The sequence below is a fragment of the Acinonyx jubatus genome, chromosome D3 (genome assembly GCF_027475565.1).
Source record: "Acinonyx jubatus isolate Ajub_Pintada_27869175 chromosome D3, VMU_Ajub_asm_v1.0, whole genome shotgun sequence".
NCBI classification, from domain to species: Eukaryota; Metazoa; Chordata; class Mammalia; order Carnivora; family Felidae; genus Acinonyx; species Acinonyx jubatus.
The window spans coordinates 32980792-33052880 of NC_069392.1; the positions used below are offsets into that span (position 1 = coordinate 32980792).

The 72089-nt window shown below is 46.2% G+C and overlaps 1 protein-coding gene across 1 annotated transcript; it reads right to left on the bottom strand.

The window, feature by feature from the left end:
* Positions 1-977: 977 nt before the first annotated feature.
* APCDD1 (APC down-regulated 1) lies at positions 978-35925 on the bottom strand. The gene is made up of 5 exons (XM_027068470.2): positions 35043-35925; positions 21655-21838; positions 18063-18594; positions 4524-4845; positions 978-3056 (listed from the first exon to the last, which is right to left on the bottom strand). Exons 1-5 carry the CDS (start codon positions 35851-35853, stop codon positions 2605-2607), a joined length of 2301 nt encoding a protein of 766 aa, XP_026924271.2. The 5' UTR covers positions 35854-35925; the 3' UTR covers positions 978-2604.
* Between the last annotated feature and the right edge of the window lie 36164 nt (positions 35926-72089).

The window sequence follows — 72089 nt, forward strand, 5'->3', positions numbered from 1 at the left end:
AACATGGCAACGTGTGTGTGGACTGTTTTGAACACCATCTTTGTTTTCAAGATATATTTAAAGAGTTGGTGGAATACAGAATGGCTTTTTTATGATTGTGAAAGCCGTCCCTTCAACCAGGAATCACAGGACTTCCATTAATCCAGTCATGTTTACAAGGTGTGTGTAAAGCCCCATGGAGGATGCCCTGACCCCCAGCCTCTCTTGCAGGCATCCTTGGTGCTGGGCACTGCTGAGAGTCACCCCCGTGGGCTGCCACGGCACTGTGGCATCATCGCGGACTGTTCAGGATGGCGGGATGGACATCACAGACACTGGGCCCGGTGTCAGCTACTACTCTCAGCAGATGACCAGATCTGTCATGTCCGCACAGGTCGGGGACTGGAGGCTCCAGGAGGCTTCTGAGTCCAAGGTCAACTTGGAGTTTACAATGCTCGCCCAAGGAACAACTTCCTGATCCTGACCATCATCAGCTACTACCCAGGAAGGGAGCGAGTCTAGTTGTAGCAGGCCAGGGAAGTCTGGAAGAGCCGTCCTTTATTTACTTACTTCTTTCACCAAACCTAGAATTTACACGTGGACCTGCCTGCTACTAACTTCCTAACCCTTATGTGTGTTAGCATGTCATAACCAAGACAAGATGTGATAAATGTGGGGGATACAGCAAGTGACAGGCATAAACCTAACTGGGTTGATAACTTGTGAATAAATTATACTGGCCATTCTCTGTATAGAGTATCAGAAAGTGATATGACCACATGAATGCCACCTTGTCCCTAAGACACATATACATACACATACATTATATGCATGTTAATACCTATGTATTTTGATATAAGTGTGTGCGTGTGTGTGTGTGTGTGTGTGTACTTTTTAAGAGTGTGAGTAGCTAAGTCTAGGTGAGTGGCTGTGAATTAAATGGCTATAAATCTATCACTTTTATGGCAAATCACTGAGGTATTCTTTAGCGTTGAACATAGTTTTCCACATAATTTTATTATATCCTTTAAAGATAGCATTAGTATTAAATAGATCCACAGGCAAAATGTATTCTGTGGGAGTATCGTTGACATCTTTGTTTATGAAACTTGGCAGACATTTAAGTTAGTATTTTCATTTGAATAAACCCCCTCAGTATGCACCACAACTTAAAATATATTCTAAAGATAAAGCACTTTGGTGCTCCATGCTATCCATTTAACTTATCACCATCCTGAATGCTACAGCATTTCATAAAGTTAATTTTTAAATACGAGTATGACTCTTGACCTTGATCATGGTTTGATGCTCACTTCCGGTTGCATCCAGGCTTTCAGTGACTTGCTATTTCCCTCCATCAGTCTCTATTAGCAATAGCACTTGGTGTGCAGACAGCACTGTTTGTAATAATCCAAAGTAATGGGCAGACGTGACTCAGGCGCCCTCCCAGTGCCTGTGAGGAAGACACTCACAGATTCTGTAGAAGGTGATCCTGAGACTCTCTGCCACACGGCCAAGGCAACAGCAGGACAGAAATCGAGTCAAACTGGCATGTCCGACGAGAGAGCGGCTTTACCCAGAGCCTGGGTTTCACACGAGTCGAGGGTCTAGTGCAGCCCCCCCGTGAGGGTGCCTTCACTGCACTCTCTGAACGGCCAGGCCCCTTAACAGCAAAGCGTGGTCTCTGAACAGTCATCTTGGAAGTTAGCAGAGATGGCAGAGTGAAGACGTCTGGTCGCCCCTCACCAGAACCACCATGAGCCAGGACGACGGTCCCACGAAGAGGCAACTGTGGAAGGAACAGGCACTTTCTATCAGTAAGGTGGCATTTAACACACTGTGACCATCCCGGAGGTCACTGTTCCTGTCTGTACTGCTTTTGATATTTGCTCAACCGCCCTCGTCAACGGAGCAGGAATAAAGCAGCGTGCGTCCTGCAGCCACCCAGAAACCGAGTCTCCTTTCCCCACCAGTTAAAACAATGATACTTTAAATTATGTTGAAACTTTAATTACAGATACTTTTGCACTCAACATCTGAAAGCTTGGATTCCCTCTTTTTGCATAAAGGCTGTCGAGGTGGTTAAGCTAAACCCTGTGTCTTTCCCTATGTACATATCTACACCCAAGTCTCTTCTTTATTAATGAAAGGTGTCTTGATTGCAGTTCCAAACCAACTCCACACTGGATTCCCAGGTCGTAAAGCAGTTTTGAGGGAGGACAGGAAGCGACTGCGGTATAGTGGCAAAAAACGCCATAGCTTGATATCCATTTAAGTTTAACTCGGAAATTTAATAATAATTACAGGGAAGAAAAGAAGAGGACTTAGCTGTCACCCTGCCCCCTCTACCACACACACTAGCTCGACACTCTCTGCGGTCTTAAAGTGCAATTACTCTTGAGAAGGCACCCAGGCCTGGGATCCCATGGACAGAGTTCAAAGCAGGAACTTCAAACAGCGCTGCTCAGGACTCAGGCCGGGAGGGAGGGGGCCGGACAGCAGAAAAGGAGCCACAGTTCTCGGCCATTCAAGTGCATCACAAGAAGTGTCCTTCCTTTTCGTAAAGAAAACCTGTAAGTTGTAAGGAATCCTGGTGTGGAAAAACATATAGCTTTTTAACAACTTCTATCTGAGGACGTGCCACTGCAGGAGAGTCAAAAGGCCAGCAAGCGTGGCCAGGAGCAGGGGACGAGCGCTCCTCCCTGGTGCCCGGCTCCCATACTGGTGACCCCGGTGGTCCTCGGAGAAGTCCTCGGCTCTGGGCGCAGAAGACGCACACTGGACTAAGGGCATCTGATAGGAGGTGGCTCTCTTCTCAGGCCTGTCCGGACTGGACCCGTCGCTGGGCCTCTGGCCGTTGAACAGCAGATAGCGGCCGCGGGCATCCTGCTCCATTTTGAAGATCTCGTATTCGGTGTGAGGTAGCTTGATCCCCAGCGCCACACAGCCGTTGGTGTGGGTCACGTCCTGCTGGACGCCCACCTGCCAGGAGCCCTCGGCCCCACACTCGTTCCCATTGAAGACGTTGAGGAGCGAGGCTGTGGCCGCATCCATGGGGGTGACCTTCATGTGGTTCACTGAGAAGGAGAGACGACAGGGTGGTGACTCTAAGGGGGTGGCGTGCGGTGAAGAAAGCACTCTGTCTGCACAGGCCACCTGCTCTAAACCCGACCCTGTGCAGCCACCCACCTGTCGCGGCCTCCCTAAAAGCATTCCCCAGTGGAAGGAGTTCAACGTGTTGGTCCGAATGGCCATCACATTGAATACGATGCAGGTAGACTGTATTTGGTGTATAAATGCGGAGCCCAGACTGTGGTTGATTGCCTGTTAGGGTGAAATCAAACTGTCACACAGAGGGTCTCCAAGGAGTGGTCTTTGGGAACACGGACTCTTCGGGATTGACCAAATATTCGACGCAAACTGGAATTTTATTTTTATGAAAGGTTTGGAGGTTTTTAGTTTTGCTGTCATGTCACACACCTATACTAATTAGCAGTCTTGGAAATTAATACCAGCCCATAGATCAGGCGACTAAAATAAATTAGGCTGCGAGCAAGGAAAATGTGAGTAAACGCATTAAATAAAAAATCCCAGTGCTTGGAGAGGGCTGTTTTTGAAAGACCCCAGGGGATTAGATTTTATGTATCCCAAGGCAGCTTCGGGGTGGAATCAGACAGAGATGGTTGTTCTCTTGGCCAAATCTAGCAAAGGTCCATATTTCCTGGAGAAACTCTTTCTCTCTAAGCGGAGGGTTAAGATGCCCTGGCACTTATCTGGGTCAGCAGAAATACTTCACATTAAAAAGACTGAACCACGGAATGCCATCCTAGAAGGGGTCACATCCAGTTTCTGGGCCACCTCTCTTTTATTTGTCAATGACATGACTGACTCCGTCTTAAAAAGGTGTACAAGCTTAAAAGATGCTAGAAATAGAGGACACAAGGCCTCCCTTGCTGATAACAGCCTGGTGAATTTCACCCCTCACCTTACCTTCCTCGCTTAGGTAATCATTGCAAATCTCAAACCTCCTCCCCCCAAGCACATGACAACTCTTAAGTGCGTGACAAACCCAGCGCTGGAAAGGACAACTGTGGGAGCACCTGCGGTGTGACTAACACCTGCTCTTTACTGCCCACTCAAGAAAGCACACTGAATGCAGCAAGTAAGTGTGATGTTATCACAGGGGCAGCTCAGAGTCGCCATGAGCTGTGCACAAGAAAGGAAACATGCAGACTTGAGGCTTCATTACTAGGAGAACATGCTCCTTGACCACATCTGACACCGTGCACAGTGGGGTGGGCGGCTCCAGCACTGTGGCCCATGGGCTGAGCCACCCCTGTTGGCCCCATTCTGAGCAGAGAGGACCTCAGAGGCTGTGGCGAATGATGAACTTGAAGCAGAAAGTCCTCCCTAATCTCTCCCCCAACATCTCTACCAGAAGAAAAGCCCTTTCCCTCAGGCTCTGCCTGGACAAAAATGTCCCCAAACTGCCCACTTTCTCACCCGTGGGGCTGCTCCCTTGGGAGTCGAGGCGGGAGCCCTACCTTTGAACACAAACTCAGTTCCTCCCATGACCCTGGAGGAGTGCACGCCCCGGCTGTAGCGGCCCTTGGCGTAGATGGTGAAGGTGGGGTGCTTGCAGACGGGGTCAGAGTAGTGGTAGTAATGCCCTTCCCAGGTGTTATTGTTGTCGTGGAAGATGAAGTGGCGCGTGAGGAAGAGGACCTCGGGCCGCACCTCGCAGCGCTGGCTCACCCACTCGCCGTGCAGCCCGACAGTCAGGTCAGCCTTGGGGGGCAGGAGCGGCGGGCGGTGCTCATCTGACCGGTGGATGATGCGGCAGGCTATGCAGGCGTGGTCGTGGTTCTGGAGCCAAGAAACAAACACACGGAGAGACGTTTGTCTTCACGACAGAGCAGCGCACACACGCTTCCTTCAAGTGAGGCTCACCAGTGGGGCTGGGCAAGGCACCATTACTAGCCACCTGGGAACCCAAGAGACACCTGGAGCTACGCCCTTGGGCACAGACAGGAGGGTCGCGGTGGGTGTGTGTGCGCGCGCTGGTGTGGGCTCAAGAGTGCACCTGTGAGCACCGACACCAGGGACTTGTCTATTTCAGCCGCGATGTGTACTCTCTTTAGAATCCTATCACACGTCCCGGACACTTGACTTCAGAAAGGCGAGCCTCATCTCATACCCGTTGGGACGGCTACTCTGAGAAACATCTGAGCCTAACAGTGTTGACAAGGATGTGGAGAAACTGGAACCCTCGTGCACTGCTGGTGGGAATGGAAAACGGGGCAGTTGCTGCGGAAAAGAACTACCGTAGGATCCAGCAACCCCACCTCCGGTTTATAGTCCGAAGAACTGAAACCAGGGTCTTGAGGAGACGGCTGTTCACCCGTGTTCACAGCGGCGTTATTCACATGGCCAAATGATGAAAACAACCCAATGTGCACTGACGAGTGAATGGATAAACAAGATGTGGTCCACGCATACAACAAAATATTATTCAATCTTGAAAAGGGAAGGGAATTCTGACCCACGCTACAACATAGATGAGCCCTGACGACATGACGCTAAATGAAATAAGCCAGACACACTTTGGCTCAGGTCACGATCTCGCGGTTTGTGAGTTCGAACCCCGTGTCGGGCTCTGCACTGCCAGCTCGGAGCCTGGAGCCTGCTTCCGATTCTGTGTCTCCTTCTCTCTCTGCCCCTCCCCCACTCGTCCTCTGTGTGTGTGCCTCTCTCTCTCAAAAATTAAGTAAATGTAAATAAAAAATAGGCCAGACACAAAAGCACGAATAACTGTACAATTCCACTTCTAGGAGGGACCCAGAGTGATCAAAGTCAGAGACAAAGGAGAACAGTGGTTGCCAGGGGCTGGTGGGGGGGGGGGGGGGGCGGGGCGGGCATCGGGGGCGGGGGAGGGGCGGAACGGGGAGTTAGTGTTTGAAGGGGACAGAGCTTCAGTTCAGGAAGATGAAAAAACTCTGCGGATGGATGGGGGAGACGACTACACATGGTGTGAACGTACTCCATGCCACCGAACCAGATACCCTAACATGGTTAAGATGGAAATTCTGTGTTTGTATTTGACAGTTAGATTTTTTTTCCCACTAAAAACAATGATGAGACACACAAAATAACACACACACAAAGGATAATGTTCTAATTGCTGGGATGACAAGGGGAGCTGCGTAGTAAGGCAGGGGTCCTTTCAAAGGAGGGCATAAAGGAGGAGGCCGGAAAGAGGGCGAGAGCAGCGGCCTTCGAGAAGTCAGCACGCACATCCATTTGTGTCTGCTGGCCCCGAGGTTTCAAGGTTTATGGGCTCTTCATTTGCTTCCTGCTTTATAGCTTTAAGCCACTTAATTAGTGCAAGATAGCTGCGGCTCTTCCGGGAGTGCCTCCCGGTTGCATTTGCTTTAGAACGCTAACAGAGCCTCGGGGACAAGGGCCGTCTGTTTAGGGTTGTGGCTTAGAAAACCTCCAGTGAGTAGAGGTGGCCAGAGACTGCCAGCCACATAAATGCTGTTTGCCTAAACGGCTCAGGGCTCCCCTCAAAATGCCACGGTCTAGAAGACAGCAGAGCTGGGTTCTTGAGCACCCGCGCCATTGCCTGGCTATCTGACCTCAGTCAGAGGACGCCTGTGTGCCAGGGGCTGCCTGCCCCTGGCCATGGGGAGCGTCTCTCCGGAATTCTCCCTCCCACACTGGCTGTGGCAAAGCGGACAGAAGCACGAGGCAAATCTAATCAGTGCCGTCGCAGGAGGGTGACAGTTGTGGCCCGCTCTCAGGGGGACAGCTCCCGGACACCGGCCTGGGGCTCCCCCAGCCACGGGGCCCAGGGTGTGCAGCTGCTCAATGGTGTGGCCCCAGGCCTGAGTAACAGCGACTGGCAGGCACTCCCAGGAGGGCACACACGTGTTTCCCAAAGTCAGGAATCCAACTTCCCAAGGCCTTTTCATTTTCAGCACTGACTCAGCGTGATGTTCCTGCGCTTGTTTAGTTAAGTGCTCGGATGTCTCCGAGAGCGAGGGAGCTGCCCTCCCTCCACATTCTCCTCCAGGGAGAACTCAAGGCTCACTAACTTGTCACCGTGCTCGTTAGATGAGCCTAGAGTTGTCACTGAGGGGAGAGAAGGCTTCCTTTGCTAACACCGATTATGGCTTGTAGATGGTAAGATCAAGTGGGCCGCCACAGAGTGAGATGAAGGCCAAGTCCTCACTGTGTTGGGGTCCCGATGCATCTGTTACACATTCTGTGCACAGAAGGAGAAGTTCTGGCCAGGTCCTGGGAGCCACGGGCCAGCCCCATGCTTTCAGCTGGTGACCTTGGGCAAGTCACTAATCTCTATTCCAATGTCCTAATGTATAAAATGGGGGTCATTCTACTTGCATAACTGCTGCAACAAATTAGCAGTAGATTAAGATGGCTCCCACTCAGTACACCCAGAATCACTTTGGGGAGAAACTTCTCAGATGAGGCCCAGGGAGCTGGATCGCAGGCATGCACGGCATTTGACAGGAAGACTAAATAAAGGCATGTCTCCCACTACAGGTGCAAACACAGGTTGGGGTGGATAAGATAAAAATGTAGTTAAAGCACCACCAAATGCAAACTGGTGCAGCCACTCTGGAGAACAGTATGGAGGTTCCTCAAAAAAACAGAACTACCCTACGACCTAGCAATTGTACTACTAGGTATTTATCCAAAGGGTAGAAAAATACAACTTCAAAGGGACTCAGGCATCCTCATGTTTACAGCAGCACTATCAACAATAGCCAAACTATGGAGAGAGCCCAAATGTCCATTGACTGATGACTGGGTAAAGCGGATGGGGTATATCTATGCAATGGAATATTACTCAGCCATCAAAAAGGATGAGATCTTGTCATTTGCAACGATGTGGATGGAGCTAGAATGTATTATACTGAGCAAAATAAGTCAATCGGAGAAAGACAAGTACATGTGGAATTTAAGAAACAAAACAGATGAATATACAGGAAGAGGAAAAAAGGAGGAGAGAGGGAAATAAATCACAAGAGACTCTTAACTGAGGGTTGATAGAGGGAGGTGGGTGAGGGATGGGCTAGATGGGTGATGGGTATTAAGGAAGGCACTTGTTGGGATGAGTACTGGGTGCTGCATATAAGTGATGAGTCACTGAATTCTACTCCTGAAACCAGTATCATGCTGTAGGCTAACTAAAATTTAAATAAAAAATAAATAAAATAAACATAAATAAATAAAACAAAGCACCACCAAATTCAGTAGTTTTGTCATTATGTATTTTCTTAGTCAACTATCAGGAGGGGAAGAATCCAAACTTCTTACCCTGGAATGGGGTTCTGATACTCAAAGTCTGGGATGCAAAGTGAACATAATGTCTATAACACATATGAAGAGGAAGCAGCCTCTTAACTGCTAACAAGTGTCATCATGACCAGCACCTTTACCAAACCATACCTGCTGTTCCTGGTCCCCTGACCCTGCCCCACACAGTCTGAGTAAAACCAGCCCAGTACTCAGATCCAAATCCCTGAGATTTCACAGACCGAACAGCAGCGTTCTGGTGCCCGGGCCTATTGTAATAGGCAAGGATGCTGAGCTGTGCGGAAGACGGCTCTGGAAAGAAAGAGGACCGTCCAGCCTGGCCCAGGCGGTTCCAGAAAGGTGCCATGGTAGCACCTGGAGTCCACTTGGCATTTTTAAGAATAATGGGGCAGGGTCCTGACCTTTGAGATGGGGACCTGGAGGAAGATATCCTGTTTGGCGACAGAGAAAAGCGGGCCACAAGCAAAGGAAGCTCGCCGTCCAGGAGTTGGGTCGGTGAGAATTGAGGGACACAATGGGAAGAACCTGGCCCTTAGGTATTGATCTTGCCAAATTCTTAAACTATTTTAATTGTGGTAAAATATACATAACACACAACTTGCCATCTGAACCATTTTTAGTGCACGGCTCCGTGGTACTAAGTACATTCACTCGGTTGTGCAACCATCACCACCGTCTACTTCCAGAACTTTTTCCATCCTCCCGAATTGAAACTCGGTACCCAAGAAACAACAACTCCCCATTCTCTCAATCCCAGCCCTCGACAATCACCCTTGTACTTTCCGTCGACGCTAGGTCCCTCACACAAGTGAAAGCATACAGAACTTACTGTTTTTTTGGGACTGGCTTATCTCGCTTAGCATAATGCCCTCAAAGTTCATCCATGGTGCAGTCTGTTGCAGAATTCCCTTCCTTTTTAAGGCCGAATAGTATCTCAACGTATGTATGGACCACACTTTGTTTATCCATTCATCTGTTGACGAACACTCCATTTTTTGGCCACTGTGCGTAATGATGCTATGAGCACAGGTGTACAAGCTACTTAAGACTCCACTTTCAGGAACTCTGGGCATGTGCTCAGAAGTGAAATTTCTGGATCACACTGTAATTCTGTGTTTAACTTTCGAAGGAACCACCATACTGTTTTCCACAGCAGCTGCGCCATTTTACACCCCCACACACGGTACACAAGGGTCCCAATTTCTCCACATCCCTGCCAACTGGTATTTTTTTTCTCTTTTTGATAACAGCCATCGAATGGGTATGGTGTGTTGTACTTTGATTTGTGTTCCCCTAATGAGGAGTGATGTTGAGCATCTTTTCGTGTGCTTATGGGCTATTTGTGTATCTTCTTTGGAGACGTGTCTATTCAAGTCATTTGCCCATTTTTTAACAGGGTTGCTTTTCTGGTTATTGCCGACTAGTAACTTTTGATAACAACTTTTGAGAAGGCATTAAAAAACCAAAGATGTAGCAAACAGGGGTGGGATTTTTGACCTCTCTGTGGATATTATCACCAAGAGACCAGTTTTAGTCATGGTTAGGTAAAGGGGAAACCACTCTGTTTTATGGACAGATTTTTATATTTTTGTACTCTTCATTCCCACCATCCTCGGCTTGAATAAAACCCAAAAGGCCTATAGGAACAATGATGGGGAAGCAGAAATTAAGACCTATACACTGTACTGGCTCTAACGTTTCTCTTTTTCAGGATGCTTTCCTTAAATCGCAGCTCTTCAACACTACTAAATGAGAAGAGTTTTTCGACATGAAGGGTCATGTGTAGTATGGAATATCACTTGCTTTATGGAATTGCTCTCTTTTTTGGTCCACACTCTGATACATGATTCTCCTCTGAGAAGCTGTCGGTTTGTAGGCTCTCCCACTGGGCTTCTTTCTACATCACTCCCCTCCCTGATTCTTAGAAAGGGCTGCTTTGAAGTCTGGGTTTCTGAACACAAAAGATCTGAAGGTTAAAGCAAAGGGACCAGAATATGTCTCCTTGTTACTACTCTTTCCACCAACCATAAAAAGCTTTAATTCTGAAGGAGGAGGGGAGAAAAAAAGATCCCTATGTAATTAACATCGTAAAAGAAAACAACCAAACTTACTCTAAAAATGAAAGATAAACCTTCAACATCATAAGCGAGCAATGTTCTAGGCAAAGAGTGGGGTTTTGCCCACTCTGTTCTCCTGCCCAGCGCCCTGGCAACACGTCAGCTAAGGGCAGCTTTGCACACACAGGACATTTGATTCTGAGGAGGTTCAAGTACACCATCCCCTTAGCTTTACAACCTCTCAAAGAGACCACGGGGACACTTCATAGATGAGGCCACCAAGGCACAGAGAGATAGAATAACATGGCCCAGATGACTTTACAAGCCAAAAGTAGAATCTGGAGCATAATTTGGTCTTGGGCTTTGCTGAGCGCTACACCCTGGCCCCAGGCTGTCTCTTAGGCTGAGGTCCTGCAAAGAACAGATGTCTCCCTGTCAAGGACTCGGGTCCCTGGGTAAAGGTCTTCTCTGGCCGATGACTGATAGGGATTCTCTAGGCTTTCTCTCGTTCCTTGCCAATATTTATTTCTGGAGAGATCTGGTGCGTCGACAACATTTGCTGACAGTATCCACTTGTTTCCAGCGTCTTCCCAGAATGGAAGAAATTACTTGATATCATCTTGCTGTGAACAGATCAACTAGAAAAGCAGGATGAATAAAACATTTCTTGGTCTAAAAGTTTTGCTCAAAGAGGAGGAGAAATGGGCACAGATGATGGAAAGTTCCTTTCACAGAGTTTTCTTCCATGGGATAAAAAACATTCATGTTTCTCAGGAAGAAACCTGCCAATGACTGAAGCTGAAAGCTTTTTTTTTTTTTTTTTTTTTTTTTACAACTCCGAATCTCCACACATTTGATTAAATTTCTACTGTAGGTATTCCTACACATACAGACTTCCCAGGGCCGCTCCATTTCACTGGAGAACAACTTCATCAAGCCTTCTGAAACTAAGACCAAAGTACTCTCCCTTTCTCCGACTTCCCGTGACATCTGGGGGGAGCACGGAGGGTATGATAAAGGTTTGAGAGTGACAGCCTGATTGCTTGAATGCAGTCACCAGCTATTTAACAATATGAATAGATTAGGCCAGCATTCATCACAAATGAGAGCTGACCACCTTGTGGAAGGGGCCTCACTGGGTGCTTTCCAGATCTGGGATCCCAGGAGTTCATGAACTTGGGCTCATTCTGACCACCTCAATGAGTCATGATGATTCTGCTTTCAGGAGGAAGCAAGGGGAACAGCCACGGTCACACCTGTTGTGTCTTAAAACAGCAGCTTTCGGGGCCACAAGCGGTGGCTGATGGTGCCCACGAAGGGACGGGGGATGGAAGGCGGATGGAAGAACACAGGCCAGGTGGGTTGCTGACTCTCACGGATCACATCTGTCTCCCGAGGCAGAAGTCAACTCCACACTGTCTGCATCCTGGAGTTTAGAAGGGGCACATGTTTGGGGGCGGTGGGGGGGGGTCTCTGGGAGCAACCCTTCATGTCCTAGAACGGCGTTCTCTAAGAAGTCTAGAATCTGAGAGGTTAGCCCACAAAGGCCTTTCCAGTTTGCAAAACATCAGCAAATCACACAAAAGACAATTTTGCCTCCACCTTGCCTACACGTACACATTATGTACAGACTCAACAGCCAGATGTAAAGGGCCCTAAGAAGCTGGTTCTTTAAAACAAATGACTTCAAAAACGTTTCAGAAGAAAATTTCTCATAGATGTTTTTGCTTGTTTCTTATACTCTTATCAATTTAAATTCATTTAAATAGTTGAAGTAGATTCATTGTAATAATTAAATTAAATCTGCTGTAAATCCAGCAGACCCCAAGGTCTGGCCCATCCAAGGGTCCGCCCCCCTTCCACTCTTCCCACAGAATGGGCTTCCTACAGACTTTGTGGATGGTTGATTTCTGGCACGCCCAGGCTCTCACTCCGTCCTCTGGGCTCTCTTGGTTTTTTTTTTTTCTTTTTTAAAAAAATTTTTAACATTTATTTATTATTGAGAGACAGAGAGAGACAGACTGTGAGCAGGGGAGGGGCAGAGAGAGAGAGAGGGAGACACAGAATCTGAAGCAGGCTCCAGGCTCTGAGCTGTCAGCACAGAGCCCGACGCGGGGCTGGAACTCATGAACCGCGACATCACGACCCGAGCCGAAGTCGGACGCTTCACCACCCAGGCGCCCCTCTCTTGCCTTTTAAGGGCTGAAATGTTTACCACTTGTTCCGTCCCTGACAACAAGTATTTCCTGGTGTGCTAACTCCTTAAATAAAGCAACCTTGCATGTCTGTTTATCTGCTGAAACACTCTGGAGTCAAGAAATGTAATGAACTGTTTCTACAGTAAAAGTGTATGCCAGGAGCTGTGAGGCAGAGCAACTGTAGGGCATTTCATACTTTGGCCCAAATAAAAGGTCCACACAGGCAACCCTTTCACAGTCAAGACCCCATCACTCAACCCCAGTCATCAGCTCTGTCTTCCCTTATGATGTGCAACATTTGCAACACCCAGCCCCGGTGAGCTGGGCCACGCTTCTCTTCAGGATTCATCCTTAATGCGAGACGGGCTTTCCTAGGTCATGACTCCTTGAGCTCTCTGGTCCTCTATCACCTCTTCCATTCCCTGTCGCCTCCACGAAGCCCGTCTCCTTTCCCTACGCTGGCGCGAAGAGAAGGAACACGAGATCTTCCACAAACACCATGCACGGCTCCCTCTACTGTTAGTTCCGTGACACCCACTTACCCACCCGTCCGGGGTCCCCGCCAAGCACATGCCTAAGGAGGAGCCACTTCCCACGGCACAGCCATCTCCCGGAGCTGGCCCGAGAAGTGTGCTGCCCACGGCCCTGGTCCACAGTCTCTCTGATGTCATAGATAGCAGAAAGTCTCTGTATTTCTCACATACTCTGAAAAGGCTTGGAAAAGTAAGCTCCCTCAAAACCGAATGCTCGTTCACAGTCTAGAAGTTTCTACAGAATTCAGGACAGAAAGCCCATGAGTATTTCCTTCTCCCTTTTCAGTCCTCAGCTACTCTTTAAAACACTTCGGTGCTTGTCCTCCTCCGATGTGCTATGCATGTGCTGGGGCAGAATACTTGAGATACACGGCTTGCGGAAAGTTGTCTGGTTTCAGACAACCCCTTTGATTTACGACCCTGTGGCTAAATCAGTGCAGGATTTTGGCGAAAGACCAATTCCGTTTGCTTACAAGTCTGATCGCTCTGGCGTTTCCCGGGCAATCATTTGCTTTTAATTACTATTTGATTCTACCACTGAAAGAATTCGGCTGGCTAACCCTTCAACTGCACAAAAAATCTAGGCAGAGGGTGACAGCTGCCCTGATGTTAAGCTCAGTTCAGGCAAAGCCTCTCCTTTCGGGGTTATTTTATGCAGTCCTGATTTTTCGTAGCGAAGGGTAGCCAATTTCATCCTGAAAGAATCCTCCCGGCACACCTGATTCTCTTCAAAGGCAATGTATTTGCCAAAGGATTCTGAACCTCACAGCAAAGCTGTATAAAGCTTAGAAAAACAAGTTGATTTAAAGTTTCTATTTTTACACGGTGTCCCATTTCCAGAGGGGCTGAGACTAGTGGTTTCAAACTCAATTTAGCATTTAAACTAATTTTCAGCCAGGTCTCTACGGACCGGCAATTAGGGGGAGGCAAAGAGTTCAAAGAGGCGGGTGGCGGGGGAGTGCGGTCTCTCCGGATGTGCTCCCAGCCCTCCTCCTTCCCGTTCCCAGCGGGTGAGGCGACCCGCCACTGGCCAGCAGGCAGGGAGCACCTGGGGCTTTGCCTGCACCGAGTCTGGAAAGGCACCAATGGCCAAGTCCGTTTATTCTTCTCGTAGCTGTCCTGGGGAAGGATCTAAAAACTTCCTGAGGACCTGGCGGCATGCTGCAGGCCAAGACGTTCAACGCCAGGGACAACAAGAGAAGAATGGGCCCTTTCAGCTCCCAGAGCCACACAGACCTCACTGGCCTTCGAAGGACGCCCCTGGCCACGCGGGCAGGCAGTCGAGGCGGTGGACAGGGCGCATCGGCCCTGGACGCCTGCCTGGGTCCTCCTCCCAGCCCTGCCGCCATCTTTAGCTGTGGCCACTGCACTCCTCTGAGCCTCAGGGTCCTAACTTTCCTAATTCATTGTAAGTTTGCATGGTGATTCTGTTTAGATAATACGGGTTCATGGCACAAACTGCAAAAGGTACAAAAAGGTATACAGTGTTGAGGCTCCGTCCAACTGTCCTCCAACTGTTCCCTTCCCCGGAGACAATCATTTTGTTTCTCACGTCCCCTTCCAGAAATACTGCCCCCTCTGTAAGCTTATCTTGTTCTCCCTTCATTATTAGTTTTACACAGTGGTATCATACTGTTCATACTCTTCTATACTTCTTCTTCCTCCACCCCTTGCCCGTCCCCTTTCACCCTCCCCCTCCTCCTTCTTCTTAACAGTATGCCCAAGGTCCTTTCTACCTTTAAAATTTCTTAAATCAGGGCATTAGGATTGGGGCTTAAAGGATCTATGTCTTAAGAATCTGGGTAAATGTCCTCACAATTGCCTTAGCAGGGGAGGGAGCAGAAAATGGAAGGAGATGCTTCATAGTGAGTCATCATCAAACACCTGGAGGCCCGTGGTCAATGTCATCCCTCTAGGAGACACCTGCCCAGAAGGGCTACCTCCTCCAGGAGTGGGGAGAAAGCAGCATTGGTGGAGGGCCCTTTCCAGATGGCAGGCAGCATTCTGCACACCAATCCAATCGATTCTTATAGTCTTACCACTTTATAGAAGAAAAATTAAGGCTTCAGAAGGTCAGATGACACAACCAACACCCCGCAGCTGATGGACACAGAAGAGGATTCCAGGATTGGCTACCACCTCCAAAGTCCATATTCTCATCAATTTATCCAGACAGTGTTAAAAAAAAAAAAAAAAAAAAAAAAAAAAGCATGTCTCCCACTTTTTTGTTTACAAAAATCCTAAGGTCAGCCTTACAACTGTCATCCTTAGTCCCTGTGCCAATGGTAATAACTCACAGTCAAGACATTTTTCCTCCAGGAACCACAAGTGTGTGCCTTTGCCCTCCCAACAGACAGGCTCTGTTCAGTGAGTCGACTGACAGCATGAGAAATCCCTCCTACAGGTCTGGGAAGGAGTGGGAGAGAATCTTCCAGAGCTGCAAGTCTTAGGAATACTGATTTTACCTGTCAGGCCTCCTGATGAGGCATGCCACAAGTACCACAGTAAATTCAGAGTGAGGGGGTAGAGGTAAGAAGAGAAAGGTGTTATGGTTAAATCTGTTTTTCTTTTCAGTCCTAAAAAGAGCCTCCATAGGCATCTGAAGCTGAGAAAAAGGAATCTGAACCTGAATGTGTGCAAGCTATCAGCCCAAGGTCAGGTGTAGACAGCAGAGCAACCAGACTCCAGCTCGGGCAGCTCCAGGGCTGCACCTGCCTCTTCCCGCAGCAATTCAGCCTCCTCCCTCGGACTCCCTCCTCCATATTCAGTTCCCTCCTTCAATGCTCCTGCCTCTTGGCTGTCTGTTGCTGAGCAGTGTCTCTGCTGGTGGGTGAGCACGCCACGAAAAGGACTCTCTGTGCATAGCAGATCTTCATAAAGCTTCAGAGTGGGACCCGGTTGGTGCTCTTGGCTTGCATAACGTTTCTGGATTATCTGTGGGCCATTTTGATTCATGACATTCTTACCTCTCATTACCATAGATAGTTGAAGAGTTGGCTAGATTGTACTCAGAGAAAGCCAAATGTTTGGAGGAAAGCTCCTTACCCTGCTGCTCTCTCACACCAGAGATATCAAGAGCAGTTCTATTCATAGGGCAGCAGGTGGCTCAGCTGGTTAAACATCCGACTCTTGACTTCACCTCAGGTAATGATCTCACGGTTTGAGAGTTCGAGCCCCACATTGGGCTCTGTGCTGCCAGCATGGAGCCTGCTTGGGACTCTCTCTTCCCCTCTCTCTCTGACCACCCCACTCACATGCTCTCTCAAACTAAACAAACATTAAAAATAAAAAGGAGGGAAGTGCTGTTTAGCAGCAGCATTCAGCACCGCCTCTGGATGACACTTCCACCTGGAAGGGTCCCACGATGGTACTGGGAGCCCGTGACTCCTAAAAATCTCCCCAGAAACCGCACCCGTGCCCAGGTGCCACTGTCCTCTGGATGCCTTTGTGTGATGTGCATTTGGGTGGAGCTTCAGCTTCTCAGCTCCTCCCCCATCCTGAGGGGTGCTGGGGGATCCCAGGCAGATACTGGGACGAAGGCAGGCAGGAAAGGCCACCCTCTCCCTCACTGCCCTAACTCACTTCTTCCTCCTCAGTGCGTCTGGCACCTTACGGCAGGACACAGTCAAGCCGTGAGCCCAGGGAGCGCTGGGTCCGGGGCCCTGGGCCCTCCGTCTGGCTTCACCTCACACGTGGGGACAGTCCCTGGTGAGACGCATCTAGAGGAAGCAGCCTCCGCCAAGTGGGCTTCCTCAGCAGATTTCCCACAATTATAATAAAGGCGACTTTCATTACAGGAGCTCACAATAACACAGATAAATAGAAGATAACACCAAGTGGTCTTTGGCAGGGAAAGTACTCTGGGATATCTCTACCAGTCATAAGTGAACTCAAAGGACTAAGAAAAAAAAAAAAGATGAAAAATAATGAGTAAACTGTCAAACAGAAGTCAAATGGGGCCCCTCATTTAGAAAATCATTGTTCTAGAGAAGATTCCACAGAAGCCAATCTGATGCAGGGGAGCACTGGAGAAATCTGCCCTGGCACCCTCTCTGCACCCCCTCCCTGTCTAGAGCTTCCCCAACTTCTGCGGTGGAAACGATCATGTTACAGGCTGACACGGATTCTGAGCCCATGGGAAGGAAATGCTTTGTGAATTCCAAATATAATTACTGGACTATCATTCAAGAAAAGAACATTATAAGGTTTTAATTGTTTCCTGCCCCCCTCCGTCCTCCCTGGTGATTACAGTGACTTTACATTTCACTTAGTCGAATGGAAAGAATGTGGGGTCTGGAGAAAGAGGGCGGGGTTCAAGTTCCAGTGCAGAACCTCCCTAACTGGGTGACCTGGGGCAAAAGACAACCCCTTGAATCTCTGCTGCCTCTCCCCTCAGCCCAATAGGGTGGCGACATCTGCCTCAAGGGGTCGTTGTGAAGACTGACAGCAGTAACATGGGTGGGTGTAAGACCACAGCCTTACAAGAGCCCTGTCGCTTTCCCTCAGGCACCCCTCCGCCTCCTCCAGGGCTGGGATCATTGCTGTCGTTGTCTCTCCCAAGTGTGGTTATAACATCTCCGAATTCCCTTTATGCTTTCCTCTTAGAATCAAAGGAGATATTCCTGGAGGGTCAGAGCTAAACAGAGCCTTACAAATCTTCTAGAATAACCACCCCAGGTACCCCTAGCACACCAACAACCCCACTACCACCACCCATGTCAACAGGAAAACCACAGCCCCTGGCCGCAGAGCAAGGTGGTGGCCCAGCCAGGTCTCCTGCTTCTGCTGCGCGTGCCTCCCCGTGCAGCCCTCCACATCTCCCCCATGACGCCGGGTGCTTCCTCTCATGGGGCGCTTCGGGCCCCACTGACACGTCTCCCTGCGGGCCACTCATCTTACTTAATAAAGAACAAACAGCCCGCAGGCCGGGAGGGCGGTCAGCTGCAGGGTACCTTGGCATTCTGCAGCGGGGGCTGGTAACTGGACGGCCGATAGAACATCCTCTGCGAGGCGTCGGTGTGGATGTCCCCGAGGAAGAGCTCCTCCACCAGGCGGTCCAGGTTGTGCTGGAGGTACTGCTTCTCCACGCGGATGAGCTGCAGCTCGTGCATGGCAAAGTTCACGGCCTTGGTGCACTCGCAGCCATTCTCTTCTCGCCACAGGTCGTAGGGCACGTCCTGCACCCAGGGGCCCCCGGCGGGCACGAAGCCGGGGCACGTGCGGTTCACCAGCTGGCTGAGCCTCTCGGCGACAGCCTCCGTGTGGCAGACGACCTGCACATTGTGCAGCTGGTAGTCAGCCTCAGTGCCCCCGCGGATGATCCAGGAGGCCTGGCGCAGGCGGACCTTGCCCCGGATGACGAGGGTGTAGGTGGGGCTCGTGCACCTGTTGCCGCCATAATAGAACTGGTAGGCCTTGAAGGTGTTGTTGTGGTAGAATCTGTAGGACCTTGTGATGAACTCTGGGCCCGACCTCACTTCACAGCTGGAGGAGAAAAGGGGAAGGAAGGCATTTTAAAACCCAAAGGCATGCAGAACAGATTCGTTACCCTGTCAAGAAATCAGGGTCATGATAACAAACGTTTACTCGGCTGGACATTACTCTCTGCCTTCAGAGACACCAATTTATTGAATTCTCACAACAACCTCTGAGTAAAGTAGTATTGTTTCCATGTTACAGCTGGAGAAACCAAGGCACAAGAGATTAGGGAATGTGCCCCAGGCTCCAAAACCAGCCAGTAGCAGGAGCAGACCAGGAATCCAGGCCGTCTGGCTGCAGGTCTGTGTTCCTAATCTCTCTACACCACATTCTTTCATTCATTTTATGAACAAGCCAGGAGAGCCTAATCCTGCCAGCCTCACTTCCACCCAGCGGCCTGACTGCAGAGAAGTGTCTTCCTTTCTGGTGGGACGAGGGAAGAGTATAGTGCTGGCCTATGAAGGAAGTATCCTTATGCTAGTGCAAAAAGAGTTGATTTCCTGAACAATTCCCTTTTATGGACCTTGTCTAGAGCAGGCAGGTGCTGGATGTCTGTCATCCTGAAATGGAATCCAGTCTGGGGAGAAGTCACTTAGAGGCACTTGCACATTCACCCTCCCATCTAGTGAAAATTAATTTTCCCTCTCCTGGAAAAACAAAGGGTCCATTAGTGAAAAAGCAAAGCTAACATAACAACAGATATAAGGGTCCCTTCCGTCTGTGCTGACAAAATGACAATGACAAAATGGTTTTATGCTGTGGCTTTAGATAAATGCTGGATTCCTAGGCCAGAAATACTTGGATGAGGTCTACAGGGCACAAATGGCTCACAGGAACTGATCACCGCTGTATCTGTGGCCAGTTCCTGTCTCTGCAGCACAGCCCGCATCAGAGAAATGCTGGAGAGTTTCTTCAACACATCGGCCAAAGAGCCAAAGACTCTGTCCTCTGTAACCCTCTGCTAGATCCCACTCTCAGTTATATCACGACTTACATGTCATCAGTTTTGGCCTTATAAATCTGCTCCAATCTGTGATATGTATATATATGTATATATGTGTGTGTGTATATATATATATATATATATATATATATATATACACACACACACATATTTTCATATATATATATACACACAATGTAATATCAGAACTCAATGTGATACACAATATATCATATATCATGTTATATCTATAGTATTTACCATATATTATTTATAATAATTTTGGTTTGAGCAGATCCAGCATTGCTAAATCAAGCAGTGGGGCTGAAATCTCAAAGGCCTGTGCTTCTCAAAATTGCTACCATTTCCTTTTTTCAGCTCACACACTGGAAAGAGGTAAACATTAATCCAAGCGGGCAACTCCCTCTGGGGAGGGTAGTCAGTGAACGTCCGATGAGGGTGCATGCACAGAAGGCACTCAGAGGAACTCGGCAGAGTCTGCAGAGAAGGCTTGGAAGGAGGCAGACGTAAGGCTCCTCCCCCCCTAGGAAGGAGGCTCCCTTTGCCGTGAGTGGTAAATGCAGTTTAACTGCTCATCTGGGCACTGGTGGTGGTGTGCCGAGGGGGGCTCCAGAGCTCGGTGCTCTGAGCATCTCAAGTCCTCCACACTCCACGGACCCACCACCTCCCTCACCTAGGCCTCCTCGCCGCTAGATGCACCTGCTGCGTCTTTTAATTGGTCAACCTCACATCACTTTTCTACCACTCAGCCAGGGTGCCTCGTATGAAAGCATGGTCTTTGCTGCAAACTCGTCAAAGACCCTCCAGTTCTCCTCTTGGATGGTAAGTCCAGTTCGGACAGACGTGCTCTGGCTGGCCTTGCCCGCCTCAGGAGCCTCCTCTGGAGCTGTTCTCCCCAGTTCAGACACCCAGGTTTACTGCACCTCAGCTACAAGGATTCTGGGTCAGTTGTTTCTCCAACCCAGCCTTTGCTAGTTCTTCCAGATGGAAAGCTCTTCCCTGGGTCTTTGCACAGCTAACAACATCCCAGCTCAAGTGTCCTCTCCTTCGGTAGCCTTTCCTGACCCCACCCCCATCCTAAAATAAGGTCCCTGGTATTCCCCTTTAGCACCTGTTGTTTTTTTCCCTCTTCATAGCACTTCTTTGTATGTTTATTTGAAAAATTCCTGAAGACAGGGACCATGTCTTGTTTTGTTCACTGCTATGTACACAAAATCTAGAACAGTACTTGGCACACAGTAAATAGTTGTGCAATCGATAAATATTTTTTTTTGAATAAAATGATAAATTCTTAAAAGCACATCGCGTTCAGGCTGTGCAAATATTTACCATCTCCTTATTTTAAGAAACCCCATCTTTAGAAAAAAATAAAACCTCTGGGTCTTCATCGTCTTATAAAATTCCCTTTTTGCCTTCTCTGTGTGCATTTGATCCCTCCCCAAGGTACCTGGAGGCTGCAAGGGAGAAGTGATTAGATCCCAGAGTGAGCCTTGTTAATTCTCAACAATTTAATGGGTAGGGGAAAAACTGCAGGTCTGCCTCTAGGCTATTTTTAAAAGCTCTAATGGAAGATAAGCCAGAGCTCAAACTGGGATAAATCTCAGCTCTGCAACCTGGAAAAGAGTCCAAGATCTACGCCCTGGCTAGTAGAGGTAGCCTGAGTACTTTTTCACGTACTCTTAGAACCCTGAAGCTGTATATTAAATTACCAGAATATGGCTAGAATATTTAGACCATCAGAACCTTGCAAGTCATGTTTCAGGGTTGGTGAAACACAGACTCCTAATTTCACTTGCTAATGGTTTCTTTTCATACACGAGTGGTCCCACAGACTTCGGTAAACAAGGACCCATTCACTCACACCCCTTGGTTAACAGTGGTACATCTCTGCTTTAGCTAAGATTTCTACAGTACTTAGCTCTGTTTCTTTACCAACCAGAGTTTCAAAGTGTTGCTTGGCTTTTAGTTAGAACTTAGATAACACCTACACCACTGCAGATAGGAGAGAGTCTCTGTGCATCTGAGAAACCCTAAGAAAGGCCTTCCATAGACGTTGTGCTCTCTGGTCCCTCCCTGGCCCGGTCCAGCCCTGGCCCTCTTACCCAGTGGACACCCAGTGGCCCTCGATCGCTGGTGGCATCTGCACAGTGATCCTGGCGCCATTGTGGAGATGTTTGAGCATGTGATGGCACTGTGATTCCTTGAAAGCCCTCCAGGCACTTTTCTCTAAGGATCTGGGATGGGATCTGCTGTCAGGATGAAGGAGGGCAGAACCCTCTCCCAGCCCTGAAAGAGAAAAGTGGAAGTTCGCTGAAAGGAGAGCTTGCAGCAGACAGGAAGGGGTCAGGCTGAGGAACTGCTCCTTGGCCGGAAATCACTGCAAGTGGGAAACGCACTCCTACCCCGCCACGCTTATCACTGTCTCTGTTCTCGTGGAGTTCACATCTCAAAGGCAGAGGTGTCCCTGGAGACCGTTTCCCAGGTGGGAAAGCCGAGGTCCATGGAGACAACACGGACTCGCGGGAGGTCTCTTGGCTAGTTCCTGGCAAAGCCTGAGCTCAAATCCGTGCATCTGTGAAGCAGCAAATAAGGTCGTGCATCCAAACGAGCAGCTTACAGTGCAGGCAAATGAATGTAACAGGGACTGAAGAGAGAAAGGAACATGTCCCAAGGGAGGAGTAAGAAAGGGGTCGTGCAGGGACCCATTTAGGGGAGGAGGGGGAAGAGTGTGGAGATCAGCCTCAGTGGAAAGGGAAAGGGAATTGTGATGGAGGGGAGAAAGGCCCAGGAACAATTTGGATGGACTCCCATCTGACATGTGCTCCCTGGCTTGGCTCCCAGCTGTTCCCGCCAAGCCTTCCATCCTCTGGTTCTGTCTCTGGATGGACACCCTCCACGGGGCTGCCCATTAGTCGGGTATAAGTCATATTACCCGCCCTACAGTGGGGAAGTGTGGGACACTTTCCCCCGGTTACATTCCCACTCCAACTCTTCACACCCACAAAGTCGGTGACAATACAGGGTTCTAATAGGAATAACTACAAGAAGACTGTACATTTTTATTTCCCATGGGTAAAGGGATATTAGGACTAAGTTTGTCTTCAGTATAAGTGGTTTATGTTGCCGGACACTTAACCATGCAAAATAGCCACCAGCCCCACGTTCAGAATAAAGCCATGCTGGCAAATGAAGTTATACTCTGAAAACCCATTGTTTTGAGATTCACTCCTGAAGTAATTAACACATTAATACGACTTCATCGTGGACCTACTAGGTACTCAGCACCTTGTTAGCAAACAGCCCCCCCCCCCCCGCAAACCCCAGTTAGACAAATGTATAAAAACAAAATAGAAATATACACGAAATAAATAAAATGCATCCGTTAGAATGCTACCTATGAGGGGGCAATCATATATTTTTTAATCAACACCTTAATAACTTCATAGAGAAACCATGGCTTACAAGAGAAAATTTAATTTAATTTAAAAATGAAACGTTAGGGGCGCCTGGGTGGCGCAGTCGGTTAAGCGTCCGACTTCAGCCAGGTCACGATCTCGCGGTCCGTGAGTTCGAGCCCCGCGTCGGGCTCTGGGCTGATGGCTCAGAGCCTGGAGCCTGTTTCCGATTCTGTGTCTCCCTCTCTCTCTGCCCCTCCCCCGTTCATGCTCTGTCTCTCTCTGTCCCAAAAATAAATAAACGTTGAAAAAAAAATTAAAAAATAAATAAATAAATAAATAAATAAATAAATAAAAATGAAACGTTAGACCCAGAATATGGTGACTTACAGCAACATGATGAAATCTACTGGGGAAATTCAGACCCACAGGTTGATAACATTCAGATATTTGTAAAATATTCAGATATTTGCCATGATTCAGAGGGCTGAACGAATCCTTTGTGGAAAGTCCTTGGTACTGAGAAGACAGCAGTCTCCACATGGGAAGTCTGGGGCTTTCCTCTGAGCAACATGCTGGCCGTGGGCTAGAGCAGGGATTATTCTTATGTATCTTAAATGAAGCGAACAGGGAACGAGGCAGAGACACCTATGGGTACAATTCAACTAAATGACGAGTGTGAAAAAAGATTCTAAAACGAGATGATGGTGCTGTGTTCAAATGACATGCAACCTCACCACCAACCCCGTGTCGCCCAGCCAGGTGATTGGGACCCCAGCCAGAATGAGAGAAACACTCAAATCCGAAATCCATGTTGGGTGGTGTCGATGCTCGTGGCTGTTCCATGAGGACCTTCTTTCCCGTGGCCCCTGCTTCCAGGGAGGAAGGAAGAGTGGCATTTCTCGGTACCCTTTCTGCCTCCCTCATTCACCCTTCCCCAGTGAAGCCTGGTGCAGGATGGAGAAGGAAACAAGTGTGTGTGACCATGCCCTTTTCTCTTTCTTTGCCAAACTGGCCTGTTTTCAAAATATAGTTCACCCTTGAACATGTTACATGTTTTATGTACTGTATTCTTACAATAAGGTAATCTAGAGAAAAGAAAATGTTCTCAAGAAAATCGTAAGAGAAAATAAATTTATAGCACTGTAGTGTCTTTATTGAAAAAAAAATAGTCCACATGTAAGTGGACCCACTCAGTTCAAACCTGTGTTGTTCAAGAGTCAACTGCTCGTGTATCTTGATCAGCTCCCACACTCGCCACGTAGTAAGGACCCCACCCCTTCCGATGTTTGACTGTGGCACTAGGCCAGGTGGAAAGTCTGAAAACTTCAGGGGTGAACTGTTAGCAATCCTATCCTGGCCATCATCTATACGGTATCTTCTGATTTTTATCACAATCCTCATGTTTTCATGTCTTCATCTGTCTGAGACCTCTGTTGATCTGTCAGTTGGCTTTGAACTAGAGGAGGGAGAGGGGATACTATGGACTATACCTCCCACCAATCCCAAGAGTTGTAATTATCCTGATGATGGGAAGCATTTCCTGAATTCCCTGTTAGGCAATCAAGAAATGAGAGACAGTACAGCTTGCTGTCTCTGGTAGGTCAATGGACTGTGTGATCAATTACAATGTTAATTCAAGTTACAAAGCAGTGGGAGTTGGGGAAGGCTCTGCTTTAAATGCGACACTAAACATTTAGTAAAGAACCATCAGCTCGCTATCAACCAAGCTATGTTCTAAAATTCGATTTGTAAGCCCCTTTATACCCCGCAACTGTTTTCCTGTAAAGATGATGAAAGCTGGGAGGGTAGTGGGTATGGGCGAAATATCTGGAGCTAGGCTGCGTGAGTTTGAAACTGGATCTGCCACTTAAAGGATTTCTCTGAATCTAAGACTTCAAGGATTGTTAAGATGCATCATTATTTTAGTACTACTGACAAAACACTTGCATTTAAATGAGGACACAATGCCTGAACTACAGTCCCGAGATACCCCGAATCAGAGTAGCATTTGCTACTTTGACATCGCTTTTATCTGTTCCAAGAGATTTGACAATGTCTCTTGCCTCCGGCTGCAATGCTTCACACGTGACAGGCAATATGTTTGCTTTGCAAGGATCTCAAGAGCAAAACAACAAACACAGCCACACCGTTTTGTGGGTATCTTCCTTTCCAGGTAATTGATCACTGCTAACATGAGAAAATATAGAATTGCAGTTATTCTTCCAGTGAGAAGTATTTGCCTCATTGATGTCACACTAACGCTCTGCTGCTATATTATGAGGCCACTCCAATTTTCACAGTGGTTTTTCTTTTCAGCGCAAAGAGTGTAATTTATCAGTAAGTTACGGAGAAAGCAACCAAGCATGCGGGGCTCCAACGTTTACTCTACTTTCAAAACCAACCTGTCTGCAACTAATCCATAGACATGGAGTCACAAGGACACACACAAGGGAAGTGATGGGATGACAGTGTGTGCCACTATGTCCAGGTTCACAGAGGCAAAGGCCGTATCACCCCCTGACTGCTCCCGGCAGGCTAACAGGGACTGGAACCCCCATCGACCATAAGATGCATATCCACTGCAGAGATCTTAAAATGAGAAGAAAATGTGTTTCTCACAATCGATGAAACACACCATCAGCACTGTGACCTTAAACAAATGACTTAACCTCGCCAAGCTTCTGTGTACTCATCTGTAAAAAGGGGATAACACTACCCATCTCTCAGGGCTGGTCTCAGGATTATCGGAGACTGTCTTCCTTAGCACAGGCACATAGTTCTCATTAAATGCGTTATTATTTTAAATAACGATTAGGCTCTTAGACTGCCCTCAAAAAGTCCATTCTAACTAATAGAACAGCTAAAATAATGGGAAAAGTCATCCAGAGCCAGGCCCCTCTGGGCTCTGAGAATGACACGGGGCTCCCCGGCAAAGTTAACTGGTGACCCTGATGCAGAAGAAGGTGGGACCCAAAGCACCGGGCTCTGTGGTTGTTGACGAGTTCTACTCAGTTTAACAAATACCTATTCACTCTTACTTTGTATATTTCAGGAGCTGGAAGCATGACCAAGAATGAAGATAAGATTTTCTGACCTTGAGGCTCTTAAGCACTCATTGGCCTGGATGTCAAGAACAAGGGTGGAGATGATGAAGGAGGGCTCTGGGAAGGAAGCTGGGAGTTCAAAGGCAGAGGAAGAGGGAGTGGTGGTCAGGATTTGCATGGATCGTTCATAAGGCCAGTCACACAGGAAGGGAGCCTGCAGTGATGCTTTCTAACCGAGGGTGGAAGAAATAAAACCCCAGAACCGCCAACACACAAACCGTTGGAAAGCAGGCAAAAGATCATTACATCACTTGGGTTTCTACAGACGTATCTCCACTTGGCCATCGCTCTCATCAGACAACGAGTAAAGCTCACAGACCCAGCAAGGCTGTCAGGGGAGGAGAGTGGTAGTGTGAGCAGCCAGATGGAGGAGAACTCTCCAGTTAGCACGGCTCCTCAGCACACAGTGAGTTAGGGTGTGCACTCGTGGCTGATGCTATATTTTTAGCGTAGAAAAAATGGGATTTGTTCCCTTTCTATCTTTGCCCTTTGAAGTACCCACCACCTTGGTTACCATGAAGGAGCAAAATTAAATGGGTCACGTGAGGGGCGCCTGGGTGGCGCAGTCGGTTAAGCGTCCGACTTCGGCTCAGGTCATGATCTCACAGTCCGTGAGTTCGAGCCCCGCGTCGGGCTCTGGGCTGACGGCTCAGAGCCTGGAGCCTGCTTCCGATTCTGTGTCTCCCTCTCTCTCTGCCCCTCCCTCGTTCATGCTCTCTCTCGGTCTCAAAAATAAATAAACATTAAAAAATAAATAAATAAATAAATGGGTCACGTGAAAGTAGGACCTGCCGTATGGTAGGAGAAACTGTCTTTGGTCTGCAGTCAACTGCCAACAGTGGTCTCCAACGTTTACTCGTTTTGTCTGGTGTGGAAACTCTGGGAGGCTTTCTCATGAGTGCTACTTCTATTAATTGGCTTAGAATTAAAAGGCCATTTGAAGCACCAAGTCTAGCTGCAATAGAGGTCAGGTATAATAGTTCTCCTTATCCCCCAAGACTTCCTCCTCTATTTCAGCCATGGTGTGCCCTCCAAGGAGACCAGCCTTACTAACCCAGGGACCCCTTTGTTCATTGTATCACTCAGAGTATGTCAACTCCAATTTGGGACTGAAACTAGTAACTCATTCATCAGAATGAGAAACCATCAGAATGGTTCTGAAGGGCCAGGCTCTGTTCTAGGCACTGAAGCTACACACATTATGCCCTGAGGGAGTCTCAGTTGGGCCAGAAACCAGACCCCGGGTGGGCTTGTAGAGGGCCTCATAAGGACAGAGCGAGCAGGCTCTAAATTCATCCTTGGAGGGTTCATGGAGGGGCAGCCATGTCTCGAACACTGAACCAAAGTGGTCTAGGCAGAGTGTGCAGCCTATCCAAACATAAAGAGGCGGACAGGAGGGGATCACATAGGAGGAACTGGGGATAGACTCGGGGAGGGGGGACCACAGGGCGGCCCATGACAGAAGAGCAGAGAGGCAGGGCTGTGATCAAGAGTGTCACGGTCATACTGAGTGTGCATTTCACTGGAAAGGTGAAGAGAAACCATCAAAACACTTTAAGCTATGTCACAGCACAATAAGAATTCCAATTGGGGAAGATCACTTTTCCCATTTTCGGAGGGATGGGAAACAGATAGGAAAGAGGAAGATCCATTATGAAGCTTCTACTATGGGTCAGTGTATCGTCTGGTTCAGTGTATCATTTTTGCCTGAATAAATGAGAAGGGAACCACTCTGGACAAATAGCAGTAAATCTCTTTTGTAGTCTTGGGAGTTTTTTGTACTGGCCATCTCTTGCGTGTTGTAGAGAAGGTATATGAGAAGTTATAGTCAAAGAAAGGAAAGAGGGGGGGAGGAATGGAGGAAGGGAGGAAGGAAAATAGGAACCTATACTAATTTAGCACTACATCTGAAATAAAACTTGTGCAAAATATTTCTATGTCCTACTTTAATTTTAAATTGTGTAAATCCGTCATCCTGGTACTTAGCAGGGTAGTAATCAAGGATGGTGACTATCATAATGGTTCCTGAGTATTCCTATTATTTATACTAAACGCGCTTGTTATATATAATAACTTTTTTTTTAAATTTTTTTTTTCAACGTTTATTTATTTTTGGGACAGAGAGAGACAGAGCATAAACGGGGGAGGGGCAGAGAGAGAGGGAGACACAGAATCGGAAACAGGCTCCAGGCTCTGAGCCATCAGCCCAGAACCCGACGCGGGGCTCAAACTCACGGACCGCGAGATCGTGACCTGGCTGAAGTCGGACGCTTAACCGACTGCGCCACCCAGGCGCCCCATATAATAACTTTTTAAAACCTCCACTTAATTGGATTACCTATGTAACTGGAAATGTTGACTAATCACGATATCTAGTTGTTGAAAATTCTGCCATTGTGTGTTGAACGTAGTCGACATTTACGGTCTTTCTTTGATGATTTAGGTTCTCAAAGTGGCTCAAGGTCATTACTAGGAACATCAGTCCTTGTAGGATGGTACTTTGGATACAGAGGTACTGGGGTGAACAGGTAATAACTCTGTTTAAGCCATGAAAGTTTTTTTTTTCCTCATTTTTTTTAATAAGACAAGAGTGACAAAGTCTGTGTGTGGGAATGCGGGTGCAAGTAACATCAACAATTTGGTTCACTGAGGATTCTAGACATTTTGGCTAATTGAGAAGACTAGCTCATTGGGTTCTCATTTATTAAGATTTTTGCTGCAAATGAATCCAAGGGAAAGAGCATCTCAAAGGATTAAAAACCAACACGCCTACAATAAGAAAGTGACTGTGAATTCAGTCCCAAAGGCAGCTTTGGGTGGGTCATGTAATACGTGCCTTTTATCTATTTAAAAGTAAAAATTATAGTAATGGTAATAATAACTAAAGTCGAAGGGTTATATAGATTGCCAGTCTGCGACACCAACTAAACTGGAAGCTCTCCACAGCATCGTGCCCTGTCCGGCAGACCTCCAAATCAGGAAAATGACTTCACCATAAAATGGTCTCCAGCATTGGGGGGGTCCCCTGGCCTGGGCTCAGATAAAATTATGATGACAAATGCGTACTTCTTTCAAGTGAGTGTGGGGGAAAAAAGTAGATTCTGGAAGGAAATTATTCATCTATTGAAAAAAAATTAATTCCTGAAGGCTTTAGGATATAATTCTACAGATTACCATTTCTAGAGAACTAAATGAGACCCTGGAGCTCTGGAGGGTTTATTCACGTGTGTGCCTGTGTGTGTGTGCGCGCACACATGCACACACACAAATGATTTACTCCCAGGGAATAAATCATTCTATACTAGTAATCCAAAATGACTGTAGAATGACCTTACCCACTATCATAATTGTAACAGTCTACTGTTCAGAGGCTGATAACTCTCAATGATATCAATAAAAAAGCCATAGATTTCCCAAAATGAAGCATAGGGTTGACCACCTACACAGAGATTTACACCCTAAATACAAAGCATATGGGACCAGGTGACTGTTTATACCACTGAATTCACCAGATTATGCATTCAGAAAGCAGTTCTTGGCATAGTTTTCAGAGGGAATGAATATAGTACCTTTCCTACAGTCATCCATGGCAAAGCTTGTTCCTAAACCCACGGTGTTGTCAGGAAGCAAGCCAATCCAGGGACAGGGACCAAACAGAAGAGTGAAGGGTGGGGGTTTGGGGAGGAAGCAGGGGCTACTTGAGTTTTGAAAGTCAATATTCATTCATTCACCAAGTAGCTGAGTGCGTGCTACCTGTGAGGTTCTCTCTCAAGCATGGGACATTGTTTATAAATGAAAGGAAAGGTAGGTATACCCCAAGTCCAAATCGCCAACTTTTCAGTAACATATTAAAATTTCTGAATTTTCTAGATATATTCCAGAGTTTTTCACCTATCTCGATTGAGAACCAAAAGCTCCAAACTGGTTTACGTGTCGTAAAATGCAAAATTAGTGGGGAAGGAAACAATTTTCCAGCACACTGGGACTGAACTAATCTTTGATCAGGTCAGTCTTTAGAATATGTGGTTGAATGCTTCAAAAAAATTTCAAGAGCTAAATAAGCATAATGTGAAAATATTAACAATGGTTGTCTCTGGGTAGAGGGTTTTGAGCGATTCTTTTCTTGCTCATTTCGCACGCTCCTGTTTTCAATAACGTGACATATATTACTTGGATACCCAGAATGAGAAAGTATTCTCAAGTTAGAACTGGTGTGATATGTAAAAACCCAAAGCAGATAAAATGTGACTGATTAGATTAAATGAAGGTAATTACTTGGCCATGAAATTGCCCAGCCCAATTATATAAGCAGTCATTACTGTAAATGTATGCTTTACCCTGGATTCTGCTAGATAAGCCCCAGCACAGTTTTCCATGTGCTGGAATAAAAGCACGCACACATTGCAGACAAACTGGATTTTACGACCGTGTGGGTAGCTGTGCCTACCAAACTCTTATCCCAAGTTGTTTTTTGAGACAAAAGCTAAAAGAGCTGCTTTGCCAATCTTTAAGCCTTTTTATCTAAAGGATATTATATTATAATAAAGTCAAGGTTTCAAATTCCTGGCTCCATTCAGCTGTCGTTGCAAAGGAGGTAATTTTCGATGTCCTTTTCTTCTAATGCCACAGTCCCCAGGCTAGACACTGGGGTTGAACTGGAGCCACAGACTGCGAAATTTGCATGTTGCCTCTGAAACTGACTGCTGCTGCCTGCCACACCCGTACTCTTCAGCTCGGTCGTGTGCATGTGCGTGCATGTGTGGTGCGTGCGCATGGAGTGTGTGCGTGGTGTGCACGTGGTACGTGTATGTTTGGCGTGGTTTGTGGCGATTCTCAGCAGGGAAAATACTGCAGTCATCTAGAGCCTGCCACGCTCCCAGCTCTGCTTTTGTTTCCTCGCCCTTCGATATTCTTTGGGGCTCTGCAGGAAAGGCAGTGTGCATCTCCTCACACCTCCTGTCCCTAGCATGCAGGGCCTCTTGGCCCAGAGTAGGACCTCATAAACGTACCTCCTGAACGAGTGGTTAGCCGAACAAAACGGGACAACTCCCACAGAACAGAATACTCTTAATGATTTTAGGGCGACACTGTATCATTTCTCTGACCTAGATACCTATCATGTGACTTTCCTGAAAAATTCTATTCCCGCATTAGAGAGAAGGAAACAAGGGTCTATACACACAAAATCTTAACACGGCAAGAAGTTGTGCGTGGATGACGGTGGCAGGTTCTATGCTTCAACTACATACACGAGACTCTATAGAAGACATGTCCTCCTGTGTTAGCTGTCAGCAGATGTATACAATCACTAACATCTCTTTTTATGTTTCTAGTCTTAAACATTCTAATGCTCCACTTTAATTGATTACATCAAGTTGTCATCAGTCTGTCCCTAAGCAGTATATAATTACACAGTCATATCATCCACTTAATGGTCGATTCTCTTCTCATTTGGGGAGAAAAAAGAATAAATGTGGCTATTATAGATCTGCCTGGCCACATGTTTGAAGCAAGTCCATTTATTTCACAAGAGAATATTTAACATCTAAGACCCTTGCTCCCTGTTATGTACTAATGAGTCATATTTCTTTTCAAGATTTCATTTTATGACCAACAGGGAAAGGGCGCAGGAAACACAATGTTTTCTTGGTTACAAAACCGGTCTTCAGAAAAATGGTATTTCAAAGATTCCTATCTTACCCTAGTTAAGGGTTTCCTTAGATTTTGTTGGTGAAGGTATCATTTGGAAATCTACAGGTTGTGTGTGTGTGTGTGTGTGTATGTGTGTTTCAAGTTTTGCTAGAATATGCTTGAATGAAAGGGAATGGCTCAACAGTGCCTTCACCTTTCAAAAAAGTCAATGAATTCTGAACAAGTAAACAGCTCTGGGGGATAGAACATGTCCCCCAGCATCAGTTCCAAAACTTAAAATCAAAGGTTTCCATTAGCAAAGAGAGTCAGCACTTTGCTGCGCATTAAAGCACCACTTATTCTGGAATACCTCATGCTAATCTGTGTTTCTGGAGCCGAATGATTTTTGTGGCTTTTCATCTAAGCAAAGAAAACAGTGATAATGGACATCTTCCAGCTGCATTCTTCCGTGACATTCAATAGGTTTTTTTTGGATTAAGAAATGCAATTGTTTTCAGAAGCTGAAGGAGAAGAAAGTAAAACTGACATGTATACTTTTATTCCATCAAATTTTGAACTTGAGTTTTGCACTACATTTACAGCTTTACAAAACAGCAAAAACAAACCACAGGCTCGAGTCTAGCTGGAGCCTAACTTACTCACCAATAGGAGCCAGGGGTGATTTATGACTTGCAATGAGTTGAAATAAAAGTAACCAACAAACTGAACAAAGACTGGAGGCCAAACATCATAGTTTCTACAGCATCCTCACGCAGAATCTTCATGAAGGCCCTGTGCCCTTTTAAATCTCATTAATGTGACTTGCAGGTGTAACAATCTATAAATGTCTGAAACTACATTTATTAAAGTTGGTCACAAATACACTCATAACTCTAGAAAATGTGTTTTTACGTACTAATAGTTACCATGAATAGACAAATAATGTCCTATGGTTAGCAAAATAAAATGCCTAGGTATCGAGGGAAAAAAGTCATTAAGCCATTCTAAAAAGATCTCAGGTAATCTTCAGACTCATAACTATTAAAATATATGATCAAGTTCATCTGTCACTACCAAATTTGTAAATGCTTGTAAAACCCCTCCCTATAGAATAGGACACATTCATCAAGGCATTCTCCTGGATTAAGTTGATTAACACACATTTTCTGTTAAAATTACTTCCATCGGGTAGAATCAGGAAGAAAAAGGGGAGAGGGAGCATACTCCATTCTTTCTTGGTGCTTTACACTATCCTAACGAATTATGACAAGCCCTTCTTAAATCCCAAGGATTCATGCATTGCACAACTATTCCATCTGTTTATTTTTTGTGCTAGGGTCCAACACTCCCTGCAGGATCTAAGTTGATCTTTGAGCAACTTCAGTGTTAATAATTTTGCCATTGCAGATTCACTTTGAAATTGGATAGCTTTTTGCAGGGTATCAATGTCATCCAATTAAACTTCGCAAACTCCTTTTTTATCTTACATCCTCTTCGTCACACAGGCACACACGTGCACACAAGCACGGGGTCTGCCCCCCTCCCCCTTCCTCGGGTTACAGTGCAGACTGGCCCCTTCCTTCCTCCCTCCCACCACAAGGTTCTCTCCCCAGCACCACCGGGTCTGGGTAAATCGCTCATTCCAAGAGGTTCAGGACAACACGGACTCAAGTTTGGAGATCAGGGGCTACACTCACTAAGGATATACTTGGGCTCTTATTACGAACTATTAGTTACTATCCCAGCTTGGACTGGCAGGGCCGTAATTACAACCCCCACCTCTGAAAAGAGAGAGAGAAAGTTGGGAATGAGACGGTCCACACTGCACATCTGAGGACCACTTTTGTAGTGCAAAAGGCAATGAGCTTATGCGAAAAAATTCTGTTTATGCCAAACTCTCAAGTAATTTCTCATTTCAAAAGTCATTTGACCACACTGCCATTTTTGCTCACAGATATTACAACAGATTTTTTTAAGGGGACAATTTTGTCTGTTTCATCTCTCTCACCCTCTTTTTCCCCCCTGGTGTGTGTGGCAGCTGCTGTTTGATCTGTTCATTGGCTCTGATTTGTTTCATGTTTCAGCCAAAGATTAAAACTGCTCTGTAATTCTAAGCAGATGGGCCTAGGAGTGCAACCCTATAATTATACCTTCTCTCCCCAGCCCTCGAACTGCAAGCCTTCCATCCTGACTTTTAAAGTCTGGGATCACTGGGGCTCGGGGTACACACCTTGGCAATCAGGCAGGTCTGGCCCCACCAGACACCTTAGCAGGGCTGCAGGGCTGGAGCTGTCTGCCCTGAAGCCCTACTACAAAGAAAAGAGCCACTTCTAGCCCCTGTATTCTCCCCCTCTTCCCTGCCTAGATCTTGGGGGGGGCCGAGGGGGGGGGTGGGGGGGCACAGCTTGGTCTTCAGTGCTGGCAACAATGCATCAATGCATTCTGAAGCTCCATCCTGCTGCAGATCCTCAGAAACCCAGAGTGTCCTCGAGGGTGCTCATCTGCCCTGCAGGGGTTGTGGAGGCCACGGCGTTGACGCTCTGCCGAAATGTCAGGTGTCCACCATTAGGGAAAGTTCCCTCTGGATTTCTGAATCAGCACAGTGCGTTCTGCCCACCGCCTGCAGCGAGCATCAACACCAACCTACCACAAAATCTGCCTTATTTTTCTCAGGGCAATTCCTGGAACTCTTTGAAAGCGCTGGTGAGTTCTCCGGCTAAGGGGTTACCGGAGCCCCTGAGAAAATGCGGCACACGAAGCGCAGAAACAAAACCATCCAGCGAGAGTATGCGGGAGATGAGGCGTCCCGTCCCGGAGAACCTTAGCAGACTGGTTTTAATGACTACACCGTGGCCATGAAAGTGTCCCCTGCTCCTTGAACTGCACCCAGTCCACTTGGGAGAGAGCCCCATCGCCACACCTCGGGAGGCACCAGTCCTCTCTGAGGCCACAGAGAAACCCGCGCGGGCTGCTTTTCCCCCTTAAACGACCACAGTTTCGCTTTACAGACCCACAAAAGCCTGGACCACATCAAGAGCCCCTCCGGCAGGCGCCGTGACACTTTGGAGACGGGATCGCCAAGCCTGCGATTTCATGACAGTCTGGACTCTGAAAATCCAACAGGCTGCGTAAAAGTTTTCCCTCGAACTTGAAGCAATCCATTCAGGAGCTAAAAGGTGTCTGTGTGTGAGCTCTGCACCCTTCCAGAAAGCAAGCTGCAGCCGCAAACCAGCTCCGGGCGCCGCCGGGGAACCCGCGAGCCCCCCTCCCGGGGGGGGGGGGGTGGGGGGCGGGCATGCGGTGGGGGTGGGAGCAGCGGCTGCGCCCGGGTTCCGCGGCGCCGGCGGAGGAACTCACCGTGAAGCAGGAGGGCCGGGAACAGGTACGCGAGCAGGAGGCGGCACAGACCGGACATCTCCAGTCCTCCTCCGGGACCGCGCGAGCCGCCCGCCGGCCAGGGACGCCGCTCCCCGGGAACGGCCGCGGCGCCGCGCGCGCTCTGTCCCCCCGCCTCCAGCCCGGAGGACGCGACGAGGCGGCGGCGCCCGGCGAGGCGAGCGCGGCGGCGCGGGGACACGGGCGGCCGGCCCAGGCCCCGCGCGTCAGGCGGCCGCGGCGCGCCCCATGCCCCAGGGGCGCGGCGCGGGGGCTGCGGGGCGCGCGCTCCCTGGGCGCCGTCGGGCCCCGCGAGCCCGGCCCGGCCCTGTCCGCGCTCCCGGCCTTCAGGCTCCCGTGCCGTCCGCGTCCCGTCCCGGCCGCCGCCGCCGCCGCCTCTGCCGCCGCGCGCCGCTCCGAGCTGCAGTGGCCGCCACCGCCGCCGCAGCTGCAGCGTCTCTTCATATTTCCCGAGCACCGCCGGCGGGGCGGCCGTGCCGCGGGCCGGGGGAGGGGCCGGGGGAGGAGTCGGGGCGGCGACGCCGCGCCACTGCCTCCCGGGCCGCCGCCGGGGGCCGGGGGCGCGGAGACTTGAAAGGGCGGGTGGGGCACCGCCTCTCCAGCTTCCCCTTCCAGCCTCCTCCTTGTCCTCCTCTCCAGCCCCTTCGCCTCCTCCCGCCTCCCCGCCTCCCGCTCCCCTCCACCTTCCTTTCCCCTCCCGTTTCTTATCCTCCTCCCTCCCGCCGGCGCCCCCTCTCCTCGCCCTGGGCTCAGCGCCCCTTTCCCCCTTCATCTCCTCCTCTTCGGCCTCCGCGCACCCGCAGGCCAGAAAAGAGGTGCCCTTCGCCGTCCCGGCCTCCCCCCGTTCTCCGTCTCCCCCCGGGCACTCTGGACTCTTTCTCTTCCCTCCCCAGAGGTGGAGGCACCACTTTTGAAAGTTGTTCCGAAAAGGGGCGGGGAGGGCGCTGTAGAGCTAGGGGGCTCATGGCGAGGGGGGTGGGGGTCTGAGAAAAGTCCACTTGCAACGATTGGGGTGGGTGGGTGTGTGTGTGTGTGTGTGTGTGTGTGTGTGTGTGTGTGTGGAAGGACGCGTGTGTGCCCGCGCGCAGGAGAGAAAGGAGACGAGGAGAGACAAGAGGTTACTGCAAAAAGAGGAGTTGTGAGTTCTGGAAAATTGCTCAGGGTGGCGACGCTGCAGTGCCTACTCCCTGGGGGGGGGGGGGGGTGCAATGTGCGCTTTAACCGGCTGTCCTACCGGGTGAGCAAGGAGCCCGGTCACAGCCCCAACCTGTGAAGCGAATGGTGTAGGCAGCAGGAGCCCTTGCTTCCCCCGCCCCCCGCCAGCCTTCCAGGAGGCAAATGACTTGTTGAAACTCGGGAGAAATCTCTGAGAAACACTCGCTGTCGATCTCCAAGAAAGTGCACGGAGGCCCGTTTTCTGGTTCCTCCTCTCTCCCAGCCCAAATCTTGATTTTGTTTATGTTCTGTGGGCCTTTGGGGGGTATGGTCAATTTTACAGACCCAAAGACAGGAACGGCTTCCACTTTCTTCATTCCCCAGAGCCCTGGTACAAGCTGTTTGCCTACAGGGCAACTCCCCTGGGCTGATGTGCCAGGGCTCCCTGATTTATCTGGAGGTCCCTCGTCTGCGGAGCTCCTCCACGGGCCATTCAGCAGCTCCCAGGAGGTTTAACCAGGCTCCTAGGCTAAATGTCACCTCCTCCTCACACTGGGATAAGGGAGCAGCCACGGGACCAGATGAATCAAGAGACCGTTTCTTGACTCTGCTGCTGTTTTTCATAAATAAAACACTTAAAAAGAATGCCTGACTTCCCAAGAGAGTTTTCTGCCCCTTTGAACAATGTAACAATTCAACTCCTTGTGCTCTAGACTTTCAAAACTAGTGGGACCTTAGCATGGGCGTACAATTTAGTAAAATAGATAAGAATACATTTGACAGTTTCTACTTTTCCCTTCTTTTCTTTCCTTCCTTCCTTCTTTCTTTCTTCTTCTTCTTTTTTTTTTTTGAGAAAGCCATGAGTCTTTTGATGTGATAGTGCTGACACTGTTTGATGTGCTTCAATTTTTATCACCATCATTATCATCTTTCCATCTTTAATACGAGGGATCATAACATGTACCACCTGCCTGGCTCACAAGGATGTTGTGAGGGTTACGTGCCAATGTTTGCAAATCTCAAAGATGAAAGACTAGCTGTGTGCGAGAGAAGGGAAGGCAGAGCAGCAGCATTATTTTGTGTTGGGCTTGAATCTCTCTGGGCTCACTTTGTCCCCCGGTCTCTGGCTTGTCCCTGTTATGAGGTTTGGGTAGCAGACTATGACTGGTTGGATTTGAATGTTGCCCAAAGGTCAGTCGTGTTTAAAGCAGGAACTTGATTTCCTCACGAATGTTGGGCAGTTGGAAATGATGTAAACAGCATACTTGGCTGCTTAAGCAGAACATTAGCCTTGTCACCAAGAACACATACTAGGCAGTGTTTCGCTTTTCTATGCCTCCTGGTCATTTGATGCTTTTTTAGCCTATCCGCGAATATTTGAAACAAGCAAGCAACAGGACAGAATGTTAGGGTTGGTGTGTTTATGAATAAGCACTGGGTGGACAGTAATTGAAAAATGTTAAGGTCATTCATCACGTTAGCAGAAAAATTAGGTAATATATTTAGTTAAATAATTACTTGATTCTGTTACTTAAAAGGAAGAAGAAGGAGGAGGAGGAGGAGGGGGAGGAGGAGGAAGACAAGGAGAAAACCAGCAGGCCAGCCAATAATTTGGTGTCATCTTGACAGTCAAATTGATTCAATTTTTGTTTTCCAACTGGTTTTACTGGTGTCGTATAAACATAGCCAGGATGATGTCATCATTTTAAAATGTGTTTTTGCCAGTTTATTTTCCACATGTAGTGTCATAGGTTTAAATGTTCGACCCTCAACTCTCAGCATAACATCCAGCCAGAGTCTCTGCTCCCTCATAGCCTTCCGCCTTGTCGTAGGAGTAGGGTTCACTCTCTGTGTTAAAGTTTAGTTTTACCCTGAGTGTACTCTCTTCTGGACGAGAATAATGAAAACGATGTTAGACATTTGTCTTAGAGTGATTACACAGTGTGTGGCTATCTGCTTAAAGTAATACAGTTGGGATGAGGGCCTTTTGTAGGAGGTAATAAGGTGGCTGTGAGCTCCAGCTCAGAGGCGGGTCCCTGCCACCTGCACGAGAAATTTCCCCAGGCCACTTGTGAGGATCGAGCCTCGAGCAGGAGCGTGTGTGGCCAGGTCCTGGTGATAATGGGAGAGTCCCTGGCAGGGGTAGGGGGACAGGTACCCTCAGCAGCATCAACAAGTATGTTAGAATATTCAGAGCTACTCATAATTCACTTTTGCCGGGTGGATGGAGAAGAGCAAACTCAAAGGGTCTGAGTTCTCAGCCACGCGGCAAATCAGAGGCACACTTGGAACTCCCAGGAGTGTTCCATCACCGGCTCACGAGGTGTCTCACATGCTCAGCAAGTGGTATTTTCCCACGAACACTGCTGATCCTCACTCAGAGGCTCTACAGTTGGCCCTGTCTTTGAGTCAGAACCAGCCCTTCGCTCTTCCCGGTAACTCCGAATCGTGAGCACATTCTCTGGAATGGACTGTGCTGGCCCCAAAGCTTGTGTCTCGGGTTTTAGTGAGCGCACAGTAGTGGACAGCTCAACGGCATTGTTGCCCGGGGAGGTGCCAGGACCAATGTCCTTTAAAACCTGTGCTACAATTTGGTTTCCTAATCAGTCTTTGGGGAAATTGATTAAGGGTGGACGATCGTGCAAGCCATTTGCAACTTGGGGGATTCCATGTCTTTTGGTTCTCGAAGAAAATGATAGTTTTAAGAAGGGTCAGAGGAATGAAAACATTAATCTTGAAATATGTTCAACTATGAATAAGGTTGAAAGCATTTTACTACGGCCGCGTCCTCAGAGGATGGGAAATGTCCCTGGGAATAGGCTTTTCTCGAAACTTGTTAGACGTCAATGCCCAGTCTGTGACACCGTGGAAATGCCTCTGAGTGTCAGAGTCTGGAGGATAGGAATGATGTCTAGTCATGACTTAACCCTTTTAGCACCTAGGCCAGTGTTTTCAGTGTTTTGCCCCAGCAGGACTTTAGCAGTTGATAGCGATATTAAATTTAAAAAATCTTTTATAGTTTCCTCAGAGACAGAGTTAACAAAATTATCCTGAGGAGTCCTTAGAAGGGGACGTACGTCTGAGTTACATTTTTACAACACATTAGTTTGGACAAACTATTTTGAAAATAAAGTGTAGTTCAGATATATTTCTGAGTGACATGGTTTTCTGAGCTTCAGAAACTAAAGGTTACCTTCCATTTTATACTCATGGCGGTTATCAAGGGAAACCACTAAAACGTCTGTGAGCTTAGCATTCATTCGTTCATCCGTCCCAACACGTATGGACCACTGCCAAATACAGACATATGCGTACAACGATCCAAAAATAGGGATAGGTATGCAAGAGGATGGCCCAGTTTAACCACCCATTCATCCCATGTCACACGTCCATTTGGGGGGCTGATAACAAGACTGAGGACCCTTATCACCGAAGGAAAATATGAGATCAACAGGGACAGGAGGCAATAAAGGACCTTGGTAACATTTTGGTCTTTACTTTCATGTGCCTCTCGTAATATTCTTCCTTGTAGTGCTGGTCGCCCTGGTTGTCTAACTGCTTTATCTGCTTAACGAGATTACTTGGCTCTTGGAGGGTGGGAAGAAAATTGGGTATTATGTTTGTATCTCCTCCCCCAGCCCCTCCACAAGTCTTTCCATAATGGGCATTTGTTGGGCTGGTAGATGAGGCAGGATAAGATCAGACCATCAAGAAAGAGTCTTTATGAGGCCAACACTACCCTAAGCCACCGCAGCACACAACTACAGAAACAGGAAGACACAAAAACACTGGTATTCAATCCGAGCACGCCCTGTGTTGTTATGGAGCACATGGCAACGCTCAAACATGTTTGTCAAATGAGGCAGTGTGGCACAGTTGTTAAGGAGCCAGATTCGCTAGGCCCAAACCTCTCAGCTCCAGGACCTTTGGCAAGATATTTAACGTGGCCGTGAGACGGGCGTAACGGTAACGAATACCTGCACGTAGCCAAGCACTATGTAAGCGTACCCTAAAAAATAACTCACTGACAATGATGACTTCAGACTAGACCATACGTTGTCAGTGATGGTGAATTTGCCCCCAAGAGGGTGCAAATTGAGTTTTGGTGCGGAGAGGGGACGACGACGACAACGAACACAGGGGTTTGTGGGTCTCCAAAGGGGCACGGTGCTTAAACAGGTGTAATGTATATCCACATTCCCTACAACTTGATGGGGGTGGGAGCAATTAGCAATAAATGTCTAAAAGGCTCGTTGGGGACCAATAATGAAAAAAAGTCTGAGAAACGATACTGGAGGAATAAAGTTTCAGGTCAGTCCTATTATAGTTAATCGTGTATCAAACATTTACCATAACTTTATTTCTTTAATCCGCCTGATATGTTTTGATTACGTGAACCCAAATATGTTTTACTTCCACTGGCCATCTGGTGTGGCATTCTACCGTCTGATTACACCCTCATCATATCACATTCAATATTGTTGGTCTGTGATTTAGATACTTTAACTATTACAAGCCACTTCACAGATGGGAACACTAAGGCCAAGGAGATTAAGTGGTTTGCCTAAAGGTCACGCAACTTTAGAGGGTAGGCTCCCTAAGAAGGGGCTATTTTCAACTCTAATGCTATACCGCCAAAAATAAATGCCTCTTACCTCTCAGAAGGAAAAGGTTTTTTGGGTTAGGTGGGTTCTGACACGTTCAAGCTAAAAAACGCATTGCCCTATAGGCTATCAGGACACTGATTGCAACTGCCGTCTGGATGGTTGGTGCCACAGTTCTCTGTTTTACATGTAAAGCACCCAAACAGTCTAATCTCTAGAACAGATGATTGCAATCTGTAAACTAGGAGGGGTGAGCAGATGGTCACGTGCTGCCCGCTGCTGTGAGTCTCCGAACTCAGCATTAGGACGTTCCCAGCCCTTTCAGAACATTCGCATCCGTGTTACTGTGTTTTCGGTTGTGCACAGGCCGAGTGATGGATGGGCTGTGTGGGCGCGGCTGTGCGCAAACACATTTCATCTGCCTGAAGCACAGGTCTCTAAAGCAGTGTTGAGCTTAAGCAAAACGGTCCGCCGGGCCACCGACTGCGACATCACCAGGTCCGTAGCGATGCCTAACCTCCACGTTGGAGTAGCACACCCCAGTTCTCAAAAGGCTTCCAAGTGCATGGTCTCGTTTGATCTTCGTGCAATTTTGTGTAGGCCAGAGGACAGTCAGGCCTTTCGATTTAGAGATGCCAACCCCAGTTTCAGAGAGGATCACGATGTCTGTGCTAAGACCTCCTGACGACACAGAACACTTCTCAATTTTGCATCTCCACGCACCGACAACATTACTTTAGTTCTATCAGGGCAGAGCAGGTGCTAACTTAGAATCTTTTTATTTCCTTACACAGAACGTGGTGTCTTTGCTGCCCTTATCCTTATGAAGGCGGCAGGGGAAATCTTTTTTTTAAAGACAGACACAGCACTCAAAAAACACCAGAGTTTGGTTAAAAATAAATTAATCATGGGGCGCCTGGGTGGCTCAGTCAGTTTAAGCGTCCAGCTCAGATTGTGATCTCATAGTTCATGAGTTCAGGCCCCGCGTCAGGCTCTGTCACAGCTCAGAGCCTAGAGCCTGCTTCAAGTTCTGTTTCTCCATCTCTCTGCCCCTCCCTCCCTCACGCGCTCCCTCTCTCCCTCTCAAAAATAAACATTAAAAAAATAAAAAAATAAATTAATCCTATTAATCTAGGAAAACGGCAAGTGTATAGACAGTTTATTTTCTCACATTTCATCTCTAGATTTTCCATCGGCTTTAGCCTAAATTAGCAGCTATTGACAGATTCTCCATTGGTTAGATGGAACCTAGTGTTTTACTGTAACGGAACCATTGAGTCAAATGAAAAGCAGCAAATACGCTAGCAAATCATGCTGGAAACTGGATAAGGAGGTAAGAAACTGAGTCATCTACACCAACCACGCTCATAGAATAAGATGTCAACAGCCAGTAAGTTCATCCAGAACAAAACATCACGCTTAGGAAGGGTTCTCCGGTTGTAGAAGTCTCACGCTGATCAGTTGGTTGACCCCACACCCCGCTGCGGGGCGGAATGGCACCACTGAGGACGGCTGCACAGCCACCATCACACATGGTGTCGGCAGGTGGAGTCGAGCAAGTGGTCGAGCCGAACAGTGGGGCTGTTGTCCTTTAGGCTGGAACTCGTTTCTTTCACGCTGGAGTGGGAGAAGGGTTGAGTAACTCCAGAACAGTCGGAGGCGAAACAACTGAAATGCGGAATGAACACTCCCACACTTGGAGAGATGGAGTCTACCTGCGATGGGTGGGGAGGAGCCCTGGGGTCAGCCACGAGTAGACTGAGGGCCCTTGAACTCGGACTTTCCAGAAGTCACACAAGCTGGGGACCGGGACCAGACGCCACGTCCCCATCTCATCTCAGAGGTCTTTCACTCCCACCTGGTGCTTCAAATCTGTATTTTCTCTCTCGTAGTGATCAAAAACTTGGAAAGCAGGACCTTACGAGGCATTGTTTGTTAAATGCATTATATTTGGGATTTTCTTGTAAAAGTATATTCTGCATAATTAATTCTTTCCTTCACGGCCTCAATTGCGTCCTTGGTGCTTCTGGAAGTACCTTAGATTCTTCTCTCCTGGACCCAAATATTTTCTACCTCACGAAAAACTCCTAGTTTATAAGCATGTAAGTTCACATTGTAAACTAAGTAATTGGACTTTATCTGTGGTACCTGTGATTTTTTTTTTTCTTTTTTTGTGTCCATCACGGTAGCTGTTGACTTTGAGCCCCTCTGTGCAGGATGGCCATTGTGATCCTGTGAGGTGAGCTGTGCTGCTGGGGAAAACTATTCCTGAAGAATTCACTCATATTGCAGATCAGGCCTGGGGGAGAGATGGACAAAGGAGAGAAATTTGAAGCTACATTTTGATACATATTGTGCCATACCTTCCTAGATCCTCTGACTCATCTTTCTAATATTTTAATGCAAAATGAAATGCAGAGACGTTTTCCTTGCCATGGCATGACTGGAAAGTATGCCAAGACTAAGTAGCTCTCCAAGAACACGGCAGGTAGAGAAAGGGGCAGTGGTTAATTCCATGCTTCACAGACGAGAAGGTAAGGCATTCCCAGCCCACGCTGAATTTAACATGGTGCCATGTTGCCATCAATTCCATGGAAGCCACTGTGGCAGACAGGCCCCCTGAGCCTGGATGCTTTTCAGAGGTGGGGCGGCTTGCTAGAAGCCCAGTTGAAGAGGGCTGACCCCACATATTATAGTTGAATTCAATAACTCAGGTTTAAAATCTTAATCCAGTCCCCTGAACAAAGTTTGTGCACAGAAGACCCTCCATTCCCCACTGCCAAGCACACATCCGCTCCTCTGTCACAGAGAAATGACCTTGCCGTGGAGCCCAAGCATTTGTGCAGGGCTGAGTGTGGCTGCAGGAGGTGGGTGCTGCCGTGGAAGAGGCGTAAAGCACTATATAGACAGCCTTAGTCGTTATGACGACCACCAGAGGACAGGTCCCCACGTGCAGGTGTCTGGCTCCAACGCTTGTTGAATCCTCATCATCAAGTGTCCATTGATAGATAAAACAGATAAAGGAGATGTGGTATATACACAATGGAATATTATTTGGGCACAAAAAAGAATGAAGTCTTGCCATTTGCGACGACATGGATAGAACCAGAGAGAATAATGCCAAGCAAAATAAGTCATCCAGCAAAAGACAAATCCCACACGATTTCACTCATATATGGAATCTAAGAAACAAGGCAAATGCATAAAAGGGGAGGCGGAAGAGACAGACCAAAACACAGACTCGTAACTCTAGAGAACAAACTGAGGGTTACTGGAGGGGAAGGGAGAGGGGGATGGATTATGTAGGGGGTGGAGATGAGAGAGTACACTGAGAGATGTAAATTTAAAAAATAAAATTAAAAATAAGTAAAACATTAAAAAAATAAAGAGTACACTTAGTATGATGAGCACTGAGTAATGTATACTTGTTGAATCACTATATTGTACACTGGAAACTAATATAGCACTGTATTTTGACTCTACTGGAATAAAAATTAAAAAAAAAAAACAAATTAAAAAAGCAAACACCCCTCCCCTCTCCAAATCCTCATCTTGGATACTAAGTGATGCTGATGTCGCGTTCCATTGCTGGTCAGGTCAACTCAAAGTGAGAAGTTGGTGGTTAGGCATGTCTCTGACCAGACACTTTTGCACAAGCAATCCCTGAAATCCTATTGTCACAAAATAATTTGAAAACAAATAGCACCTGTCTCCAATAAGTCAAAGAACAGGAACAATCTAAGAGTGCAGAAGAATAAAGAAAACAAACATGACTGAACCATCTTGGAATAAAGTTGCTACACACAGAGAGCCAAACACAAAGAAAGGAAAACATTAAAAACCTTTCTCCTTTGTCCAACAAATATTTACTGAGAATTGAGCCTTATTTCCCCTCTTACACATCCATCAGATCTTTTTTTTTTTTTTGGAAGCATTTTTTTTAATATAATTTGTTGTCAAGTTGGCTTGGCAATATGTAAAACATACAGCATACAACATATGCTGACACACGACATACGGGATGTAAAGTGTGCTCTTGGTTTTTGGGGTGGATTCCCATGGTTCACGCCTTACATGCGGCACCCAGTGCTCATCCCAACAAGTGTGCTTCTCAATGCCCATCACCCAGATCTTAATTCAGATGTCACTTCTTCCTGGAAGCCTTCCTGGACCTCAGGCCGTGGCCCACACGGCATTTTGCGGAGTGATGACACTTCACTTGACTCGATGGCTGTGGGAAGGCAGGGGCTCAAGCCAGCATCCGGGACAAGCGTGGCACAACTATAAATGAAATAAGTGCCTGTTGCATAATTAAAAGAACGGATACATGTTCTAGGTGTCTGGCTGGGCGCTGGGAGCTCACAGCCAATGTGAGGTATGTGTTGAGAATCATAGTTTCTGCTGGACACATTCTGTTGATAACCTGAGTCAGGGCAACATGAGACCACGGGGAATCTGGGAGACCATGAAGGGGTAGGTGGGGTGGGGGTATTGTTTTCAACTCTGCTCCTAACGGTTAATGCTCTCAGTTTCGCCGTTTGCGAGATCGGGGTTTCCTTAGGCCCCTCCCAGGACTGAGTCCTGTCCCGAGGAAGGAGCAGAAGAATTTTTATATCCACTGGTCTTTCGCTGGGAGGAGAAAATGGAGCCAGAGGGCGGTCACCCTAAACTTATTGGTTGTTTCACCAGCACTATGCTATGTACCTTTCAGAAGCCATTGAAGGCATAGCTTATGAACCTGATCCTAAGAAATATGCTCTCCAAAGGATATTCATTTTGGCATGAAGCAATGATGTTTTTATTCAGCATCTTTAAGTTTGCAATCAAGGATATACCTGGCGAGGGCATGTCTGTGAGAGATGGAAAAGACATAACCCAGTGTGACAGTGGCCGATTGCTTGTCTAACACCTATCCTAGCCCTTTGATTTAGTATCAGCATCCTTGTGTTTGGGGTGGAAATGTGGCCCGCTGAAATCCTGCATTTCCCAGTGTTCCTGACAGAGTGGCAGTGAGCTAAAATTGACATCAGGTTAAGATCGAGGAAACTCCCTCCGTCCCTTGTACCTCACGTTTCCTTTCCAGCTACCCTTGAATTAACTCATCTGCTTGTTCTCCCTGGTGAGCCATGAGCTATTATTATCCCCATCTTACCCACAAAGCAACTGAGTACCACAGATTCTAAGGCTAGAAAGAGGCTGAACCAGATTCAGACCCAGGCATTTCTGAGAGATTCTCTGCTCCTAACTGCAGCATTGTACTGGGCTCAACAAGGCCAGCAGTCAAAACTAGAGATGTAGAGAATAAGGGGGCTGGGGGGGGGGGTGGGCCTCATCAAAGAGTTGTGGGTGGAGCTGGGCCTTGAAGGGTGAGGAGGAGTTGAAGAGGTGTGCGCTTTTCCCTGGGAGACGGGGTAAGACCCCTCCTGTAAGCAGGGCAGTGAGAACCAGGAGGACCCGGCAGAAACTGTGCATAGAAACAAAGGCTGCTGCAGGACAGGACAGAGCAGAGGCAAAGATGGCCCCAGGAGAAGATCCGTGCACAGTCTCCACCAGTCCATGCTCGCGCCCCACGATTCTCTGATGTGTCTGTCAACAGTCACTGTACAAGAGGTGAGGACAAAGGTGAGATGCCCCAGGCATCCGCATACACAAGCCTTTTCTGTCTCTGTCCCCGCCTCCCTCTTTTCACACGCGTACAGCCACACACGTGTGCCCCCCCCCACACGTGCACCTGCACATTTGCAAATACATGTGGCTTTGAGGACATGTTTGAAAATGAAAATCTCTGAGGTTACAAGGATAGTCACACACGTGTGGGAATTAGCACGGGCAGATACACTCCTGACTTGGAAACCACCGGTTTCCAAAAATTTCCCACGAAGGTCTGCTACATGATATCTATGCCCTTTCCAAACACATGTGATAAGAGTGGCGAGAAGCACACTGATATACAGGCTGGCGTATTTTCCCTTTTTCTACGACAATGGAGGCAGCGTGGCGGTCAGAGGTGCGGGCTTTGGGTCCTGGCAGACCAGATTAAGTTCTGACTCTACTGTCTGTGAGCCCTTGTGCAAACCAAATCTCAGGCTTCTCGTCTGCGAGATGGTCATAATAGTAAAATAGTTACCTCTTGGTGCTGGTGGGTGTATTAGGGATGTGAATTATGTAAAGCACAGCGCCTGGTCCTCAGAGGAGCCTCACTGAGGTCCCTCTAGGAACCAAAAGGGGTGGGTCCAAGGGGCTGCATCTTGGGCTTCCTCCTTGTATGCCATCCCTTGTGCTGGGCCTCCTATTATAACTATTGCTTAAACAGCCTAAGAGCCTTCTGTGTCTACTTTAAATCATGCTTTTGTTCAATAAGCATTGACTTAGCATCCACTGTATTTCAGACACCGTTTATGTAAGTGCATCGCTATTTTCACCAGGAAAACACAGAAGAGCATCGGGATTAGAGGAAGGGTCTCAAAAAGATTAATTTCCCACCCTCATCTCCCTGGTGCTGCTCGAGGTCATGCTCGGCGCTCATCTGACTTGGCTTCCTCCCTTCCTTCCTTTGTCCCATCCTCCCCAAAGATACCAGAGTGTCCTTGTGTCCTCTGCCCTTATTCCCTAACAAAACAACAATTGATCTCATACACTCACTCATACGAAAACGCAAAGAATAAGTCTGTAGTGTCAGCATTTAAACTGCAGACGAAATCCTGACCCAGAATCAGGCTGGAGAGGTGGAGTTTCAGGCATCAGTTGGAAGTACAGAGGGCTATCCAAGAACCGCTTTGAGTAACCACTCGACGACCCCAGAGCATCTCAGTTGGAAGTACAGAGGGACATCCAAGAACCGTCTTGAGTAACTACCCTGACCCCAGAGCATCTCAACTTTGCGAAACACTCATATTGCCTGTGAGCCTCTGTGCTTGTATTTAAGAGGCTGCTCGCTCCCTTGTGGGGGTGTGAGTGAGGGAGTGGTGGAGACTTGTTTATTTTGAACTCTGGGGAAGCCAGATTTCTCATTATGGCTCTGGTTGTTTTGTGTATGATTTCTATCTGGGAGTGGAGAATTTGGTGACACCACTGGGGTATCGTCTTCTGGTTCTGTTCTAACTTGTAGAAGTTATCTAGTTCTATTCTGTTTTCCACTTTATGTAATATACCTTCAGCAGCTAGATTACCTGAACCATGAATTGGGTTGCAAAACCTTTCCCTCTCCCATGTGAAAGCAGAGAGGAAGGGGAGACATGGCTGTAGATAGTCACCATACATATTTAGTTAGATTTAGAGGATCTTTTGCTTCTCATGTGTAAGAAGGTTCTATTCTCTCCCCCGCTTTTACTATCCTTTGGCCAGTCACTATATCTTCTGTAAAGTATTACTGGGGAAAGGCTAGACATACGTGGAATAACCGAAAGCTCTACCTGGCTTTCATTCCATGGTTTGCTCAGATTGCCGTATCTTGGGTCCCCAGTGGTGATTTCTTCATCATCAGCAAGCCGAGATCAAGATTTCTGACTCCTGTTCTCTACTAGCCAGTGGCATTATGGAAGAGGTCTCCTGTAATAGATGGGAAGTTGGTGCATTTCAAGAGCTGGACAATGATCCTATCGCTGAATATGCCAGTGGTGCTCTGTGTTGTCCAAGAGCACTTTACGAAATGGGAAAATGCAGATGACCCCTGGAAGAAGCACTTTGCGTGGGTCTTTTTTTTCAGTGACGCAATGGACTTTACAAGCTCTAGATGGACCTCAAGATGGGTCAAAAACCCCAAACGTGGTGATGGTGGCCTGGGACTGAGGTTTGCCTAGCCTGAGACCTACGAAAATTACTCTGCTGTTTCAGTATTAACTAAGGAATATATAAATCTATTTTTACTTGTGGGACTTGGTATGATAACTGTCAGCTATAACAAACTTATTTGTAACCCATTATAAACATTAGTATACCTGGATCAAATAAATAAATAACTAGGACAGACTCTGAAAACAGCTTCCTATCACTTCTTGCATTTGGAAAGATGTTTGCCCTTTTGCAGATGAAAGCAGACATTTTCTTATCAGAGTTCCAAAATGATTTTTTTTCAGTTTCTAGTCCTTTTGGATGCAGATCTCTTTGAAATTACAATAAATAGAAATTAAAAAACCCAGAAAACACAGTAAAATGAAACATATTTTTCTGGATTGCAGTAAGCCTGGTGATTCTTTATGAGATGGGAAACACAAAGAAAAGTATTTTTGTGGGTTTTTTTTTTTTTTTTGTCCTACTGAGAGGTGGGCTGTCCATGTTTATTTAAAATGTCCCCTTTATTTTCTGCTTTTAAAGCAGAACAATTTCTAGTAATCCGAAGGTGTCGCATCTTCAGTTTATTCAGGTCATTTCAAGCAGACACAGAAGGTGTTACAAAGGAGAAATGGAGTAGTTTAGCTTTAACTCATTTGCTTTTTGGGGTTCGGTTTTACTTACAATCCATAAAATACACAGCGCGGCTAAAAGCTAGCCTGAAATTACGCACACAAAGAAAAATAATAATAACATTAAACGACGTTGTATCTCACTACACAATGAAGCTGTCTTCAGGCAGCTGCTGAACAATCGAGCTTTGTGTGGGTGTGAGGCCGGGGGGTGCCCGCTCCATACATTCACAGAATACACATGATAATACGGATAAACTGGAGGAAAACAAAACCGAGCTGGATGAAGTTCACATGTCAGCTGGTTGACAGGCTCCTGTGAGCATTTTAGCACTAACATTCATACAGAGAGGGAAAATATTAAAACCGTAGCATAGAGAACCAACTCCCTTTATGAAGTGTAGGAAGTGTAGATGGTGTCACTAGATGAGACAACATGGCTTTGTAAAAGTAAACTAAACCATCTGCTGGGCAAGACCAGTGCGCAGGGAGGCGTGACGGGGACTTGTATGTGCATTGAAGGAGCATTCAGAGCGCTGATTTTCCATTGTCCCAACTTCAGTGATGGCATTGCTCGCCCTCAAGATGGCTGACAAGAGGGATGTTCAGTTAGGTAGCACCCACGTGGTCGGGACTGGCTCAGACAAGGCAGGAAGGCTGTTGATCAGATGTTTAGGAAAAATTCTGATAACGTCTCCTGGTAGGTGTTGAGTAAGATAACACCACTTACTCACTGATGGGGGTGTCTGGCCCTGAGACAATACTGTCAAAGGGAGACCACAGACCATTGCCTGGTGGAAGACAGATTTTTCTTCTGCGGCTTAGGGCGATGAAGCCAACAGTGGTTCAGGCAGTGTTTTTCTTTTTTTCAGTGACACCGAAAGTCACAGCCACATCCATAGTGACCCAAACTGGCTGTGTTGACGGCTGTTTCTCAAACCCGCCTTGTATACAGCAGTAACAGTCTGAATGAGCAGCTCAAAGCTGCTCCCAGGTTTCAGATCGGTTCATACCGGATCAGATTGTGGAGGGAGGTCCTGTCAGGGTCAGGAACATGTTGCTGGTCTGCGTGGTGGTAAATGATTGTGTGCCTGGGGGAAAGCGATGCATGAGACTGGAGGTAAGGGCGTGGACTTTCGTGTGCCGTGGGCCTCGTTTCGTATCTTTACTATAGCTGCGGGGCTCTGGCGCATTATCCAATCTCTCGAAAACCTTGTTTGCGCGTTTGTAAAATGGTAATGACACAGTGGGGATCTCATGGCGTTGTGCGCGGATTAGCTGAGTGACACAAAAAAGCTCTGTGCACCGTGCCTGGCACCTGGTGGAAGTCAATAAATGTGTGTTTAGTGGTGAAAGCTGAGCAGCCTTTGAGATAAGCTGAGCAGATGAGCTCCTAATGGTGCCAGCCCGTGCCAGCAGCCAGTCTGAGAGCCCCCTGCAACTCTTGACGTTTTCCTTGAAATCTGTTTGAGTCACTAATTGTACAAGCTAGGGTTCTTGGCTGTGAAGCAATACAGACCAACTTTAGTTAATTTAAACAGAGAAGCATACAGCTGGTCACTGCTATCACTGGACCACACTGTGTAGATTGCTCTGTGGACACCTTTGACACTGGACCCCGGGATGGCCACTAGAACTAAAGTGGTGACTAACTTCCCCCTAAAGTGGTGACTAACTTCCCCCGCTGGCCCCACCCACAGCAGAACGGATTCCTCGGGAACCCTTTTTGTCACCATGAGCTCCAGCTATAAACCTGGAGCGGGTGAGTTGGACTGGCACCTTTGGCACCCCTTGAAGTCACTCTTCGGGGAAAGATGGGCTCTTCTTGTTCAGACTTTCTGCACTACTGCCCCCTAGGGGCTGCCCAATTCTGTGGTGGGGATCCAGTCCGTTCCAGCACCTGGGACCCATGACTCAAGAAGAGATGCTTGAGGACTGGACAGTGGCAGGGCTCTGGATATTTCAGCCCACCCGTCTGTAATGGTCTCAGTCTTCCCTAAAGCTCAGAAGGTGGGAACTGGTGAGTCTCCTTGCAAAAGGCATCTATGGGCTTAATTGACAGAAAACAGTGAGCGTAGAAAGCAAGATTGCTTTGTATTGGAACATGAATATGGAAGAAGACATCACTGAATTTTGAGAAGGGAGGTCAGCCGAGGGAACAGGCTGAAAATCCTGAGCATATCACCAGCTACACTTCCACACAGGGGTGGGGGGTGGGGGGAGCACCTGGGTTGCAGGGAGGTCAGTCCAGCCTCTGCCTTGTCACATGGCTCCAGCATGGGTTAAGTCCCTACCCTGTGTACTGATGAGGTTTGAAGAAGCTCCTCGTGCCCCTACCGGGTGCTCATGGAACTTTTACTCCTCCTTAAGCAGAGCCAGGAAAACCCATGGGAGATCACCAATGCTTTCCCTGCTCCCAGGTCCGTGACATGGAGGGGCAAGAGTTACCAACCTCCACTTTCTCTGGATATGACTGGCAGGGGTTGATCTGACATTATATAACATAGTTATACTTTTGCCTATCCCCAGACTTGAGATTGGAGGCAGGAGGACGGGATGCACAGACATGATTGGGAAAGCCACAGACGGTGATTTCCAAAGTGGTCCCTATCCACTTCCTGCCTCATGAGGGGACAGGAAGAAGATCGCAGCATTTGTGCTTACTTTTATTCCTGTGTTAAAATAAGAAAAAGATGCAGGTTTCCTCACTTTTCATACAGAGGCTTCAGTTGGTCTGTGTGTCAGGGGGTCTCAGGTCTCAAATGCGCAGCCCTAGCAGGACCTTCACGGGTGCTGGCTATGGCCCACTGCAGCATTGGCAGTTTGTGTCCTAGGGGTCTTCAGTTTGCTGTTTTCACGAACTAAGAAATCTGTTTGTTTGTTTGTTTGTTTGTTTATTTATTTATTTTTTATTCTGGGAGAGTGAGAGCAGGGGAGGGGGACAGAGAGAGGAAGAGAGCGAGAGAATCCCAAGCAGGCCCCACACTTTCATTGCAGGGCCCGATGCAGGGCTCGAACTCAACGAACCTTAAGATCACGACTTGAGCCAAAATCAAGAGTCAGACGCTTAACCGACTGAGCCGCCCAGGTCCCCCACAAACTGAGAACTTTAGATGGGGAATGTTCATGAAACTTTGTAATGAGGTTGTGAGTTAACATACCTTTTGTACCACCCTGAGGTTTACTGTTAGTCATATGGGAACGTTTTTAGGAGAGTCATCTATTATAAAATAGGTAGTATCTTTTTTCTTATTAATAAGGGACAGCATGCTTTGGAAACTCTGACCTTTTCTTTGACAATAAGTCCCTGCCAGTGGAAAGCTATCTGGCAGAGTGTGCGGGAGGAGGCAGATGGGAGGAAGATGAGGGAAGTAATCTGTTGAAAAAGCAAGACTCAAAAATAAGTAATCAGCAGTTATTTATTATCTTCAAAGCAAAGGTGCCTTTAAAAAATAATAAATGAGGAATAAACTGGTTTTTGAAACAGACTATTGCTACCCTCAAATATTCAAAATATATCTTTGCAATTGTTTCAATCATTATATGATTTGTTGCTAAAATTGTATCAACACCCTCATATCTCTATGGCTAAAACGCTTGGATATTTTCTAAACTGTCCAATTTAATGCCCAAACATTCAAGTGCAAAACTTTCTGATTAGTTTGCAATGAAACAGAACAGTTCAAAGTCATGATTGACATAAGAAAATCAAAGTTGTTCAGCCAATTTCACTGGAAACCTTGATAAAATTGGTAGACAGGATTGAAAAATGAGTGTCATGATTTAAAACACCCAACGAATACAACGTTTTTTCCATTTGGAGGGATGTAATTTTGAGCATTGCCTACTTCAGCCATCAGAACTATTACAGTGAAGAAAGAAGATAACCATTTAACTTTCTTTATCACAAAGTATCAAAGAAAGATTTTCAAAGATTTTTCAAGGGAGCGTAGTCAATCACAAAGCAAAGAGAAAGTGTTTAATAGCATTAATACTGTTTAAGATACTGTTTAGTCTGCCCTTAGTTCATCCTTTTGAAAATCATACTCACTACGTATGTTTTATTATGGATGTAGCAGTGATGCCTTTTTTCAAACTGACAGGTGCATAAGATCAAAAATGTTAAGGGGCAGCAGCTCTAGATGTTGCATAAAACTGGCAGAACGGAATCCCTTCCTATAGACAAGGCAAATGGAACATGGTCTTCTCTCCATTGGTTAGAGGCATGTACCATGTAAGGTAAACTGAAGCCTCAATGGGTTTACTGAACTGTGCTCATTTTGTGTCTCAAATAAAAAGTTAAGGACAGAGTTGAGAGTATGAACTTGAGAAGATGTGTATAATTTTCCACGTTTAACTGTTTATAAATACATCGACTATTCAATTTGTTAAAACGTGCCCTAAGTAAGTGTCAAAAGTAGCTGGCCATGGCAGAATAAAAATGACAGTAACACAGATGTGATTGACTGAGTGAATATAGTAAAAGGAATTTTAGCCTGTTTAATTTCTATTTCTCTTAAAATGTATTTCCAGCTTCTAGTCTTGACACATTTTAGATAATGGTTTACTAAATATCAGAGTCTTTTTACAAAAAGAGTCTTATAAATACTGTGCTCTCAGGTGGAAGTTTGGGGAATATTTATGCCACATTTACCTTATCAAAAATATTGATATATTCTACAGGTTCAGTGAAATCTACTTATGTTAATTTAGCTCTTCATGATTAGCATTTTACTTGATTTTGATTACAGACTCCCGTGGAGCTGGTAATGCAGCAGCATCTGGGTTTTTGGTGTGTTTACCTGTTTGCATGTCACTTCCAACTAGTTTCTCATTAATCACCACCCACATATAATATATCTGTATGCTCTTTTCACATCACGTTTGTGAATATAGCCAAACTGCGTGACCCTGAAATATGTGGTCTGTTCAGCTCCTACACACAAAACTAAGTTACAAAGGCAATATAGTACAAGATAATATCTGTTAGGAATTTACAATAGCTATTGAACAATTACTAAAATAGCCAATCTATCAAGCGTCTATAATGAGCCAACCACTCTTTCAGCAGTGAACAAATAAACCAACGAGTCAAAAACCTCATTTGAGTCATCATAAATCTAGGGCGTTCTCTGTATGAACTCCATTGTAGGTAATTACGTGATTGCATATGGTTTTGTTTTATGTCTATCTATTCAACAAAATGGCACAGATAAGCTCTTTCAACAACTATCAACGAACATGGGTCAAGCTGAACACATTTCAAACAAAATCTCCAACATTGCTACTAATGGCTTTAAGATAATTTTTAAGTGAAGTTTTCATATTATTGCCTTAAAAACTTTCCACTTGATATTGACCCTAAGTTTTCCTAGTCCTTCCAGGGCCCTGGCATAGGATTTGCTTCCTATTGAGTATTGGGGAAGTCTTGCCCCAATTGCTTCCAGATGTCTCTCCCTCACCCATACCAGCAACTCTGGACCATATGCACTTGTTTGGGGGAGGGAATAATCCTTTTGAATCAGAATCTGTTTTTCCAATGTTCACTGTATGAAACTGGACCATTAAAACTTGGACATTTGATGTGGTCCAAATTGCATCTCTTCTTGTGCATTTGATGAATGTTAATTAGTTGTTTTAGGTTTTCTTCTAATGATTTACTGAAAAAAAAATCTTCCCTAATGTATACTCTTTCAAGACAATGCTATATAAAACATACATCTCAAATGCCACATGTGGTTTGCTGAAAACAATTATGTTTCTTCACTGAAAGGTTTTTTTCTTTCTTCTTTTTTTCCCCCCATAGTTTCACTGAATCTTAAAATGTCAAGTAAAAATGCTAGGGGGAAAAAAAAATCAATTACATTATATTCCGATGAACAAATAACATGTTGCCTCAAAAGGCAGAACTATTTGTTTGACCACAACATACAAATATCAATATCAATGTATATGCACACACTCATATGCTTGTGTGTGTGTTTAGATCTGTATCTTCAGACCCTAAATGGCAATCGTAAACTTTGAAGATTAGGCCTAGTTTAAAAAACAAAAAGAAAAAAAAAAAACTATAAAGGGGAAGAAAGCTTTGAAACATGTCTGTAAACCATGTGAATTGCATTTAGGTTTTTCAAAGAGAATTGAAGGCTTTTAATTTCAACAGAAGTAAATTGCTGTCATTATTAATAGCAGACATGTGGCAGTGTTTTTAATTGAGACCAAAACTGTGGGTTCTTCATAGTACAAAGACAGTGAGAACTCAGAGGCAGTGAAATATTCAAGATCAATTTTTAGTCCCCCAGAGGGTTTTTTTTTTTAATGCCTAAAAATTCAGTGTGCAGCCTTAGAGCTCAAGGGATAAGATATTTTGAAAAGTAGTGATAATCCTTTGAGCAGGAAAAGAGTGTCTATCATTAAGATGAAATGAGAGTAGCCAAGAATTGTGTCTTTTAATGAGAATTAGGGTAAAATTTACTCATACAGGTGAACACCTGCTTCTTTGTTATTCTCTGATCTTTTTTCTCTCACTTCTCTACAGCATGGTTTGACTTAGGGAACTAAATACAATTTAGTAAGTCTGTTCCCTTAATAAAAGAGTTAATAAAACTGCCAAAAACTTATCAACATGGACTAATATCACCTAGAACTGGCCTCCTGGTCATGTAGAGCAGGGATTTGGCAAGGCTGCTTGGGCTGGGGCCCTTGCTCAGGAAAGGTTTCTGGAGCAGTGGTTCCCATACTTTAAGAAGCATCAAAATCCCTTGAAGGGCTTGTTATAACATAGATTGCCAGGCTTTACCCCATAGTTTCTGATTCAGTAGGTCTGGGGTGGAGGCCCAAGGATACACATTTCTGACATGTTCATAGATGATGCTGAACCCCTACTGGGGGCCCACACTTTGAGAACCACGGTACTGGAGGATGAGGCTCTTGGCTGGGTTTTGTAAAAGAAGAAAGAGAGGATCACTCTAGGCTTACACAATACCAAGGGTGAAGGCCCAGATAGGGATCCTCTAGGGAGCTATAATAGCCCTTAGGGCTGTAGAGAAGGGCCTCAGTAGGGATAGCAATCTTACCAGTTGTTGAGTGACTGGGAGGTTCCCTAGGATGCAGGACTAAAACCAGGACAAACCTGGGTGAACCTAGATGGTTGGTCTCTTGGGAACAGCAAGGGATAAAGCCAGAAAGGTAGGCATAATTCACACACTGGTCTTCCTTGGAGCCAGGTCATAGGGCTTTAACTCCAACCAGGACGCCATGACACCCATAAAAAGGGCCTTCAGCAGAGGAGAATCATAATAAACTTTGTGTTTTAGAAAAATCACTTCAAAAGGCTCATGGATGTTCTCGATTAAAAGAGGGAGGAACGGAGGGCAGGCAGGGAGGAAGCTGCTGTAATGAGTTCAGGGAATCCAGTGAGAACCGACATGACCTGAGGCAAGGTGCTTGAGGTGTGACGGGTAAGGGGCAAAAATGCTAAATATGCTACCAGACAGAAACACTGGATCTGCTGCCCTGGCTTCCGGGCATTGAAGTCCGGAGGGTGGCTCCCGGGTTTGTGGTTGGGGGTTGAGTGGATGGTGCTGATAAACAGATAGATATAGGAGACTGTGAACGTTTAAACCATTGGCCAAGCCTACAATATCCACTACGGGAGGAGCCACACTGCTTCTTTGTCCACAAAGTGTTTACGGTGACTCTGACATCCTCCTAGTGGGGTGGGTATAGCGTTCGTCGTGGTCTTTAAGGAGCACAAGGATAGGAGTAGAAGTGAGAAGCTGCTTCAGCAGCTGTACCCAGAACACTCTCTACTCGTGGACTTCCTTTCAGGGAGCCATTTTGCCCCTTCGGGGAACGCCATTTATTACAGCTCGTTTGTGGCTCTTTGACCCCTGCTCTGACCCCGTGCATGCTGGTTTGTTCTAATCTTTGTTCCAAGTTTCGCATCAGTGAGGGAGTGTGCGGACTTGGGCTTTGTCCGTCTTTGGGAGTACACTAAAATGACTAATACTGGTTTTTAAGTGAATTTCTATTGCACAGAATTAATCCCTTCTCCATTTTCGACTCACTGGGCAATAGTGCTTCCAAACATTATCTTTGTGAACCATGTTGACACAGTGGGAGTGTTTCAAGACCGCCCGAGGAGCACCTTCTACTTAACATCACTGCTGATTGGAAATAAATCCCGAGTTTCAGCGTGAGTCAGCTAGCTTAATAGGAGCTCAGTGTCGCCTCTATACCACGGCTGCACAAACAGAGGCCACGCAGGCTTTTTGCCTTCGGCTAGGGTTAACCAGTTTAAAATTCAGACACAGGTGAGGGTCTCGGAAATGGCTGTGTGTACAGAGTGACCAGCACGGATATATCCCCACCCCTGGTCACAAGGAGACCGACACTTGTTACCTAAACAGACGTTTTCTAGTAGCTCTTAGGCATCTTTGCCTTGGCTTATATTAAGGGGTGTGCCCTACAGTTCCAACAGGGGCAAGGCTAGCTGGAGATAGGACAAAGGGTGAAGGCTATGAGGTTGATCTTTGGGGCTTGATTACACATTGCCCTTCTCTACAGACACCCCTCCTTTCAAGGTTACGCTTTGCCTCGCTTGCCGTGGAGCCTCAGATGTCTCCTGCCACTCCCAGGCTCTTGTGGGATCCTGCCCAAGTTAGCCCCATTGAGACCAGGCCCAATATTTAAGCCTTATGACTACACTTCTGGGGGTCCCACATCGGCAACTTGAACCTGTAATGTGAGCCAGTGGCCTCCCAAAGAAGAGTCTGGCAAACGACTCTTGCCCAAAGGAAATTACTCCAGTTTCCCCATCTTGAATTTATTCTTCCATCCTATCTGTCCCTTAGTTCTTCATTGACTTCAGTTCTCCAACTGACCTCCTTTGGTGACATATTCAGTCTTTGGAGTCTCTGCTTTGTAGACACCTTGTTCCTTGGCCAGTTCTGCCCATCAGCTCTGCTTTCTTCCATCCTTGTTCCCCCACACACCTGCTGATCTCGGGTATGGTTTTTCCTAGCTCCGTTCAGGCTTCCAGCAAACATCTGTCATCCCTTCGGATCTTTGTTTTTCACTTCCAGCAGGTTGATAAAAGATTTGATAAATGAATTCATGTGGATGTAACCATAACTGATAAGTCAAAAGGATGATAATTTTTGAAGGGCTGGTGTCATTTTATGTCCTTCAAATTACGCAATATAGGCAGGTGTCTTCTCTACTTGTCTTTAAAGTTAGTTCTGTGCCCAGAAGTGATTAGTGGTGTATACAACCCTCTCCTTCAGGTCTGCTAATTTTTTACCCCCTGAGGCTTATTTTTTAAAAATTTTTTTAATGTTGATTTACTTTTGAGAGAGACAGAGACAGAATATGAGTGGGTTAGGGGCAGAGAGAGAGGCAGACACAGAATCTGAAGCAGACTCCAGGCTCTGAGCTGTCAGCACAGAGCCCGATGCGGGGTTCCAACTCACAAGCTGTGAGATCATGACCTGAGCTGAAGTCGGACGCTCAACCGACTAAGCCACCCAGGCGCCCCAAGGCTAATTTATTTTTCTTCAAGAATGACTACTGTATCCTTTTTGTAAAAATGGCTCATAGTTGATATAAAAGTCTAAGCAATGCAGAAAAATATAAAGAAAGGGAAAAAATCATCCTAAACCTCATCACAAAGAATTAAGTGTTATTAGCACTCTGTGAACAAATTTCCGGCAATCTTTCTGGGCATATATACAAATCAAAACCAGACAAAACATTGTCTTATAAACGTGAGATCATGCTGCGCATTCTATTTTTTAAAAAAGAATGAAAAACAATTTTTCTTCAAGTAAGCACAAATGTATGTAAAATAATGGGATTTCAGGAATTCAGATCAATTTGTTTCTCCGTGAAAGAGCCTTTCCTGAAGATATTCTTCTATGATTGATGGAAAAGATCAAGACAACATTAAACGGCAGGAGGCATTTGTTGTTTTGAAGTACATTTCACATTTAGATGTGACAAGTGGGATATTTGCGTACATTTATTCTTCCTGCCTCCTCTCTTAGGTCCTATATGATTTTAAGATTTATAACATCGATATTCCATTTTCTAACCCTAGTTCTCTTTGTAAATGATTCCTTACTCACCATCTGTTCTTTTACTGTGGTTATTCCAGTTCTTACTTCTTTACTTTGATTTATCACTTAATTGGCTGGATTTCATTCTTAAATGCTTGAAAGGAAAACTTGGCCAGATAGCATATTCCCGGATCACTTTTCTTTAGAATCTTGTAAACATTGCTTCAGTATTTTCTGGCATTAAATATTAGTCCTTGGTTTCTCCATTTATTCATTGGTTCATTGGTTATATCAATACATAGTTTTTCAAGAAGGACTCAACGATACCGTATTTCTGGAGCTCTTTTTCATGTTTGGGACTTTTTGTATTTGAGTGATATCTTGGTTGGGTGTAACATTCCTGGATTGTGCTTTCCTTCCCTAATAACATTGCTCCAACGTATTTTGGCTATGAATGTTGTTGTGGACAAGTCTGAGGCCAGCCAGATAGTCTCTAGAAGCTTCCCTATTTGGATGACTGAAGAATTCTTGATCTTTGCGTGGAAGGTTAATAACAATCAGGAAAAGTCTCAGCGGTCGTAATTTTTGCATCAACTTTCTGGAAAACGTGTCCCTGTGGTTCAGAGGTTCCCTTTTCCCTGCATCTCAGGAAAATTCACTTCTTAGTTTGAATACTTTTTTTTAATTACTTACTTACTTAATTTATTTATTTATTATGAATCACTCCCTCATTTTTTTATTTTTTTACTATGAAATTTATTGTCAAATTGGTTTCCATACAACACCCAGTGCTCATCCCAACAGGTGCCCTCCTCAATGCCCATCATCCACTCATTTGCTGACATGTTTCTTTAAGGACACTAACTTTTATGAATTACGTTCTTTTTGTTGTAATTTGTCTTTTTCCTCTCCATTTACTCTGATTATTGGAGTCCATTATTTTATGTTAGTAATTGACTTCTGACTTAAACTATTTTGCTGCTTGTTATTTCTAATCTATGTACTGGCTCTGTAATGGTGTTATTTCCATGCTCAAATTATTTCTTCAGTTGTGTGATTCCATAATCCTTACCCTGTGTTTTTCTGAAATCCTATTTTACCTATTGTTTTCTGGAGTTCTTTATAATGTTAAAGCGGTGACTTTAGGTACAGAATGGATTACTCATGAGATATCGGCTTAAAAGGAAAATTGACCGACAAAAATCACCAATGTTAAAATATAATTTCGACTTTAAGTTTAACCCACAAATCTAACAGTTCTATGTATAAATATAAACCAAAGCCCAAAATTAATCCTGTAAGTTTGAGTTACTTTATCTCTATACTTATTGTTCAAAGTCCCATGGGTTGATACATTTCTATACTCAGCAAAGAGGAATCGTTTTTGCCTTCCCACGTGACTAGGGTTTCCGGGACCAAACTTCTAGGCCTGGGTGGAGTTGCTTGTCAATCAGGGATCCAAGCGAGCATGCAGGAACTGGGGGCGACGCTTGCAGGATGAATTTATCCAAGTAAAGACGTCAGGCATCGTTGTGTAGGTAGTGTTTTGCACCGGGGTATCTTCACGGGAGGATTATGGGAGCTGAAATCCAGCCCGCACTCTGCTAAGCCGTGGCCCCGGCAAGGCCGTGCATCAGCCTGGAAGAAGGGCCCTTTCGCCAACTGCTCTGCCCAGAACGCTTTCCTTTTTCTGGTTTTTGTTTGTTTGTTTTGTTTTGTTTCATTTTAAGTAATCTCTACCCCCAACGTGGGGCTTGAACTCACAAACCCTGAGATGAAGAGTCGCATGCTCTACCTACTGAGCCAGCCAGGCACCCCTTGCCTTTTTCTTTTTCTTTCTTTCTTTCTTTTTTTTTTTTCAACATTTATTTATTTTTGAGACAGAGAGTGGGAGAGCATGAACAGGGGAGGGTCAGAGAGAGAGGGAGACAGAATCCGAAGCAGGCTCCAGGCTCTGAACTGTCAGCACAGAGCCCGACGCGGGGCTCGAACCCACGGACCGCGAGATCATGACCTGAGCCGAAGTCGGATGCTTAACTGACTGAGCCACCCAGGCGCCCCTTGCCTTTTTCTAACCGGTGTAGCCAGAGAGGCACTTTTTTAATTCATCAAATTACTCTCCTGTTGCCTGTGCCTTTTTTCTAATTTGTACAAAGGCACCTTACACGGTCGAGTGCTAGTGATGATACCAAGCCACAGATGAATATACTCCACCGGTCTGATGGCAGTTAGGTCAGTAGAGAACCCCAAACCCCCACTTTTAGGTGGAATTTACTTTTCCAACCAGCCCATCCCGTGCTCACTCTTCCCGTGTCCAGTTCCGCTCTTCTGTTAAGTGTTAATCTCTGACTTGGACAGATGGGATTCTGCACTGTGCTCATGTTACTGCCAATTTATTTTGTGACATCATAGATTCAATTAACCTCGCTACTGCCTTGTTGGATCCGGCATTATTTATTTATTTATTTTGGCAAGATCACTGCCATTCTACAGTCATTTATTAACATGTGTTTTCAGAATTCCATAGTGCGATGCACTTGAGGAATTTCTTCTTTTCCTTTAAGTTATGTTTAAATTTCTTCCATTTCTTAAGTTATGTGTTTTTCCTGATTGGGTCTTTTGTCATGTAATGCTTTTTTCTTCCCTTCTTACCACACACACTCTTTCGCTCTCTCTCTTTGCTTGCTTGCTTTCTTTCTTTCTTTCTTTCTTTCTTCCTTTCATCCCCCTTTCTCTCTTCTCTTATTTTGTTGCAACAGATTTGTACACTAAGAGGAGGCTTTTCTTTCTTAATTGAAACACTTTTGAAAAAAATCGGTTTTAAGTTTACAGAAAGAATTAAGGAAAAGCACAAGAGTTCCCACATATCCCCCTCACTCTGTGCCCCAATTTTCCATTATCAATGTCTTTCACTGGTGTGTGGTACATTTGTTACCTTCGATGAGCCAATATCAATACACTTTTAGTAACTAAAGTCCCTGGGTTGCCTTAGGGTTCACTCTTTGTCGTGTACACTCTATGGATTTTGACAAATGTATCCACAATTACACTATCATACAGAATAGTTTCATTGCCCTAAAAATTCCCTGTGCTCCCCGTCTTCACCAGAGGAAGCTTTTATCACCTGAGCTAGTTTTGGTGGCCCCATTGATGGTCCCTAAGGTTCACTGACGTTCTATCTATACCACAAATTGTAAAGAAGTTCTGATTCCTGAGGATTAATAGTAATCTTCAAAGTATCAAGCATTCTGCTCTGTGCTGTAGGTAAGAGGGAAACCAATTGGTAGATAGAGGGATTGTCCCTCCCAGGATGGAAATTGTGGGTTCCATGACTATGGTCCCCACTTAAATGGAAATGACCCACTTAAGTCCTGGTAAAACCAAGCTGGCAAAAATGAAGCTGGTCTACAAAGCATTTCCTGAATAAAATTTTCAGTAAAATATGTTTTAAAATACTTGAAAGAAATGGTTCACTCATGAGTGCAATTTATCTGCCCTTATTTATTGGCATGAGGGGAAGTTTGTTAAAATCTACTAGAAATGTCTTAAATGTCTCACAGGGAGACCATCTTTGGAGCTTGTTTCCCTCATGATTCTAATAACACTATTTATAATATGTAAGAATTAAAGATAGGATTTTGACATCTTCGCTGGTAATATTACTGGCAATATCCTACGAAAACATGAGAAGCACCGAAAGTTTAGAGATGTGAAAACGGCCCCAACTTTCAGAAGAAGGGGGAAAGGTTGATGGCAAAACCCTACAGCAAGTTATTTAGGAGTGATGTTATGAGTATTTCTTAAACAAAGGAAGTAACAGTTCCATGGTGTGCCATGAATGTGGAATGGGGGGCAGTTCTGAGTAGCCCATTCTGGCAAGTTTCTTGGCATTCTGAAGCATCTTTGGGAAGGAGGTATATCCTTGCTCTCCAAGCCTTTCAAGCTTCCTCTTGACCTCAGAAGGAAGTTGACATTTTGTTATACGACATAGGGAGCCACAGAGAAAGGACGGTTTATGTTACCTGTTTAGCTCTGATGTCAACCAGACCTGTTTTTGAATCCTGACTGTGCCAGTTACTGGTTGTATGCCCAAGGGCAAGTTAATGAGCAAGTCTAATCCCCAGTTTCCTTATTGTTTTGAAGGCTGAGAATATGCAAGTAAGGCTTAGCATGATGTGTGACACCTAGTGTGCCTTCAACAGATGGATGCGACTAGTTTTGTAAAGGCTCTTTATGGTCATGCCATGGACACCTCTTCAGCTGGAAAGTCCCTCATCCTTGCAAAGGTTTTGTACATCCTGCCAGGGATATTTTAGAGAAAATTCCCGGATTGACTGAATGTTGGGCTAGATGATCTAAACATCTCTTCCAGCCCTAAGATTCCAGGATTCTTGGGCTCATACAAAACCACAGTTTCCAGGCAGAACTGACATGGTATTGGGCCTCAGAATGACCCCCCCCCCTTTTTTCCCCTCTCATTTGTGATACTTGTGTTTCTGTGGCTGCCTCACTAGCTATCACTGTGACTCTTCTACACCAGCGGGTGACTCTTTGGGGGAGAAAATAATCCTCTGACACCCCTGACTTCAGAGATCGATTTGCTGCCTCTTACGAAAGCCATAGGAGAGAACTGGGCAACCTGTATCCCGTTGGCCTCACATGGAGGAGGAAGGACAGGGTCAGAGGGATAAGCTCTCCCCCCTCAGGAATCTCTGAAAGTAAAGGCTGCGGCAGTTTGCTCTTCCTTATGAATGGAGCTTCCTCACCCACTCCACCTCTGGGCGTACCCATAGAGTCATACAACAGTAGTTCATACAGTCTGTCCCCCAGAGGGCAGAGAACTGTCTACTGCACCCTGCACGCATGTGTCAGTTCATCCAACAAAACGCACGTGCTCTTCTTCTTGGTCACTGCAGAGGAAAACCCTCAGCAATGCAGGAATGTCAACCACAACTGTCACAGGGAGCAAAGACACCCAGAATGGTGCCTGCCACGAGGTCAGGCACCGTGTATATTCGTGGCCTCAATGAGCAGGGCTCAGTGGGGGTTGTGGGTGTTGGGGGGATGCTTTTGCTGCCATTCCCCAATCTGGCAAAGGCAATTTCTTCCTCAGTTGGGAAGAAATTGTGTCTAATTGGAGATACTCAATCCTTTAATTCTGAGAAGCTGAGCGTTTCCCAGGATTTGGGAGGAGGGGGCATCAAGATGGGTGGGGTCATCAGAAATACAGTCAGGCTGTTAGGAGGAATGTGACAGTAGCTCTCGTCATGCCTTTGTTACCACACATGTTTATAAATGTAGATCTTTAGGCAGAATAGCCCTTTCAGCAATTTATACTAGTGCTGGTTACGTCTCTGCTTATAAAGAGTGCTTTGCCCTCAAACCTCATTTTCAATCCAAGTTTCAAAAACAAAAGAGATCAGAAATTTCAACTATAATTTTTTGATTAAGTGCCTTGGTTTGGCATTGCAGCATGTTCAAGAACATCATAGCTCAATGTCAAGAGTTCTGGTAGAGGTCACAACTAAGGAAGGAAAAAATCAAAAGCAGCAGCACAGAGTGATCCGAACATGGAAATCCTGCCAAAATATATCCTTCCAGTGACATAAAACTGAAACAAATCAGTAAATTTGCTTTATAATGAAACGCATACTGCTTTTAAACTGTGCTGTCTTTTCTGGAACATTTATGATTTCTGAACTTGTATGTTCATTTGTGGGTTTACCATTTGAGAGCATGTCCCTTTTTAGTCGAAGTGGCTGTCCCGGGGGTTTTCTGCGTGCTTGCTAATCTATAGTAGAGTTGGCCACCCGTGGAGGTCAAAGAGAAAACTGCCCACTGCCCACAGCCTGCCCCACACCCTCTGTCTCATTGTGTTGTCTCTGAGTGACTCCATGCTGAGACCCTTACTTTTATCTGAAACTGAACTTCATTTTGGAGCCTAAAATCTGACCTTTACACTCATCTTCTAGAAGTGCTTTTATTAGTTCACTGTTCAGGATAATTCCCTTATCTATCACACACTGCTTTTGAGAAGGTGAAAAGTGAAACATTAGGGTCCTTACCAGTGTTAACAACTCTCTCTTTCTTTCAGAACATATTTATTGAGGACTAGCTATAGGTCGATCACCGTGCCGGCACTGTGGACACTATTCGAAGGCAACCACCAAGGAGAAAGGTTAAGTATAAGATTAAGGTTAAGATCAGGCAACCATCCTCTTTGCTAGAGCTGGCTTCAGGGTTTGAAGGACTCTGGGCCAATAGTTTTTGAGAGCTCCCTGTCTGTACAACTTACTTGACATATGCATTTCAAAATTCAAAAGTCTGTGACACGTATAGTGATTTATCAATAAAGATTTAGAATAATGGAGGGAGAGACGTATTTGCTGGTGTACTGACCGTCAAAGAAGGCACTTCGTATTCTCCAGGCACCCTTTCTCTGTGTTCTTTATGGTTAAGTCGCCATTCCTGGCTAATGGCATAGCTCCTCTATTTTGAAAAAAAGTAACCCTGTGGGGTTGGGGTAGGGTGGCGGGTGCATGCTGAGGTCAAGAGGGCTGAGCATATTTTGTTCAGGCCAGGCCAACCTATAAAAGTGCCTGTCAAGGTACAGAAGGTGATGCAGCTGACACCGAACAAAGGCCATGGGGTTGTGTGGAGTATTGTGTTGGGCAATCTTGGGTCACTTCCAGGGGACATACTGTTAGTGGAGCTGCATACCCAAGCAACTTTCCAAGCATGTAGCAGTGGGTAACCAAAGTCCATTTCTTTAACCAAGAGCCCCAGGAGGAGTTGTATTTGCCATCATAACTCAGTACCCATTAACTTAACTAAAATGATGTTTCACAGGATAACCGCACCCTTACTACATAAAATATTCTTCCACACTATCTTATTCTATCCTATCTTATCCTTCAAAAAGCTGGCCTTGGAATAGCTCAAGGAATTTCTCCAAGTTTTACCACTCACCACCCTTCTGTCCTGTTGCCCCAAACCTGATTCCCCTTGTGCCTGCCTTCTTCAGTCTGATCCTCATTTGGAAGGATTGCCGTGCTCTTGATTTTGGTTTCTACATGAAGTGTTTTCTCTTGCCTGGTTCCCTTGTCTCTAAGCATCAGAGCCCAGGGGCAAGTTCTACCTGAAATGCCACACCCAGTCTTGGCATGAGGACCCCACCCACCCCAACTCAGGTGCAGCGCCCCAGGTTCTGCTGTGTGGGAGGAAGGCTCAGACAGTGAGTGACAGAACTTATGGGCTGAACAAACTGGGAGTCTAGTCCATGCTTCCTGAGTCAGGGAAAGCAAGCTTTGTGACTATGAGCACAATGGCTCATTGTCTAGGACCCTGGAAGGGCACAGTAGCCAAAAATAAAGGCCCAAAGACACAACTGAATGACCAGGTGAATTGGCCAACAATGTCTGGGCCAAATTCATTCCATTCATTGGTTTGGGATTTTCATGCTTCCTGTCTGTCCCGGTTGACTTTTCCTTTGGGAGTGTTTCAATTTCCAGCTGCTTGTACTTTTCAATTTACTGTTTATATAGTGTGTGCAAAGGTGTCACAGATGTAGGTGTAGCTCTTACATAGCCCAGTGCATACTTACTGATAAATCAGGGAAAACCTCTGTCTCTCTGAGCGCTTGGACACTCTTTCTCAAACCACCCACCAAGAGTGTCCATGTAGAGCCTGGTATTTCTCATTCATTTCCTTAAACCTAGAAAAAAATCATACATATTGGGCCAGATTCCTTCTTGGCATGTCTAAAACCTTCTCTTTTGTTCTAAGGCTTACCTCATATTAAGAATGAATGAATGAATTGGGCACCTGGGTGGCTCAGTTGGTTAGGTGTCCGACTTCAGTTCAGGTCATGGTCTCATGGCTCATGAGTTAGAGCCCCATGTCAGGGTCTGTGCTGACAGCTCAGAGCCTGGAGCCTGCTTTGGATTCTGTGTCTCTGTCTCCCTCTGCCGCTCCCCTGCTCACACTCTGCCTCTCTCTCTCTCTCTCTCTCTCTCTCAAATAAACATTAGAAAAATATTTTTTGAATGAATGAATGAATGGATATATTAATTCCAGTGTGTATCTAGCCATTTAACTATGAGCTTGGAATTCTCCTTTGGAATTACTATCTCCTGAAATGCCTTTCCTCTGTGTATAAGATCTTAGATCAGCAGGTCATTTCTCTTTGAGAAAAATGTAAGAAAACATTGTCTTGCAAAGTAAATAGCCCTCTGGGGCACAATGGTCTATACACATATACATACTTTGCCAGACTGAGGGTCTGTTTTTTGGGGAGTGTCATTAACTCTGGAGGGGGTGGGGGCAGGTGTGGTCTACTGGGTGGGTCAGCAGATAGACTGATCACATTGGAGAGGAAATCATTCATGTATGTGATGTCATGACAACAACTGGACCTTGTCTATGAACTGCTAATTGCTGAGTATTGTTTAAATTTCAAAGACTACAAAATACAATGCTTTAACCAATGGAATTTCTTTCCAGATGATCATAGGTTCACACTGGAGACTTGAAGCAATTGATCAGATAGGAACCATAAATAAGATGCTGGGCTCTATCCCGGTTCTGTATCCTGGTTCTATTGGGCCCTGGGCAGTTCACAACCTTCTGGGCTGTGCTCTCTTCTGTGCAAAAAAAAAAAAAAGGATGGGATTAGGATTAGAATCAACATTTTCAAACTTTAAGTTATAAACTTAGTGGGTTGTGAAATCAATTTAGTGAGTTAGAGCCAGCCTTTTGAAGAATGGGATGGAATGGAATGGAATAGAGTAGAGTAGGATAGGATAGGATAGAATAGAATAGAATAGAATAGAATAGAATAGAATAGAAATATAGGAGAACATTATACGTAGTTAGGGTACAGATTGTTCTGTGAATCGTCCATTTCAGCTATATATGTGTATGAGTACCAGGTTATCATATAAAGTGGAATTCATTCTCTGGGTCTTGGTTAAGGAAAAGGGGATTAAAAAGCCTCTGAACTAAACAGACAATCCCAAGTTTCCTTCCAGTTCCGGTTATATGTTCAATGATAATTTAAGACCTAAAAATTACTTTTTCCTCTGCTATCAATATACATAAGAACAAGATACCTTTTGGATCCTCAAAGATGAATGATATGGGAAATAAGATATATTTTTGTCATAGAAGCATATTTTGTTTTTTAAATGTCAGAGGAATTGGGTATCCAGGAGGAGACCCCAAAGAATAGAGCAATGGCATTAAGCAAACATGGAAGGCAAGAACATCGTCCTTATGATTGTGTCCTTGGAAACACATTTTTTCCTTTCTGGGTTCAAGCAGTCATTTGCATTATGCAACTGAACTTGAAAGGTTAGTTCCCACGTGTGACCCAAAGAGCATCATATTCCTACACATTTGTGAATAAATAATTGTGCCTATAGCGAGAGTCTTCTAGGCACTGGAATTTGGGGGGTGGGACGGAAATTCTCATAGCGTTCTATATATTCACTCATTCTTTAAAAAGCAGTGATTGACTATACACCCCCAGGACAGTCCTAGATGCTAGGGACACAAGTGGCCTGTCCTCATGCAGCTTACATCTCAGTGTGAGAGATAGACAATAAGAAGGAAGGAAGCGAGTTAAAGCTCTAAGGCGAGTATGTGTTTGGCAAGTTCAAGAAAAAAAGAAAGTAGGTCTGTGTGCTGGGGCATAGGGGGCAAGAGGAAGAGCCCCAAGACCGGGGTGGCAGCAGGTATGGTAGGATCACCGCCTGTAGGACTCTGTGCATCAGGGTGGAGAGTTTGAATTGTGTTCCGAAAGGGACACGAAGCCTTTACAAGCTAAAGCAAAAAGGGACATGAGAAAATTAAGTGTCAAGAAAAAGACTCTGGCTGCTGGGTGCAGACGGGATTAGAGAAAAGCCATGTTGAGGGAGGCCAGCCCAAGCAGCAGGGAAAGAAGTTCAGGCAGCCTCTGGGAAGGCCCCTGCTCCCCACTCCAGGCTGTCTGTAGCCAAAGCCTCCTTTCTTGGCCAAGCGGTGGAAGTTATGCTTGCCTCCTGCGGATATCATTGGGGATTCCTCCCTGCCGCTTCCGTAGTATTTTATTTTGGATGGGAAAGCCAAAGCCTGTTGCCTTGGGATAAGTCAAACTACCTTGTACTGGAGGAACAACACCTCTGAGGGAAAGTGAGAGTGTCCAGTGCACCAGCTGCTGAGCAAAGAGGCTACGTTCCCACACCAGCAGCCATCTGGGTTAGAGCACAGAACTGCCGTGGCCACGGGCGAGCCTGTGGCAGACAGGCCTGCAGTCAATACTCGTCTGTGCCCAGCTGCCAGGCAGTCAGTGGAGCTGCCTTCAGGGCCTGCACAGATCAAAACAGCCATTTGTGCTTAAAATAATTGCTTTGGTGCCATTTCCGAGATGCTTCTGAATGCTGTGAACTTCGAAGATCCTACTTCCTCCATTTGAAAACTGGGTATTTTAATATTGGTAAGCCCAGCATTCCATGAGGCATGAGGGTGTACAGAATGTTCCGGAGGCTTCCAGATGAAAGATCTCTGAGGGCCGGAACTTACTGAAGTCATATAGGCCACCTCTGAAAGAGGCAAGCCTCGAAGATAAACAGCAGCATCACCCAGCTCTGCTCCAACTAGACTCCTCGCTGGTGACCCAGGAGAAACTAATCAATTCTTGATTTGGTGAAAGACAGCAGAGCACTGTAAGCATATGGGCATGATTCTCTCCAGAATGGTAGTGATAAGAGGGTTGATAGGAGGGTCTGAACTCAGGGATACATGGGCTTTCATGAGCTGTGTACAAGCAGCCTTGCCTTCCAGGTTTCACAGGGAACTTAGGCGGAGCTTCTGTCACCAGCAGAATCAACAGTACCATCCTGAGACAGAGGTGAAGGAAAGATTTCTCAGCCTGCAATTTTTATAAGTCAGGAAAAGGTGACGCGGGATTTCCTGGAGTAGGGACTTGACCAAGAGGGTCCCCACCTCCTACTTGCATTTACTCCATTTCAACCGCCACCCTTTACGGGAGCCCCGGGGCAGTGGGGCACCCACGGCCATGAGATGCTGGATTTAGCCGAGCTCATTAGGCGAGGGTGCCCTTCCCACACGGTGGTGCCTTGCAGGCATAAGGACGGGAAATTATGCGAGGAATGTGACAGCACCAAGTCTGAACACACAGGATGGGACGTTGGCGCAGGCCTGCTCAGTCTTGATCTCAGCCTACAGAGGAGCTGGAGGAGGTTGGCCGCCTTCCCCGGCCTCACGGATGGGATTGCCTGGCTGCCGGTGGCTCTTCTCTCTGCCCACGTAGCAGTGCCTTTGCGGAGGACAGGGACACACGCTTGAGACTTTGCATCCGCCATGTCACTTGGCAAGATGAGGAAGAGTTGGCTTGGCTGCTTGTTGGGGCTCAGGTAGCAGGGGTAGTGGGGGGAGCAGTAGCAAATACCCTTGTGCAAGCGTCTGGGTCTTCCATCTGGCTTGTTCTTCTACTTCCCTGCATCCCGAGGCGAGATCTGCATCATGCTTTTAGAAGGACAGACGAAAACATATCCAGGTGGGGAGAGAGGTGGAAAAGCTGCTTTATATGAAGACCCAGGGTGTGGATGAGAGGCGACAAGAAGTGTTTGCAAATATGGAGGACTGTTGGGGAGAATAGAGACGAGACTCACTTTTTTATACAGAAATAGTAACTGGGATGGTAAGTGGCAATACCAGAGAAAAGGTGTCTCTCCATATATGTGCTTTCTGATGATGAGAACAGCGAAGAGTGTGGGTTCCAGGTGAGAACGCCCAGAGTTCAAACCCCAAGCCGGTGATTAGCCAGCTTGGCCACCCTGGGTTAGTTAGACAACAACCTCGAGTTTGTTTTCTCATTGGAATGGGTATTTGTTCCACTGTTTCTTTTGAACACCACTTATATGCCATGTTGTAGGTATGGGAAACCCAGGAGTGGGAAATAAAGTGACAAAGCCCCGTGGTTTGCATCCTAGGAAGAAAAAACAAGGAGCTAAGCGAAATATGTGCTGCATAGCAAGAAGTATAACGACCGCAAAATCAGAGACTGAACATAAAGAGCGGGTGGGGATATGGAGGTGTATGTTCACAGTAAAAATCTCTTGATGCAAGGCCCCAATAGTTCATTTTTGTTTCTGTTTCCCTTGCCTCCGGAGACATGTCTAGTAACAAGTGGCTACGGCCAAGGTCAAAGAGGTTGCTATCGATAAAAGGTTAGCGTCCAAAATCTATAAAGAACTTATCAAATTCAACACCCCCCCCCCAAAAAAAAATAATCCAGTGAAGGAATGGACAGAAGACTTAAGCAGACACTTTCCCAAAGAAGACATTCAGATGGCTAACAGACACATGAAAAGATGCTCAACATCACTCACCATCAGGGAAATACAAATCAAAACCACACTGAGATACCACCTCATGCCGGTCAGAGTGGCTAAAATGAACATCTCAGGAGGGGAGCCTGGGGTGGCTCAGTCGGTTAAGTGGCCGACTCGCGGTCCGTGAGTCCGAGCCCCACGTCGGGCTCTGTGCTGACAGCTCGGAGCCTGGAGCCTGTTTCGGATTCTGTGTCTCCCTCTCTCTGCCCCTCCCCCGTTCATGCTCTGTCTCTCTCTGTCTCAAAAATAAGTAAACGTTAAAAAAAAAAATTTTAAATGAACATCTCAGGAAACAACGGATGTTGGCGAGGATGCGGAGAAAGGGGAACACTTTTGCACTGTTGATAGGAATGCAAACTGGTGCAGCCACTCTGGAAAACAGCTTGGAGGTTTC

Coding starts and splice junctions, on each gene's coding strand:
- APCDD1 (XM_027068470.2), bottom strand. CDS start 35,853: ATGAAGGGGGAAAGGGGCGCTGAGCCCAGGGCGAGGAGAGGGGGCGCC. Junction 21,839..35,042: donor CCCGGCCCTCCTGCTTCACG/GTGAGTTCCTCC, acceptor TTTCTCTTTCAG/GGCTGGGAGAGGGTTCTGCC. Junction 3,057..4,523: donor AACTGAGTTTGTGTTCAAAG/GTAGGGCTCCCG, acceptor TCTCCTTCTCAG/TGAACCACATGAAGGTCACC.